At 48.0% G+C, this 68,144-nt stretch overlaps 4 protein-coding genes, 1 long non-coding RNA gene, 1 other non-coding gene and 1 pseudogene across 10 annotated transcripts in view; 5 read left to right on the forward strand and 2 right to left on the reverse strand.

Annotated features, from left to right (window-relative positions):
- Positions 1 to 2,970: 2,970 nt before the first annotated feature.
- Positions 2,971 to 5,036, reverse strand: LOC117035378 (origin recognition complex subunit 5-like; annotated as a pseudogene).
- On the forward strand, positions 4,167 to 4,253 carry LOC117035672 (small nucleolar RNA SNORD35). Its single transcript, XR_004425242.1, has one exon. It is a non-coding gene; the product is annotated as a small nucleolar RNA SNORD35 (small nucleolar RNA).
- Positions 5,037 to 6,860: 1,824 nt separating the features above from the next.
- LOC117035379 (pancreatic progenitor cell differentiation and proliferation factor-like) lies at positions 6,861 to 11,332 on the forward strand. The gene is given in 3 exon segments (XM_033129258.1): positions 6,861 to 6,899; positions 10,923 to 11,109; positions 11,112 to 11,332. Coding segments are annotated over 3 exon segments (447 nt in total).
- Positions 11,333 to 14,135: 2,803 nt separating this feature from the next.
- Positions 14,136 to 29,256, forward strand: IGSF23 (immunoglobulin superfamily member 23). Its single transcript, XM_033128008.1, has 5 exons — positions 14,136 to 14,488; positions 18,117 to 18,458; positions 23,623 to 23,889; positions 26,174 to 26,327; positions 28,918 to 29,256. Exons 1-5 carry the CDS (start codon positions 14,320 to 14,322, stop codon positions 28,940 to 28,942), a joined length of 957 nt encoding a protein of 318 aa, XP_032983899.1. The 5' UTR covers positions 14,136 to 14,319; the 3' UTR covers positions 28,943 to 29,256.
- Positions 29,257 to 30,408: 1,152 nt separating this feature from the next.
- LOC117034746 (uncharacterized) lies at positions 30,409 to 39,994 on the reverse strand. Its single transcript, XR_004425137.1, has 4 exons — positions 39,867 to 39,994; positions 38,946 to 39,072; positions 32,985 to 33,150; positions 30,409 to 30,511 (listed from the first exon to the last, which is right to left on the reverse strand). It is a non-coding gene; the product is annotated as an uncharacterized LOC117034746 (long non-coding RNA).
- Positions 39,885 to 55,128, forward strand: PVR (PVR cell adhesion molecule). Of its 5 annotated transcripts, none has more exons than XR_004425135.1 (8): positions 39,885 to 40,111; positions 42,955 to 43,332; positions 44,364 to 44,663; positions 47,872 to 47,989; positions 50,242 to 50,390; positions 51,259 to 51,465; positions 53,087 to 53,118; positions 53,556 to 55,128. XR_004425135.1 is itself a non-coding variant. In XM_033128005.1 (8 exons), the coding sequence occupies exons 1-8, from the start codon at positions 40,036 to 40,038 to the stop codon at positions 53,625 to 53,627; spliced, it is 1,251 nt and encodes a 416-aa protein (XP_032983896.1). In that variant the 5' UTR covers positions 39,885 to 40,035; the 3' UTR covers positions 53,628 to 55,128. The 5 variants fall into 5 exon arrangements, 3 of the variants coding, with proteins under 3 accessions (XP_032983896.1, XP_032983897.1, XP_032983898.1); XM_033128005.1 differs by having other exon boundaries at positions 51,259 to 51,384; XR_004425136.1 differs by lacking the exon at positions 53,087 to 53,118.
- A 4,993-nt stretch (positions 55,129 to 60,121) lies between these two features.
- CEACAM19 (CEA cell adhesion molecule 19) overlaps positions 60,122 to 68,144 on the forward strand; it is a 20,578-nt gene continuing 12,555 nt past the window's right edge. The window contains exons 1-2 of the mRNA XM_033128293.1: positions 60,122 to 60,473; positions 61,079 to 61,447. Coding sequence (XP_032984184.1) covers positions 60,419 to 60,473; positions 61,079 to 61,447 — 424 coding nt within the window. The 5' untranslated portion in view covers positions 60,122 to 60,418. The remainder of the gene's footprint in view (positions 60,474 to 61,078; positions 61,448 to 68,144) is intronic.

Raw genomic sequence — 68,144 nt, forward strand, 5'->3', positions numbered from 1 at the left:
AGGCCGATGGTATATGGAGAGATGACTCCAAACTGCAAAACTGCTTGTTTTAATTCTTTTAGCAATTTAAAGGGGAAAGGCTCATAAACTGCCTCATGGATCCCTTCAGGATGGTCTGCATTAGGGGCTTCTAAAGATCACTGGAAAATTAAGGGCATCTATGTCTCCTTCGAGTTTAGCCCGATGTATGTCACGCTCTATAAGTGATAATGAAGAGCGGGTACCCTTCTTAGTTGTCTGAGGGACACTTTTACTGAGAAAGGGATTATCGTTTTGTCTGGATGGTTTGGAAAGCCTCCGCGTTTGTCTTAAACAGGAAGGTGGTGGAGGCGGCCAATGAGATGGAGGAGGGGGATGATCGTCCTCAAAACATTCCTCTGGATCTGGATATAGATTTTTAGGAATGAGAGTGGATGCCGTCTCGGACACCTCATCATCATCTTGTCCCTCTTTTGTCTTTTTAAACTGACCTATGTCATCTTTTTCTCTCTCTTCCTCTGAGTCTGTTTGGATCGGTTCCAAAACTGAGTGGATTATTTGGAACGTTTGCCAGATTGAACCGGGGAAGGACACTCCGTTAGAATGTACTTCACGGAGACTTTGTCCTACTTCTTCCCACTTATCTATATCAAGTGTCCCAAGGTTTGGAAACCAGGAACAATGAGTTTCAATTACTTTGAGCAGTTCCTCTAATCTTTTTTCTGGGATTTTGTGCTTTCCCTTCTTAAGAAGCTGCTGAAGCAGGCAGATATAAGGTCTGTACTTGCTTTCTGCATTACCCATGTTAGTAATTAAACAGGAAAGGAAAGAGAAGGACTTTTACTCCAATTCCACTCTGATGTTCGGCCAGCCGTGCCTCTCTCCAGATCTTAGAACACGTCTTGGCTAAGGTGTGGTTGTATAACCCCCAACCCTGGTTGGCGAGATGCCAAATCGCCGTTATGCCGTATGACGCGTTAGGGAACCGTGGTTACGAGCCCAAGCAAACTCCGTAGTTCTAAAGGACGGTGGAGCTATAAGCATTCACTCACACAATCACACTCTTTCACACGAAAGTGTTAGTTGTTTTTTTTTAATTCCTTCATCACCCTGGTTAAATTCTCCAAGTCCATAGACAACCTCCTTACCCCAGGTAGCTGCCAAGGCGGATTCTTGGAGTCCCTTCACCGTGTCTGCAGATCCTTACGACTCGTAGTCGTCCTTCCCTTCTCAAGCCCCACGTTGGGCGCCAGATGTCCTGTCCAGCGCAACAAGGGCAGTAAGGGTGTGAGAAGGGGCGGTTTGGGTTAAGTTTTTAAGAAAGAAACAAACAGAGACTTAATGCAGTTAAATCTCTCAGAAGGCTAGGGGTCTCTCAGTCTCAGAGGACTGGAGCCCAGAATAAGGCTGACTGAAGGTTTTTATTGATAGGTATACAAATACAAGCAAGTAACATTGTTTCTTACACGGTCTGTGAGACTCATACATCACAGCAGAAAAATGTTTATCCCAATCACCCTTTATCTATAAACAGCCGAAGCACAAGTTCCCATGATGTCTAACCTAAGGTATGTACCTTTTCAGGGTCAAGTCTCTCATATTGTAACAGCTCTGTTGAGATAAGTGGAGAGAACTGATCTTTATTGTGTTTATGACTTCTCTCACAAACAGGTGCAAGGGAGAAGCCAGAGCCAGCAACAGACTTTCCCAGGCAGGGGGAAGGGGAGGCAAGGCCCCTTTCCATATTTCTCTAAGGCAGCTCATTAGGGGTCCCCACTCGGTTCCTCCTGGCTTAGGTTGTATCTCCGGTGAGAAATCTTACCCATCTTTGGCTGCAAACCATCTTTTGGGGACCAGACAGAGAGACATAAGGTGTAAACACAAGGATGGAACAGAGTCCCAGAAAGACACAGTCTTACAGACTCTTCTTTCCTTAAGGAAAGACACGGGGGGACAGTTGGCTAGGCTGCTGTGTGACTACATAATTCCACTAAAAAGAAACCATCAACAATCAGCCAGTGGAAGTAGCTCCCTCGGAGCAGGTGGTGGCCTGGGGAATAGGCCACCTGTTAGAGCCCAGCCTTGACCTTTCTTATCAAGAGAGGAAACTACGCCAGCCGCATCCGGGGCAAAGTCTCCGCCCTGCCCGCTGGGAGCCAACACTAGTCCATACTGTGTTCTTCCCATGTGATAGCCACAGTAAGTGCTAACCTGTGATCCCCACCAGCTCTAAATGGGGTGGTGCCTGATCTCCTGCACCTCCCACAGCGGAAGGCCCAACTCCCTACCGGGCCCCACAAGGCCCATCCCACCGCTGTCCTCAGCAAAAACACACATCTCCACCGCCAGGTGGCACCATTCACACAGAGCACACCCCACAGAGTTCTGTAAGGCTGGCATCCTGGTTCGCATCCTTATGCGGTGCGAAGAGGGGGTATAAAAACTAGAATGAGGGGGTGTATCTCCTTGTATCAGCTTCCAGAGAAAAGCATGGTAAGGAGGAACAGGATGGGGCAAAATACAGCTGACCCTTGAACAATGTGGGAGTTTGGGGCACGGACGCCCTGCACAGTTGAAAATCCCCCTATAACTTCTGACTTCCCAAATACTTAACTACTAATGGCCAACTGGTGACTGGACGCCTTACTGATAACGTGAATAGCTGACTAGCATATATTTTGTATGTTACATGTATTATATACTATGTTCTTACAATAAAGTAAGCTAGAGAAAAGAAAATGGTATTAAAAAATCACAAGGAAAATACATTTACGATACTGTAGGTATTTAATGAAAAAAAAGCCATGTATAAGTGGACCCACATAGTTCAAACCCGTGTTATTTGAGGGTCACCTGTAATAACACTAGCTTGATACTGTTACAGCCTGAATGACAGGGTCACAGCCAGGCCACAAGAAGCGTCCAGAGGCAAGAGGAGGATGGACTATAAAGATGGAGGGATGGGGAGACCAGGTGGAGACCTCTCCAAAATCACAAGTATTTTATTATGTCACAGTTCACTGTCCTAGCAAGAGCTCTGATGAAGTCTAGAGATGCTGTGCATTTGTACTGTGGTCCAGCAAGCTGATCGTCATGGCCAACCAGGGTTAATAGTTGCAGGGTAACGAGAGAATTAATCTGGGAGAAGATATTTGCTGTTGGAGTAACTCTGCTCTCCAGGGTGCTATATAATATTGCTAATTATCTAGTGGAAACAGGTTCGATCCAGGGAGATGATTGCTTGTCTTTTCACGTTTCTTTAGAAAGTTGGGTTTTCTTGATTTTTCCCATGATGCTTAAGGAAGAACCTCTTGTCAGTTCTTGCTGGATTATATGCAGCAATTAGAATAAACTTAGAGTAATATAAAAGTCCCATATGAGTATACGCTGAAAGAAACTTAGAGTAATATGAAAGTCCCATATGAGTATACGCTGAAAGACCTTTCAGTTGTCCTGGATCTCTGTCATCTTTCTGTAGTTTTTCTCGCTGTGAACTTGGTATTTCCCTGAGACAAACAGTCTGCGTGGCTTTCTTCAAATGAGGTTCAATATTTCTCCAGAGTTTGTGAGTATCATGTTCACTTGCTTCTCCTTTAACCACAGGTTCACAAAGTTTAGGAAAATTAAGTACTGCCAAATATCTGAGCTCTTTCAAATCCGGGCAGATGGTGTAGAAAACTCCAAGAAGAATATTAATGCAAGCAGCATAGAAATCAACTGAACAGTCTGGATGATTGTGAGACAGGATCTTTTGAAGGTTCCCTATGCTACAATCAGGGAAATACAAAACAAATGACGAATGGCTCAAAGCATCCAGTATTTGCACGAAACTTTTTCCCAAGCAATTTCACTGAGAAAGATAACAGTCACATTTCTATGGGTCAATTCTTGTAACCTAAGAAACGCAGGCAAAATACTTACTTCTGTATCTCTTAGCTACTCTGCTTTACCTAGAACGATACAGTCTGATCCCTGAGACTTTTAGCTTTGGTTATTTGTTTAAACACGCGAACAAAGTCATTAAATGTATCACAGGTTATTTGAGTAGAACATCCGTTCTCTGAAGACCAGAGATGATGCAACTTGTGTAAAATGTGTTCCAAAAGCCGCCTCAAGGTGAAGCATTCAGCACAATTCACAGAGAGATGTGGGAGCACTCCAGTTTTCAGCAAAGTTTTGTAAGGGTGAGCACATGATGGCCTTTTCTCACAGTGGTCAGTGGATGCCACTGTGGGCAGTGCTGCTATTGCCAATGGCTTAGCAGATGCCGGGCGGGGGGGGGGGATGTTTTGTAAGGGTGAAATGCAAGGAATTAATAACTTAGGCCTAGTTAGCTTACAGCGTAAATTCACCTCCTACTTTGCTATTCAGCTATTTTCTCTTTGTTTCTCCCCCTTACTGCCCGATTTAATGGCTCTGCCTTGTCTTTCTTAAGGCTACGCATATGTCATTAGTCCAGTTAATCAGCAGAGCACTAACCTAGAAGGAACAATTTCTTAGTGCCCAGGCATCCCAGAGCCGGAATCCATGTTACAACTCCTTGCAGTTTTTGCTGATGATGCGTAAAGCACTCCAGCCACGGCTTCTGAGTCTGATAACATTGTCTTAAAGCAGACCAGGGCCCGGGAAGCGAGTTCTCAACTGTCAGCCCTGGAACCTGCCTGACCAACTCCCCCTCTTTCCTTTGTTCTTCCCCAGCCTACATGCCTATAAAACCTCTGGATCATCCTCGGCTCGGGGAAGGTGGTTTTTCTGGGACAGTAGTCCACCATCGTCCTTGGCTGCCGGCATCTAGAATAAAGAAAAACGCCTTTTCTCCTCACCAACTCCTCTCTCGAATGTTTTGGTTTCGTGCGACAAGCGGCCAAACCTGAGTTAGGTAACAGTTTGTGTTATATAGGTCTTTCCACTGGCAGTATGTCCATAAATAAAAATGGATGGGAAGCTGAAATGATGTCTCTGGAGGAGAAAAGACAAATTTCAATCTCTCTAAATAGGGACTATAAAGGGGACACTTGGGACTCGTGACGAAGCACCATGTTTTCCCAGTGAGGCATTCCGGTGGCTTCTAGGGGACAGTACAGCCCGCCACCAACTAGCGGCACAAAGCAAGCCACAGCTTTGCCTCCACACCGCGGTCCCCACTCCCCATTAAAAGGCTTTTAAATATGAGAAGGATACTAAAGGGAAAAGGGGGGTCCCAGAATAAGATTTGAAAACTGGAGTTGTCACCATTGTTGACTTCTCAACTTTGCAAAAAGACAAGAGTTTTTCAAATGCAACTCTGTGAGAGGTGAGGCAACTCTGCAGATGTAGATATTTTCCAAGATTTTTACTAGCAGGATATCACCATTAACCTCCAAATGGGATGCAGTTTAAAGTGAGGTTATTTAAAGGTATTTAAATAAAGGTATTTAAAGGTCATTGAGGCGGAAGGACTGACCAGGGTTCATAGCCATCCGGGAACAGCTCAAGCCAGATTTTTACTTTTCTCTGCTAGTTTGTTTCCTTATTTTGGTGAATGCTTCATGCTCTGTTCACTAATAATGAGATTATTCCCCTTTCCTTTTCCTCTGTGAAAGTTTTGACTATATTGAAGCTGCTGCTTTGTTTAAAAATGATTGCGAGACTGCCTTGAAACTCTAGGCTATTCTGACTGCCAGTAGTAAAAATCTCAGCAACACAAGAAAAAAATGTGCCCACTTCTCCTGTAGCTTCAGGAAAGCAGAGACTCTGCCTTGTGAAACTTTCTTTGTAAACGTGTTTCTAACAGAGGAGTCTTCTAAGACGCCCAGATTTCAACGATTGATGTTCCTGCCTCCTGTGAGAACCCCTTCCACCTCCATATTAGTTTCCTAGGGATGCCATGCCAAAATACGACAGACTGGATACCTTAAACAACAGAAATTTATTTTCTCATAGTTCTGGAAGCCGAAAGCCCAAGATCAACGTGCTGGCAGGGTTGGTTTCTCCTAAGGCCTCTCTCTTTGGCTCGCAGATGGGTGACGTCTCTCTGTGTCCTCACCTGGCCTTTTCTCTCTGTACAAACATCCCCGGTGTCACTTTTCTTATAAAGACATCAGTCCTATTGGATCAGGCCCCCCCCTTACGACCTCAATTAACCTTAAGGACCTCTTTAAAGGTTTTATCTTCAAATACAGTCTCATTGGGAGCTAGGGCTTCCACATATAAAATTGGGTGGACACACACATCAGCCCGTAACACCTCCCAAAGCTGGACTTGTTTTAACTAATACTACAACCTGATACTATTACCGTCTATATTGATACCTCTATCTCCTGAAAAGTGCAAAAAAATGTGAGTTTTCATTGGTATTTCTGTCTTCTCCCATCCTCATGGAGCTAAAAAGAACACCCAGGACTCTGCTGGATCTTTTTATTTAGACAAATGACAGTCTTGTCTCATGTAACTTAATGTTTTAACCTCCTGTTGATAGATGGGCCGTGGTTGAAAACAGCATGGTGAGAAAATTATTTTCATTTGGGAAGTGCTATTGCTCTTGCATTTTTCTACATTCTTGAACCTTAGCGTCAAGGAAAGTGAGGGAGTGTAGTGTTAGCTTACTTTGAGCTTATGTTTAGCCGGATTTGATCTATGATTGGGTTAATTCAAATTCCGAGAGCCTAAAGAGGACAGACGCATCCCAGGGAAAGACCACTGGGTGGCCTCTGATGGAAAAGGAAAAGAAAGCAGATGCCTTCAGGTCCCCCAAGCTGAAGAACTGACCCATAGCAGGAGCTGCTGCCTCCCCCATGATAGAAAGGTGGGAAATCAGAAAGCTGCTGTTACTGGAGTTGCCGGTTCCAGAACCATACCAGGCTTCCTGGATTCACACAGATAAGAGCCTCTTGACACGCACAATGCCAGCCTCAAAGAAAAACACCGGCCTCTTCGTGACTGTGCGTACCACAATTAGTATACGCACAAGTTCCATTTCACTTCCACTTTCCAAATTTCGTGTGACTATGTCAGATGGGCAGAACCCTAGCTTCAACAGAGGTGAGGAAGTATTGTTTTAGTTTCCCAGCCTCTACAATACGGGAAGGCACGTCAGAAGGAGGAAGGCTCAGATGGTGAGCAAACCGATCTAACATCTAAAACTCCTGGGACATTTTCTCTTCGGTTTCCTAGATCCCAGGGGAAACCCGCATGTGGTCTTTCCCGCGTCAGTACGGCCTGCTTTTCAGAAGTTCCAGATAACTTCTTGTTGATTTGCACTTCCTTTCCTCCCAGCAACTGGGTGGAGATTTAAGCTCTCAATGAATAACGCCCTTTGTCCTGGCCTGAAGGCAGCTCCAATTAGAGAGGGGTGCAGGAGTGAGAGAGAGAGGAGGGCCACATGTTAGCTTTTTACCTGAACCATAAGCAATATCAGGGAACATGGCTGAGCTGTGTGGCCGATGGGTTTGCCGGTCCTTTCCGGTTCCCATCAACTGAACAGCTCAATTTAGGACATAAATTTGGCTGCATGTGACAGATTCAAAATAATAATAGCTTCAATTACATAAAAATGTATCTTTCTCTGCTGTAACCATGTGCAGCTCTGCTGTATAAAGGAGTCAAGAGCCTGAGCTCTTCCATCCCATTCTTGGCCATCTGTATGCTGTCACACTTGTCCCCATGGCCCAAGATGCCACCTCACAATGTCCCCACTCTAACCTGAAGGAAGGGAAAACCTTCCTTCCTTTTAAGGCAAGACCTGAAAAACTACTTCTGCTCACATCCCATTGGCCAGAACCTGGCCACGTGGTCATGCTTGCTGCAAGAGAAGCTGGCAAGTGTAGTGTTTATTCCAGACAACCGGGTGCCCAGCTGAAAATTCTTTAACTATGAAAGTTGGGTGAATAGATAGAGGGGTGGGGGCACCACTGGTTTCTTTTCCATATAAACTTACCTCCAATAGGCTTTGTATCACAGGGCAGGAGGGACAGACCAAAGGTACTCGTTCTAGAGATAGGCAGAATCAAAAACAGAGAGAGAGAAAGGGTCTAAACCACACCAGCTAAGTTTCCTCTCCTAGACTCATCAATCTCATAAAAGGGAGGTGGGGACAAATGCCAGGAGCCTTTTCAATTCCAGATTTCTAACTGGGGCGCTACTGACATTTTAGGTGAGACAAGTCTCTGTTGTATGGAACAGTTGCCTATTATTTCAGGGTACAGTTCTGACAATTAAGTTCGCGAACTCATCCTAGGAAAAGTGCTACATACCTCATTGCTGAATATCACGGTGGTCACCTTCAAAGTATTCCCCTTGGGAAACTATACACTGATGCCAACACCTAGTCCACCCTTCAAAGCAATTTTGGAACTCTTTTTCTGGAATGGCCATCAGAGCTGTCGTCATATTACCCTTGATGTCCTGAATGTCATCAAAATGTCTTCCTTTCACTATTATTCCTTTTTCTTTGGGTAAAGAAGGAAGTCATTGGGGACCAGATCAGGTGAGTAGGGAGGGTGTTCCGATACAGTTATTTGTTTATTAGCTAAAAACTCCCTCACAGACAGTGCCGTGTGAGCTGGTGCATTGTCGTGATGCAAGAGCTCCTTCAGGACTATTTTTGTATGCACCTTTCTCATGCCAAGATTTTCAGTTAAGAGTTTCCTAACTGTTTCTCTATCGATGTTTACTTGGTTTGCTATGCTTCTCACAGTAAGCCGACGATTTTGACGCATAATTCAATGAATTTTTGCAATGTTTTTGTTGGTTCTGCTCATTACTGGCTGCCCTGACCTCTCTTCATCAGTGATGCATTCTCTCCCCTCAGAAAAACATTTAATCCATTTGTACACTGCTGTTTTCTTCATGGCATTATCCCCATAAACTTGGACTAACATGTCCCTGATTTCATTTCCACTCTTGCCAAGTTTAACAAGAAATTTAATGTTTGTTTGTTGCTCTAATTCAAGCTCAGACACTCTCGCGACAACACACAAAGACACTCAACGACAATAATAAATGTCACTCAGCAAGACACCGCCACACATCAACATGAACACAGCTGTGAGACACTGATATACCAAGATTATGAAACCTTACCAAGCTGTTTGTACAGTGCTGCCAATGTAAGCGCACGGTGGCAAGTTCACAAATTTAATTGTCAGACCGTATTTAGCTCAATAAATGTCAGTACTGTTCCATACTCAGGCATTGTGACAACTAAAAAGTAGGCAGATATTTGTAAACCCCCTGGAAAGGGCTGAGGGTGTCTCTGACCAATGACAGGGACATCCTTCCATGGAAAAGTGAAACATGTAGGGTAAGTCTCCCCCGTCAAGACATAGCGACTAGGGGACAGGGAGTCTTTTTGGCCTTCAGACTACTTTTTACAGTTCAGCTTCGTCCAGAGCCGCCCAGCACTGGCTATTTGCCTCGTGACCTGTGTTAATAAAACTCTACTTTACTGCTCCTTTCCAACGCACTATCAGCCTACACACACACACACACACACACTCACACCGGAAGAAATGAATGATGCAACAAGGACTGAAGGAGCCAGGAAAATAAGACTGAGCTTGCGCCTCAGGAAACGCATTGTCCGAAGACAGGAGGAAGGAAGTGAGGCTGGCCTGGCATGAGAGTGACTTATATGATTGTGACCTTGAACAATTTATTTAACCTCTCTTATGTATCTCTGTTTCCTCATGTGAAAAAATGGAAATAATAATATCTACCACCTAAGAGGTCCAAGCACCTTTAAAAGATTGTTGTATATAATGTTTAAGATCACAGACTCCAGAACCGGACACCTGGGTCTTCCCAGCCATCCACCAGCTGTTTGGCCTCAAATAAGTTACTTACCCTCTCTGTGCCTCAGTTTCCTTCTCTGTCATAGGAGATTGGCAGCAGAACATAATGGGACACATGTTCCCTTTTTTTTTTAACTGAAATCTAGAATTTATTCAAATTTCACCAATTTTTCATTAATGTCCTTCCTCTCCTCTAGGATCCAATCCAGGATGCCACACTACTTCTAGTTTTCGTGTCTCCTGAGTCTTTTTGGGGACAGTTTCTCAGTCTTACTTTGTTTTTTATGTCTGTGACAGTTCTGAGGAATACTGGTCCGGTGTTTTGTGACTTGTCCCTCAATTTGGGTTTGTCTGAGTTTTTCTCGTACTTAGGCTGGGCTTCTGGGTTTTGGGGAAAATTCCGTGGAAGTGAAGTGCCCTTCTCATCACGTCACGTCAAGGACTACATAATATCCACATGACATCACTAGAGATGTTAAACTTGCTCAGTTGGTTAAGCTATCTGACCCTAATGAAAGAGAAATGACATCAGATATTACATCTGCCATTTGCATTCTTTCTTCCTACTGTAGTAGTCAGTCCCTTCCCGAAGTCATCTATGGACTCAGTGATGGTTTGGTATAATTTCTGCATATGTAACTTAGCTATTTCTTGGAGTATAAAGCAAGGGTTTATTTCAACTCCGTCCTACCTTGGTTGGACTGTAAAAGCAAGCTATGTACTCTCTGGTCTTCTCTCTCTCTTTTTAAATAATTTTTTTAAAAATTTAATTGTAGTGAAAAAAAAAGAACACCTCATGACATAAAATTTACCATCTTAACCATTTTTTAAGGTACAATTCAGTAGTGTTAAGTGGCTTCACATTGTTGTGCATCAGATGGGGGCTTGTGTTCTTTTGGTGACACACCAAAAAATTTTGCAGTTATGTGGACAGTTGTGTTTTAATGTCATCATTCTGTTTTTGTTGTCATCTGCATTCATGTCATTAGTATATTAGCATGTAATTTTGTGGATGTTATTGTTTACAAATTAAGTTGAGATCCCACGCATGTTGGTCGTGGATTGCCTCCCGCGGTCTTCTCGGCAAATGGGCTCGGTGGCCTAGTGCCCCCGGACCTGGCCGTTGGTGATGATGCGCGGAGGCCCTCAAAGAGTCACTGCTGAGGTTTCCAGCAGCCCACGAACAAGAGCACGGCAGCCATCCCCTCCAGCGGCACGCTCCTGGCTACCCACGACTACTACCGGCGCCACCTAGGTTCCACTTCCACTAACAGCTCTTGTGGAAGTGCCGAGTACACTGGAGAAGCCATCACCCACCACCCCAGTCTCCCCAAGGCTGATCCAGGTCACTGGTAGACGAGCTGCTTTTCAGCAAGTCCACTCTGCCATTCATAGCCACAGTGTTGGAGTCCCCAGAGCGCTCGCCCTCACCCCAGGCCTCCAGCAGCATGAGCACCTGTGACCAAGCTCAGGAAGCTACAAGGAAGCAGCCTGGTGGCCAGCCTAGCAAGGCCAATGCCATGCCCTCATCCTGCGTGGCCACCACCAGCCACCGGACTTCCAGAGGCTCTAGGCTCTTTTGAGCCCCTCCCCCTTTCCCACCCCGTTCCACCCCATAGACTAGGCAGGCTTCAGCAAGCAGAAGCAGTTGGGTTCTTTTATATCAAAACAGTGAAACACCAAAAAGGAACTTGAGAGAGCCTCATTCTTTACTATCCAAGCCACATGAGAGACTTTCTGACATCCTGTAACCGTGTGCCATGCACCAAATGGCAAATAAACAAGCAGCCGGCAGTCTGAATGAACGAATGAGTGAATGAATGAATAAATAAAATTAAAACTGAGTTGAGCTTTTCTTAGATGAGTCATTTTAAAGAAAAATATTGAGTGAATAAACAAAAAATGCAGGTGGGGTGTGCATATGGAAAGAACTATAATGGGGTATGAGAAAGACTGAGGTTCGGAAACACCAACCTGCTAAATCCATCTCCTCGGCAAGGGCCTTCCCCTACCCTTCCTCAGTGTTAGCTTGATCCCAGGTCATATGCTCTCAAAACTCTGTTTTTCACCTTTCCTTGCAATCAAAGTTCTCCTGGAGGCCAGTAACTGAATCCCAAATCAAACTCTTCCGGGGAAGATTAATGGGACGATATAAACTCACATAATACAAAGTCTGAAGGATTATTCTAGCTTCAGGCACAGCTTGATCTAGGTGTTTAAATGATGTCTTCAGAAATCTTTGTCCATCTCCTGGCTACCTTTCCCATGCTGGCCTCATGCTTAGGCAACATCTCTACTCATGACAAAAAGAGGGGCCCCAGCAGCTCCACACTTAGGTCCCTTCAACTTAGCCCAACCAAAAGAAAATGCTTTGTCTCCCAAAGTTCCAATAAAGTCCTCACTTTACTCCTTTTTGGCCTACTTTGGGTCTCATGCCCAACTCTCAAGCTATCACTGAGGCATGGGTTTGAAATACTCTGATTGGCCAGGCCTGGGTCTTTCACCTCCCTAAAACCATGAGGAGGTTGGTTTCTCCAAGGAAATTCCAGGGGCTGTTAGCCAGATTGAAAGAGAATGAATGCTGGATGAGCAGAAACCACGGAGTCCTCATTAATAACAAGATGGTTATTAATAATGTTGCAAATATTTGTTTATTACCCATCAGTGGTCCCCCTGGCCAGGCTAATCACCTCAGCAGAGGCTTCAGAAAAATCGTAAGAGGCAGCATTGCTAATGCCACTAAAGACATAACCAAGTCACTTGATAAAGACTATTTTCATGGGCCGGCCCAGTGGCTCAGGCGGTTGGAGCTCCATGCTCCTAACACCGAAGGCTGCCAGTTCGATTCCCACATGGGCCAGTGGGCTCTCAACCACAAGGTTGCCGGTTCAACTCCTCGAATCCTGCAAGGGATGGTGGACTGCGCCCCCTGCAACTAACAACGGCAACTAGACCTGGAGCTGAGCTGCGCCCTCCACAACTAAGACTGAAAGGACAACAATTTGACTTGGAAAAAAATCCTGGAAGTACACACTGTTCCCCAATAAAGTCCTGTTCCCCTTCCCCAATAAAAAAATCTTAAAAAAAAAAAAAAAGACTATTTTCAGAGATTCATGGGTAAGACTTTGCCCCAGGGTGGAACCTGGATCTCTCTGGGAGGGAAATGTATGAGCTTCTGAGTCAGACAGATCTTCATTCAATTCCCAAGACTCCCATTACACTTAATACCCTACTCATTCACTCATTTATTGAGCACCTATGGGTGTGCCAGGCACTGTTCTACACACCGGGGACACAGCTGTGAACCAACAAAATCCCTCTCTTCTTGGATCTGACGTTCCAGTTAGAGAGGTAGACATGAGGGAGGGAAGACAGATAATAAACAAGTGGACAAAGAAAGAAATAATTTCAAATAGTGGTAAATATTTTAAACAAAAACAGTGTGTCTTGCCAGCAAGGAGCTGGGCGCCTGGCTTGCAGCAGGCGTTGGGGAAGGCCTTTCTGAGAAGTTGATATTTGATTTGAAACAGGAATAATGAGGTGCAGTCAGCCATGAGATGATTTGTGTAAGACTCTAAGAAGAGGGAGCAACAAGTGCTAAGGCCGAGGTGGCTTCCTCCAAGAACTGCCAAAGGTCACTGTGAATGTGATGTTAGTTGTGTTACTTAGTCTCTGTGCACCATTGAAAAGTGAGGATGATTACACTGACCCTTCAAGGTTGCTATGAGGATTCAGTTTGACAATGACCATAAAAGGCTAGTGCTGTGCCTGGCATATGGCACCCGTATGTCAGCTATTAGTGTGAGCAATGCCGCTGTTAATTTGAGGAGAAAAGAATGGGCTTGGAGTATCAAAGAATAAGAGAAAGGATTTTTGTGGCTTATCCTTCCAGAATCCAAAATGCAGGATATAGTATGAGCAACGCCCTGAGGTAGGGCTTCTGAACATGCCTCCAGGACAACCTAGAGACCAATAATACCATGTTTCCCCGAAAATAAGACCGGGTCTTTTATTAATTTTTGCTCCAAAAGACGCATTAGGGCTTACGTTCAGGGGATGTCATCCTGAAAAATCATGCTACGGCTTATTTTCCAGTTAGGTCTTATTTTGGGGGAACCACGGTAATAATTAACATTATTTTAATAGTTACCACCATTTGCCAGCCACTCTGCTGAGCACCTGAGTCTGTGGGCCCCTCTGACTCTGGGGTGGGCACGAATATAAACACCCCAATTTTACAGAGGAGAAAAACTAAGGCTCAGAGCCTAGTTACAGTCTGGAGGAAAGCCAGAAGGCCGCACAAGCAGAATCTCCTACCTGTTGACCTTTGGACATTCCTCGCCTCTGATGTGGGGTGAAAATTCTGTCCTACCCTCCAACTTTATCAATCTGCCGGCCTGGAGGGTTAGCAGTGAGCAGACAGGGAGGGGAGTGAAACCCCAGAGCCCTTCTCCAGGAACCCTGCTCCATCCTGCTTCCCACCCACCACTACCACTAATGCCATGCTGGAGAAGAGTGGAGGCTTGGAGGTGGCTTCCCAGCCAATAACTGGCACCTGGAACTGGAGGCCATGGCCAGGGAGGGGCGGAACCAGTTCCCGGGCGCGGCCAAGGCTACTTATTTGATTGTACCATCTAGGAGACTTCACTCCTGTGGCCCCTGGAAAGAAGGCAACATGAGGTGTTCTCTGGACACTGGCTTCGGCCTTAGCCCTGCCTGGAAGAGACTGCTTCTAACAGGTGCATGGGAGACAGTGGTTCCACCCATGGGTTGGGGACAAGGAGAAGCCCCCCGGGGAGAAAGTCACTATCTAGTCAGTCTTCCCCACTAGGAGCTCTGCCTCTGGTCGGTTTAACGGCCAAAGGAGGAAAGTGAGGCTCTGAGAGGGGCGGGGCCAGCGGCCCAGATCGCAGGGCTGGCGAGGACAGAATCAGAATTCATGGGCCCGTCTGCTCTGGGGCAGGCCCTGAGGATGTACTAACATCCTCATTTTACAGAGGAGAAAAACCGAGGCTCAGAGCTGATACTCACAGTCTGGAGCAAAGCCAGGAGGCCAGCACGAGCTGAACCACCTCCTACATGTTGACCTTTGGCCATTCCTCTCCTCTGAAGTGGGGGTGATAATTCTGTCCCGTCTTCCATCATTCTCCCAGCCTGAAGGGTGAGGGGTTTGCCCAGAGGAAGGGGAAGCTTTAAACTGGGTGGAGTTTGGGATTTTTGAAATTACACAGAACTGGACTTTTTAAGACTTGGAAAAGGCAGCATTAATTTATTAAGGCAGCCTTTAAAAAGGCAGCCTCTTTCCTCCAGTGTACCCTGTTTCACCCCAGCTATCCATATCTAACCATAATTTAAAAATAGTAACAGTAACAATAATAAAGTAATAACAACAGTGCTAATATAAAGAGGTGGTTGCAATTGAGCACTTCTACATGCAGGCCTGTTCTAAGTGCTTTCACATAGTAACATTTCATTCTTAGCCCTATGGGACCAGGGCTATATGATCCCCATTTCTTAGAGGGGGAAACTGAGGCACAAAGCAGTTATGTGCCCTCCCCAGACCACACAGCTTGAAAGGGGCAGGAGGAGGATTTGAACCCAGATGGTCTCGTTACAGAGACTACACACATCTGCCTCTCAAAATCCCAAACTCCATCCAGTTTGAAGCTTTGCCTCACCGCCACTCAGGCCTGTGTCAGATTGTAGTGAGGACATGGTGGGACATTGGGAGACATGGTGGGCCTTCATCTCTCCTTTTTTTGTGTCCTTTCGCCCCACCTAGAGCTGCGGTTTGTGGCACCATAGGGCCATGGGCAGAGGGGAGGAAGGCAGTGAAGGGGGCTGGAAAGTTTTCACTTGGCTGCTGTAGTTGTAAGGTAGGAACAAGGTGTTCTCTGTGGCGGAGGCACAGTTGCTGGATCTTTGTGTGTGGGGGGTACTTTGGGGATCCTCATCCCTGAAGGATGTGTTCCCAAGGCTTCCATGAAGTGGGCCCACTAGAAGTCCCCCTGCCATCTCACGGCCTGCTCCAGGCTTCTTCAGCCAAGGTTACCCGTCAGCAAGCCCTTTTCCATGAGGGCCTTTGGCAGGACAGCCTCCAGCTGGCTCCCTTTGGAGGCCTCCACCACTGGCTCATGGGAAACATGTGGACCTCTTTGTTGTTCCCCCAAATGCTGGACATATGGGCCTTTTCCACCCCAGCCCTCTATTTCCTCTGCCCCCAAGGCCTTTTCCACTCCATTTGTCTCCTAGAGACTTATAAGTCTAAGTTCCCACAAACTCCAGGAGACACTTCTCTAATTTTCCAAGAGCCACCCTCACTTGGCCTAGGGAGGAAGCAAGCCCCAGCCTCACCCCCCAGGGAGCACTCCCTGTTCATTATCAACTCTCCCCTAGGAAGCCTCAATCTGCACCCCCTCTTCCTGCCCATGAACCCTTGGCCTCCCTTCCAAGGGCCTGGGGTGGGGGGGTACAGCAACCAGTAACAGGTAACATCCGTTTGCAAGACCTCGCCTGGGGATGTGGGAATGTGGGTCTTGGCACCTGTGGTATTGTTCTCAGGTGGTGTGTTTGTTTGTTTATCTATATAATATATATAAACACATTTTAATATATAAAACATTTATATTTTTTAACTTAATTTATATTTTTATGTATTAATATTTTGTGTATTTATTTACTTTTATTAAATTATAAATTTGATATATGATTACATTATCATGTATAAATATGTAAGTATACGTAATTATTATATATAATTAAGTTATATCACCAATGTGATATGTAAATATATATAATTCAATTATAATACAGACATATATATTATAATGTATTAATATTTATTTATTAATTTAATTTATGTATAAAATGCAGAAGTTAGACTCTCCTCAGTCCTGAAAATTCATGATCTCATTGACTCTCAGGCACTCTTGTGAAATGGTTACTGTCAACCCCCCTCATTGCTAAATGGGCAAACTAAAGCTTAGCAGCCAGAAATTATAAGTGGCGGAGTCAGGGTTATGAATCCAGGTCTAGCGACCTCAGAGTCTACAAATGAAACATGAAACCCATGCTGTGTTCTTACCACAACAGTCAGCATTTCCAGTGAGAGGCAAAAGACTGGGGTGAGTTAAGTGCATAGCCGGACTCCAAGGGTTTGACTCCAAGCTCTAAGCCATATGGAAATTTAATTAGAGGAAGTGAGAGAAACTGGGGACACAGGGCACCCTTGACAGTATAGTTTACCGTGTTTCCCCGAAAATAAGACCTAGCTGGACAATCAACTCTAATGAGTCTTTTGGAGCAAAAATTAATATAAGACTCTGTCTTATTTTACTATAAGACTGGGTATACTATAATATAATATAATATAATATAATATAATATAATATAATATAATATAATATAATATAATATAATATAATTCCAGGTCTAATATAATATAATGTAATATAAGACTGGGTCTTATATTAATTTTTGCTCTAAAACACACATTAGAGCTGATGGTCTGGCTAGGTCTTATTTTCAGGGAAACACGGTAGTAGCTGAGAATTTCAACTGCCTCGCTGTGGATCACAGCTCTGCTGTTTACCACCTATGATATTGTGGGAAAACGCCTTAAATTGTCTGAATCTTTATTTCTTCATCTATAGTAGGGGTAAAATAGTTGTGTCAGTCAGGTTTGAGGCAAGAAGCAGATGGTCTGCTCAAAAGGAATAATGAGGAGCGTTTGATAAAGGGACTATTTACAGAGGTGTAGGCAGGGTGTAGGAAAAAGGACATGAGATTGTGCAGCACTCAGGCTAGCAACAGCGGGAAGCGGTTACCTTCCTTGGGCTAGAAGCTGTGAAAGGAAGAGCAGATCCCAAAACCAAAAGAGTAGCATATGGAGAGGGTCACCCAATAGTAGCTTTAGTAGAAGGATGCAGCTACACCCATTCTGATGGAGCAGGGAAGGAACTATGAGACCACTAACCTCAAGGTCACTTCCATTGTCAGAAGCCAACCAGAAGCAAAAGTCCAACAATGCAGCTCAGAGAAGTCAGCCTTTCATGGAGCAGAGCAGAGCAGAGAAGGTTGGAGAGCTGACCAGCATGACATCCATTGTAATATGTGCTTTGTGGGGTCGATGTAAAGATTAAGTGAGATAATTCATGTTTCACGCTTAGAAGAGTGTCTGCTTATTGGAGGTACTCAATGAATGTTCCCTTTCTTTTCTACAATATTTTTATCACGGTCACTGTTGTCATCATCAACTCTCGATGTGCCACGCTCAGTCTTACCAGCTCAGGGATACTTGGGACAGCATCTCGCCTTTGGTCTCACTTGCTCCCCCTCTTCTCTCCTCTCCCTCCCCACCTCCTCCAGGGACCCTGCTCGCATCCTGCACCTGCTCTGCTTCCTTGGAGCCGCCCTCCTCTGTGTCTCCAGACTCCTTGACTGAAGGAGCCGTTGCTGTCCTTCCTGTCCCCAGCAACATTGATGGCGTTCTCGCCACTTCTTGGTTCCGAGGGCACGAGGCTCGCCCAGAAACCATGATCTTCTCCCCTGAGGGCCTCCCAGGGCCTGGCCACACTGGCCGGGAGACCCTGGGCACCCAAGGCAGCCTGGTCATTAGAAATGTGACTGCTCAAGACTCAGGCAGCTACACTGTGGTGCTGGAAACCAGCAGGGGACGCAGGAGTAAGACAGAGCAGATACGCATCAAGGGTAAGTGGGGCCCCGTAGCAGGAGGGACTGAGTTCTTGATCAGCAAGGCCCATCAGGACACAATCTGTGCCAGTAGTCAATTGCTCACTAACAAACCACCCCAAAGCTTAAAATAGCAACCATTTTTTTAGCTCATGATTCTACTGAACAGTTCTTCTGGTCTCACTCATGTGTCCGTGATCAGCTGGGGAGTTCCTGGGCACTGGTCCAAGGTAGCCTTCTTCATATGCCTGGCAGTGGCCTGGCTGGCAGCCGGGACAATGGGGATAATTGGGCCAAATAGACCACAAAGACTCATCCTCCAGCAGGCTAGCATGGGCTTGGACACTCAGCAATAGAAGAGGCCCAGGCTCAGAACTGGCATGCCATCACTTCTGCCATATTTTATTGGCCAATGTAAGTCACATGACTGGCCCAGCTTCAATGGTAGGAAAAGAGGCTTCACCTCTTAAAGAGAGAAGTTGCACAGTGTTGTGGCCATGTTTTGTCATCTGTCACACTTTCTAATAGATATTCATTAAATATTTGTTTATCACTTGGGGAAAGGCAGGGGTCTCTGGTGGCAGCCTTCAAACTCACCTCTGTTTTTATGAACTATTCAGCTCTGGACTTGAACTTTCATATCTGAACCAGAAAAAAACAAAGCCATGAGGTTAACCAGATCCATCCTCCTGAGAAAGTAGTTTAGAGACTGTGTTTATCTGCTAGGGCTGCCATAACAAATACTGTAGACCAGGTGGTTTACGCAACAGAAATTTATTTCTCACAGTTCTGGAGGTTAGAAGTCCAAGATCAAGGCTCCAGCAGGTTTGGTTTCCTCTGAGGCTTCTCTCCTTGGCTTGCAGATGGTCACCTGCTAGCTGTGTCCTCACATGGTCTTTCCCAGTGTGCACAACCCTGTATCTTTCTGTGTTCTAATCTCCTCTTCTAAAAGGACACCAGTCAGACTGTATTAGAGCTCACCCTAACAGTGTCATTTTAACTTAATTATCTCTTTAAAAGTCCCTATCACCAAATATAGTTACATTCTGAGGTACTGAGGGTTAGGGTTTCAACATACGGATTTGGGGGAGGACACAATTCAGTCCATAACAGAGACCACATTGCAGCAGTCCCCCTTTTGTCCACAGGGAATATGTTTCAAGACCCCCAGTGGAAACTGCAGATCCTGTATATACTATGCTTTTTCCTGTACATACGTACCTTTTCACTTAAAGGAATCATTTTACATCTGCCCTTTGGCGTCTCTGAATTTCAGCATCATTACTCTTGCACTTTGGGACCATTATTAAGTAAGATAAGGGTTACTTGAACACAAGCACTGCGATACTGCGACAGTCAATCTGATACCAGGATAGCTACTAAGTGACTAAGGGGTCGGGAATGCATACAAGGTGACCACGCTGGAGAAAGCGATGATTCATGTCTGGGTGGGACAGAGCAGGAAGGCACGAGATTTTATCATGCTTTTGACAATGGTGTGCAATTTTAAACTTATGAATTCTCTATTTCTGGAATTTCCCACTTAATATTTTTTGAACTACAATTGACCGTGGGTAACTGAAACCATGAAAAACAAAACCATAGGTAGTGGAGACTACTGTACTTAGGATTCAGATTCTGATGCTCTAATAAAGACACAAAATAACAGTGTCTTAAACAAAATAGAAGTTTCTCTTCCTCATATAATAGTCTGGCACAAACAATTTAGGGATGATACGGCAGCTCCATGGTACCAGGATTTAAGATCCTTCTAGTTGTTCCATCATCACTAGGTTTTGTCCTACCCATGGGTCCAATATGGCACCTATCACATCTTCATTCCAACCAGCATAACAGGGAGAAGGGAAGGGCAGTGAAGATACCTTCCTTTTAAAGCCCACTGTAGAGGTTGCTCAGGTCTCATTGGCTGGGAGTTAGTCACATGGCCATGCTTAGCTGCAAGAGAAGCTGAACATGTAGTCTTTATCCTGGGCAATCATATGATTAGCTAAAATGTGGGATTCTGTAACTAAAGGAAGAAGAGGAAAAGAGATGATGGGAGATATCCAGAAGTTTCTGCCAAGGTTGTTATTTGAGGATGCCCTTGGGGGTCTCACCCACTCCCCCCACCCAAAGTTTAGCCAAGTGTTCATCCCAGCTTGGTTAAGTGGTCCTTCCAACCATGATGCATTTGGCTTCTAGATCACTTAACCCATTCCCTAACCCGTCTCTGCGCCAGCATGCCTGTGGGCTCCCACCTCCACAATGGGTGAATGAGGGGGTGTAAAGAAAGGGTATGCATCCCCTAGGAGCAGTAATATAGGGTGGGAGGGCTGGGGCTCTGGAGGAAGGCTTGAGGTGGGCATGACTACATTGCTATCCATTAATTCAACAACCCATCCGTACCTACCCTGTACCTGGCCCTGTGCTGGGCCGTGTTGGGGATACAACAGTGACTGAGACAGCCCTGACCTGGCCCTTCCCTCCTGGGCTCACTGTCCAGTGGGGGAGACAGACCGGTCCTCAGACAGAGATGACTCAGAGTAGGCAACATTGGGACAGGGGAGCCCAGAGAGCACATGTTCTCCTCTGGAGGGTGTGGGAGGGCTTCCCAGAGAAGGGGGAATTCAGCAGTGAATGGCACAGACTTTATTCCTTCCACCATGGAATTCCCAATCTATCAGGGCAGATAGATATGAAATGAATAATGCTAAAGGTAGGATCAGAGAAAGCTTCCCTGAGGAAGGAATATTTAAAATGCTATCTGAAGAGAAGTTAGCCAGTGAAGATGATATGGAAGGTTGCTCCAGGGAGTGAGAACAGCATGGACAAAGCCTGGAGGGCCTAACAGAGAGCTTGGTGCATAAGAGAAATTGAGAATAGAGCAGTGTAGAGAGGGTGTGGCCCCTGTGAGGCCACTGGCTTTTCAGTGTGACTAAGGGAGACAGATGGAGATGAGGGTCAATAGATGTGCAGGGCCTTCTAAGGCCTCAGGAAGAAACTTAGACTTCCATTCAACAAAACATTTACCAATGCTGGTTGTTCAGTATGCATCAAATGCCTTTTTAGTGCCTTCTCCATCTTGGGTGATGCTGGCTGGCATCATATCAGGGAGAAGTGAGAACCAAAAAACATATCTGACCCACTGGGGAACCAGGGAGAGCTTCCCAGAGGAAGGGATATCTGAGCTGGGACCTGTCGGCTGAGTAGGAGTTTGCCGGGTGAAGAGTGGGGAAAAGTGCTCCCACAGAGAGGCCAGCCAGAGTGAACACCAGGAAGCGTGAGTGAACAGCTCCAATTTACTGAGCACGTACTATGTACCAAACACTGGGAGGTTTCATAACAACCTATGAAAGCACATGCTCTGAGCACCAACCCTATTACACAGGTGGGAAACTGAGGCTCAAAGAGGTGACGTCCATAGCCTGTGGTCACACAGAAGCAAAGGGCCAAGCTGGGATTTTCCATAACTCTGTGATCCTGGAGCTTATCTCCTTCTACACTGCCTCTCTAGCCCAGCAACATCTCTATGGTACAATGCAAAGGTGGGGAGAGGCAGCTTGGAACCCCACTTTTGTACTGAGGGATTTTTACCACCTCCAGAAAACTTAAGGGCTGCTTTTCTATTATTTGAAGACTAATTCTTCTTACAAAGGCCGACCTCCACACCTTCGCTGTGCCATTCTCTGGCTGGAGCTTGTGTGGGCTTTGAAACCCGAAGCCTTGCTCCACCACTTACCAGCTGTGTGTCCTCTAAAAGGGACCTCCCATCTGTGTGCTTCAGTGTCCTCATCTGTAAAATGGGGTCATAGTAGAACCTACCCCACAGGATTATTGGGAGGAGCAAATCAGTTCATCCTTGTCAAATGCCTAGCACGGCGCCTGGCACCAGTAAGTGGATATTAGGCACGAGTGTTTCAAAGGAATTAACCTTTTCAGGCCTTTGTTTTCCCACCAAAATGGGAATAACAACAATAAGCTCTACCTTGTAGGGTTGTCGTGAGGATTAAATGAGTAAATCCAGTGCCTTTTGAGCTCTTTCAATCACGACCCACAGTAAGAAATGCGTTTCACGTCCTGGCCCAATATGTACATATATGCACACACACCACAAGTAACTAAAAGTGTCACAAAATAACAATTATTGCTATGAGTGATGCATCCTGTCATTTCCTATTATATTTCGTTTCACGTTTTAAATGCTGATTATAACCTACTAAATGATTTCCCCCAAGCATGGGTCTCCCTCGCAGTATAACAAGCTGTGAGTTAACGCATTTAGAGGGGTGTTTGGCTCATAGTAAGAGCTCAGTCTAGGTGGCTGTGACATTGATTCTTGTTTTTGCACCTGGTGGACTCTTTCTCCTCCTGCACGGCTTAGCTCAGGCACCACCTCCTCCAGGAAGCCTTCTGTGAGCTCTCTGTTTGGACTAAAGTTCTTTTCACTTATTATATTGCACTAAAATCGGAAATCAGCTCAGTGTTGAGGTTCCTTAGCACTGGCCACGACATCACACTCCCCGGGTTCAAATCCCATCTGTGCTCTCTCTGACCATGAGACTGGGCCCTAAGAAGCCCCAGACCTCAGCATCTTTTGGCTGGAAAAAAAAATCACAGAAAGAAGACTAGAATGAGGACTATGTATGCCCCATCTCTGTAAAGAGCACCCCTAGCCGCCTCTGGCTCAAGCCCCAAGCCTTGGACGCCCCCTTGACTCCTCTCTTTCTCTCCCACCCACACCCATCCATCTAGCAAATCCTATGGGCTTTACCTTCAAAAATAATCCAGAATCCAACTACTCCTCCCAAATCATTGGCCTCACCCTGAGGCAGGTCCAACTGAGGCAGGAGAGATGGGGTATTTATATACCTCCCACGTCAGTCATTGTAGAGGGCCATCCCCTATATGCCCATTGCCCAGCATGCTGGCCTGCTGGCTGCATGGGCAGAGGGGCTCTGGCAACCAGTGAAAACCCTCAAGCAACAGATGCAGTGCCAGCAGTTGGAAGTGGTGAGGGTGAGGGGCTGGGTTGTCTGGAGCAGTACCCAGGACAGACCAGGCACTCCAAGCACATTTGTTGGTGAATGAATGAATGAATGAATGCCTCTGTGGTGGGCAGAAGAAGTGCTCAGCTTCTCTGAGTGATCTCCATGCATATGGTCTTGCTCCCTTGTTCACACAGCCAGCAGTGACCAGCCTTTGCTAGTGACATTCCCAACTAATATTTGGGGTGTCGTCCAGAGTGAGCTCAACTACTCAGTGGTCATGCAGTGTCTGACTTCAATCAGAAAACCCATGATATACTGGACCTTCAACGGGAAGCCCTACGAAATCGGGGAGTACCTGATCATCCGGAAGTTGTCCTGGAAGGACCTGGGCACCTATGCATGTGTGGTCAAGAACAACCAGGAACAGCATTCCTCCAAGTCTGTGACCATCTCACTGCCGCGTGAGTCCCCACCCTCACCCCAGACCCCTGCACCCTAATTGGTCAGTGGCCAGCTTTCCTGGTTCCATTGAGCCACCTTCTATGAGTACCCCCTAAGACCCTTATAACGAAGACATCATCCCATTTCTCCATCTACCTGGCAGAGTGGGCATTATTAGCCCATTTTACAGATGAGAGCCTGCAGCTCAAAGAGATGCACTCTGATGGAGGCTCAGCTCAGGCTCTGGAGCCAGCTGCGTGGGTCCCGGCTCCAGCCATTTGCTGGCCGTGTGAACTTGGAAAACCCCTGCACCTCCCCGAGCCTCAGCACATCCCTGTGAAAAAATACAGGTGATGATATCACGAGTGGTTCCGAGCACAGACTTTGGAATTTGAATTCTGGCTCCACCACTTCCTGGGTGTGTGACTTTGGACCAGTACCTGGACTCCCCTGTGCCTCAGTTTCCTCATCGGCAATAGGGAAATAATAGAGCCCACCCAAAGTGTGGTTGTGAACATTCAATGAAATAAGCAGGTGAACGACTTAATATAAGAGTGCCTCGTACTACTGAACACGAATGAGTGCTCAATGAACAACGAGTTAGTATCATTGCTACAATTCGCATTGTCGCTATTATTATTAATTTTTTGACGATTACCATAGGCAGTAAGACATGGAGCCCCAGGCAAGAAGAACAAACACAGGCAGTTGTTGGGATAAGAAAAGTGGTGTGGGAACTGGTGGAAGCTAGTTTCAATTCCTGCCGCTGTGGCTTCCTGGCCAGGTGATTTAGGACACACTACTTCCCTTCTCTGTGCTTCAGTGTCCTCCTATGTCTCAGAGAAGCGGCCATGTATACCTCTGCAGGAGTGTTATAAGGCACTGAAATAAAGCATGTATGAGGCCAACAGAATACCTGTTAGCAGCAGGTGCTTTAAATAGCAGCAATTGCCATGAATAGAATTTTTCCTGTTTTTATTCATAGAGGACAAGTGGCTTTGAGCGGGCGAAAAGAACACGAAGGAGCTGGCCTTTCACTGAGCTCACCCTGATAATCCAGGGTGAATTATCATGGGGACAGCAGAGAATGCTGAGCAAACATGCACAGCGTGGCAAAGGCAGGGCGATGGAAAGCCTAGCTAGGCTGGGTTCCAGAGAGCTGCCTCCTCTCTGGGTGAGAACTTCAGGATTTGATTTTAGGATAATTCACTAGGAGAAAAAATTTTTAATTTTGTAGCCCTGGTGACTCTGATATGTTCATTGGGAATGACTATATTTCCAAGACCCCCTTTACTCAGTCATCAACTGTTCAGGAAATGTTTACTAAACACCTACTATGTGACTGGCTCATGCTGGGTGGTGCTGGGGACACTCTGGTGAGGAAGGCGCCCTGGTATTGTCCCCACAGGACTCCCAGTCCAGTGGGGGGACATATCTGTCCACAAACAGTAATGACTAGAGTGTGCAGGCTGAGGTGGGGGAGCCCAGAGGGTTGTGGGACTCAAGGGGGTGCCTGACTCAACAAGGGGGTCAGGGAGGGCTTCCTGGAGGAGAGGACATCTGAGCTAATACTAGGATACCTACGAATTATCCAGGCCAAAGGGGAGAAAATGGCATAAAAGGCATTCCAGGGGCACAAAGTCCTGAAAGTAGGAGCAAGAGAGGTGAACTTAGAAAATGCAGAATCCAGTGTGGCTGGGTTATAAAGGTGGAGGTGAAAAGAGATGAGGCTGATCGTGAGTGGCCATGGACTGCTGTGTACTGCCCTGGGCTACCATGTGCTGCCATGAGCGGCTGGTGGCCAGCGTGAGTGGCCAGCAGCCAGCGTGAGCTGCTGTGAGCTGCTGTGAGCAGCCGACCGATGACTGGCGACCAGCCACCTCAGCCGGGGGGAGCGCAAGGCTCATAATACCAGCACGGGTCAGGGAGCTGCGTCCTACACGACTAGACTGAGAAACAACGGCTTGATCCTGAGTGGGGAAGGGGGAGGCAGAAAAAGGGGGAAAAGAAAGAGATGAGGCTGGCCAGGTGGCAGAGCCTTGAAGGTGAAGGATACTTCCTCCCCAGGTTCTGGGGAACCTCTGAGCAGAGGAGGAACAGAATCAAGTTTGAGCTTTAGACAGACCCCCCTGACTTCTTTGTGGTGGGGAGATGGGTGGGGCAGGGGACCAGGGAGGCCAGCGTGGAGACGCAAAGGATGGAGAGGAGGGGATAGACTGAAGAGACATGCAGGAGGTGGCATGGTGTGAGTGGCGGGTATAGAAGGAGGTGGCTCCTCTAATCTCACCCGTTCTTGGTCCCCAGAAAACAAAGTGGATCCCACAGAAGCTGAGCCCGTCGAGCCGGACCCCGTTCTCCGCGTTTCAGGAGGAGGTGCCTTGGCCCTCATTGTGGCTGGAAATATCGGGTTTGTGATGCTGATCGCAGGCATAAGCTTCACCATCGTCCAGGGCCTAAGGTACCTCCTGTCCCTCATCCCCGTCAACCCACCAACATCCTCTCAGCCCCCCGGAGGCACAGAGCTGTCTCTCCAGCAAGACAGAAGCCAAAGCAACAGCCTCATCCCAAGGAGCTTTAGACTCATTCAGAGAAGATGGCGTTGAACTCTGATGTGCTCGTCCACCTTGTCAGTTCACACAGTGACCCCAGGGGAACAAAGAGACAGAAGAGGATTCTGGAGCTAGTCTGCCTGGGTGCAAATCCCAGCTCTGTTACTTAACCAAAAGTCAGGACGTGGGCAAGTCATTTCCCCTCTCTGTGCCTCAGTCTGCCCATCTGCAAAATGGGGATGTTAATAGTAGCACATGCCTCACAGGGCAGTTGTGAGGATTGAATGAGCTAATATTTCTAAAGCATTTAAAGCAGTGCCTGGGATATGCTAAGTGCCATATTCAATCCTTCTACACATATTTGTTTAGTGCCCACTATGTGCCAGGTGCTGGGGATACCGTGGGAATGAACAGCGGAAAGTCCCTTCCCTCATGAACTTGCATCCTAGTGGGAGATAGCAATGATCACATGATGACCAAATGCAATGAAAAGAGTATGTTGGATGATGAGTGCTAAGGAGAGGAGTAAGGCTGGAAGGGGGACAGACGATGTGGGATGGGGCGCAATTGATCTAAGTCAGCAAAGACCTCCCTGAGAAAGTGATATTTCATAAGAAACATTGAGCAAAGAAAAGGGGGGCAGAGCCAGTGGCTATGTGGGGAAAGGACACACCTGGCAGAGAGAATGGCAAGGGCAAAGGCCTGGAGGCGGGACTTGCCTGGCATGTTCAAGAAATAACAAGGAGGCCAGTGTGGTTGGAGGGGCATGAGGAATGGGAAGAGCAGAGGGGGACGAGAGTGGGGTGCCACACGGTGTAAGGTCTTATGAGTCAGGTAAGGAATTGGCTTTTGTTCTGAGTGAAATGGGGGCCATATGGATTTAAAGCAGAGGCGGCATGGGATCTGACCAACATTTGACTTATATTTTAATCCTAGACATGTTAGCTATTATTATAATACTATAATATCTTACCACATATTGAGCACCAATCATGAGCTCGCTAAACATTATTCTACTTAATCTACCCAAGAGCTCCACCAGGTTGGGGAGGTGAGGTAGGGATGAAGATCTTATTTTTGTCAAAGAGGAAACTAAGGTTCAGAGAGAAGTGACTGGCTCCAGATCTCACAGCTGGAGAGGAAGGATTCGAACCCAGAACCCTGCCTCACTCCTAGTTCTAGTCTTTAACCTACATTGCCTCTTTGTCCACCAATAATAATACGAGACTTTGAGCTTTTGTAACTTATAAATAGAGGAAGAGAAATCTGCAAGTTGGAGTGGTTTAGAAAGACCTTGGGATGCTGCCATGGGTTACTGTGTGCCGCCATGGGTGGCCAGCAGCCATCGTGAGCAGCCGGCAAGAGCTGCCGTGAGCTGCTGTGAGCGGCCGATCGACGACTGGCAACCAATTGCCTCAGCCGGGGTGGGGAGCACAAGGCTCATAACACCAGCATGGGCCAGGGAGCTGTGTCCTACACAACTAGGCTGAGAAACAACGGTTTGAACTGGAGTGGAAGGGAGGGAAGCGAAATAAAACGGGGGAGGAAGTAAAAAAAGAAAAACAAGAAAGGCCTTAGGGAGCAGCTAGGAAAGAGTGGAACCAGGTCTCCAGTCCCTGAGTCCCCTGTGGAACTTTCTAGGGGCGGGGGAGGGCCAGGCTGCTTCCTGAATCACCTGCATCGTCTTCATCACGGTAGCATTTCCTGGCCCCTCAGTAAGTGCCAGGAGCCTTCAAGTAACAACTCTCAGGGATGTGTCCTGTTCTTGTCCTCATTTTCCAAATCAATGGAGCCAAAGCTCAGAAAAACTCATCAACTTGCCCAAGGACACACAGCTGAACCAAACCCAGATCCAATTCCAAAGCCACGATCTTAGAGGGGAGGGTGAAAAATCAGGCTGGCATGAAAATCTTCACCCAGACCTGTATCCACCAGCAGGTGGGAGGGGTCACCTCCTGTCCTCTCCACCATCTCGGCCAAGACCTATTTGGTTGCAGACAGCAAACAGATCAATGCTGACCTCTGCCAGAAGATGCCAGCCTCATCCAATAAGCTTTGGCCTTGGAGATGAGGTCATGGGGACAAGCATGGCTGTCTTGACCTTCCCGGTGGAGAGGGGCAGTCCTCAGAAAAGAAGGGTGTGGGCTGGGAGGAGCCCCTCACATGTCTACCACACCCACCAAGGGCCAAGAGAGGTCCTTGTTTGCAGGTAAGGCCGTAGACCCTGAAATGAGTCTATTTGGGTTCATCCCAGCTCTGCCGTACGCTAGCTTGTTGGACTTTGGGTGAGTCCTTTAACTACTCTGTGCCCCGTGTGTAAAACAGAGATGATGGTAATACTTTACCTCAAGGGGTAGGTGTGCAGATTACATAAGATGCTGGGAGAAAAGCACTGTAAGTAGTGCCTGGCACACAATAAGCCTTCAGTAAGTGTCAGCCACATGTTTATTCTAGTGTTATGATTACTAATTTCTCTCTCTTCCATTGTTGCACTGACAGGCAAAGTATACGGACATGCAGATGAAGTATGGACACCTGTCTGTCAGCCTAAGAGCTGTTGCTAGGAAGAGCAGAAAGAGAAGCCTGGGGCCATGAGGAAGTTCCTGGGGGCTCCAAATCAGACCTCCTCCCTCCTGGTTTCCTGATCTGTGGGACATCCCCATCTTGTTGAGAGCCCCGAGGGCTGCTTTCCTCTCCTCTCACCAGCGGCCAACACTCCACCTGCCCATCTTATCAAACTCCTGGAAGCCACCTAAATTAGCAGTGTGTATTTCATAAAACTCATGTGCTGTAAGCAAAAGAAATTCACTAAAGTGGTTCAATAAAAATTAAAAGGAAGAGGCGCAGCCGGATGGTTCAGTTCGTTAGAGCAAGAGCTCTGAACAACAGAGTTGCCAGTTCGATTCCCACCTGGGCCAGTGAGCTGCGCCCTCCACAATGAGATTGAAGACAGTGAGCTGCCACTGAGCTTCCCGAGGGGCGGCCGGATGGCTCAGTTGGTTAGAGCGAGAGTGCTCAACAACAAGGTTGCCGGTTCGATTCCCGCATGGGATGGTGGGCTGCGCCCCCTGTAACTAAAGATTGAAAACAGTGAGTGGAAGGACAACTTGGAGCTGATGGGCCCTGGAGAAACACACTGCTCCCCCATAAAAATGTAAAATTAATTAATTAAAATAAAAACAGCATTGATTTATTTAAAAAATAAAATAAAAGGAAGAATTTAATATAAGGATCCAGGAAGATTTACAGGAATCCAAGGGTGTATCAGCACTTACTGTATAACAAACTAACCCCCCCCCCCAAAAAAAAAAAACTCAAAAAAGCATAATGGCTGGAAACAGGCATTTATTTAACTTCCAGTTCTGTGGGTTATCAATTAGAGCTGGTCTCCGCTGGGCTCACTCACGCATCATGGTCAGTTGGCAGGTTGCCTAGGACAGCGTCACCTGGGACAACTGGCCTCTCTACACCATCTCTTATTCTCTGGCAGGCAGAGCCAAGCTTGTTCACATGACAGAGGCAGGATTGCAAGAATGAGAGCAGAAAAGGCAATCGGTCAAGAGTTAAGAATTGTGCCAAGGTTAAGAATTGGCACATCATCATTTCTGCCACATTCCTTAGGCCAAAGCAAGTTACATGGCTAGCCCAGATTCAAGGAGTAGGGGGATTAACTTCACTTCTTCGTGGGATGGGAAAAATCTGTGGCCATTTGTGCAATCTACCACCAAAGGCAGAAGTTGCTCACTGCCTTTCTCAGCCTTCCATCCCTCACCCTTGTTACCATGTTTTCCAGGAACATGCAATTCACAGTTCTCTTTCTGTGTCTCTCTCTACAGATGGGCACTCAATGCTTCTCCATCCATGTGGGAAAAGACACCATCTCATACCTTCCAAGTCCACGACCCTGCTGTTCAAGGGAACAGCCCAACTTAGCCAAATTCCTTTTGCCTTGTTTCTGAAACCCCTGGAGAAAGCACCTGATTGGCTTACGTGGGTCAGGTGTCAACCTTGGTCCCACCATGGTGGCTGGAGTGGAGGCAGGGATGTTTTGTAGAATCAGAGCCCCAGGAGCTCAGCCCTATCTGTGGGGATTCTGTGCTCAGAAAACAGGGGGGAGGTTTTACCTTGTAAGCTGGGCAGACACCCCAAAATATGTTTTTTACGCATACAACTTATTTTTATATTTTTGCTCCTTTTGAGAAAGAAAAAAAAACTTCTGAATGCAGAAAAGTGGGTGAGGTGGTCTCAACCCCCCAAAATTCATGGTACATCTGTAGATAAGACTGACCACTCAGTTTTGAGCTGCTGGAGAATACTGGCAGGTGGCCGGCAAAGGGGAAATGAGCATGGATGAAACTCCTGTGTGGAAATATCAAACCTTTAAGGAATATTCAGTGCTTCTGTGACCAATGGAAAGCCATCTACCATGTCATTATGATAAGCAATAATAGTAGCAGACCTGACTTCAAATCTTGTCTGTTGAGGACTGTCCATGTGCCAGCCACTACACTATTTACCTTATGTGGTTCATTTCTTATGTCATCCTCACTGTACCCCTCAAGGACAGGAGAATCCACCCCCATTCTACAAACAAAGCAGGTGAAGCTCAGAGAGAAGGTAAGTGACTTGCCCAGGGTCACATGGGTAGCACATGGTGGAGCTGGTCTCCAAGCCAGGCTGGCTGACATTTCTTTTTTTCCAATCACCCCACTCCCCTACTGCTCCCTCCCTGAGTCCAGAGCCCCCTTCCCCTTCTTTCATGGGCCCCCAGCTCTTAGGTCAGGTAGATGTAATTGTGCTCATGCATAGAGGATTAAAATGAGACTCAGAAAGGGCAAGTGACTTGCCCAAGGTCAAACAGCCAGGCGTGATGCCCACTAAAGTCTGCCCAATTCCTGTGCCTGTGCCTTAGACCAGCGCTGGCCAATAGAACGCTTTGGTGATGGAAATATCTGTATCTGCACCATTCGATACGTGTGGTTATTGAGCTCTTGAAATGTGGGTGGTGTAACTCAAGAACTGTATTTTAAATTGTATTTACCTTTAATGAATTTTCATTTATATTACCACCTGGGGCTAGTGGCTGTTGTATCAGACAGTGCAACGCTGACTCTTAATTGTTCAAAATCAATAAGTCCCCAGGACCCATACGTGTAGGTCACTGGCTCTGTGGCTGTTCTGGGGTCCTTGCCCTGGTCTGTCCAAAGGTCCAGACTTGCTCAGAAGCCCTTTATATTTAACCAGCTCTTTTCCCACCTGAGGCGTCCTCCTCCCACTTCCCTCTTCTGTCAAAGGAGAAGTTAGTCATTTCCTGCCTGGGTGGTGGTGACAGGGAGCCAACTCGCACGCTCGGAGTCTGGCTGGGTCTCAGAGGTGACACTGCAGCCAATTCAGGCACCAGCCAGCACCTACCTATCCCCTGACTCAGCCTGCAAAAATACTCCTTGCCCTTTGGAACAGCTGACAATCATGATGTTTCTCCCGCCACTAAAAAAAAACTGTACAGATTTTCTCAGAGACCTCCTGGCCATCATTTTATAAATTCAGTCCCCTGCTTGAACTCTCTCGTAGCACTGTTCTGCTTTATAGCACTCATCACATTATATCATTAAATATTTATCGGTGTAATTATTTAACAGTTATCTCATCCATTAGACTGTCGGTTCCATGTAAGCAGGACTCTCATACAATGTGTGCTCAATAAATGTTTGTGGAATGAATGAATGAGAGACTAAAACCACACCACGAGGAAAATTTAAAGGCTCAGAAATGAAAGCATTGACTCAGCCTCAAACCCTTCTCTAGGCTGGAGTTTAACTGGAATAACTGGACCCAAACTCCATTCAACAAACATTTATTGAGCACACACTGTGTCACAGATGCAGGTCCTGCTGCCGTGGGAGCCATGGCTGCCTCAATTATTCAGGTCTGCTGAGAGCCTGGAACAGAGAGTGGTAGTGAGTCGGGACTTGCTTGCCCTGCTCTTCAGCAACGTGTGGTACTCTCTACTCGCTGAAGGGGACCAAAAGAACTTCACTCCCCGTTCAAGGTCTACTCAGAATCTATTGTGATTCACAATGATGGTGGCACAGCAAGGTGCCTAGGCGACTTCAGAGACATCTGGTTCATTCATTCACCCAACAAATACTTACCGAGCACCTTCTGTGGGGCCAGTTCTGTGCTAAATGCTGGAGACACAGCCATGAACAACACAAACATGCTCTCTGCCCTCACAGAGTTTACAGCTCAATCTCCAAAAGTCGTCAGCACTCCCCGCCTTCCCACCCACCTCCTAACCTCTTCCCTTTTTCAAACAGCTAAACTCTTCCTCAAGCTCTCTCAAGCTCTCTCTCTCTCTCTCTCTCACACACACACACACACACACACACACACACACACACACACACCTTCATGAGAAAGTTTCCTCTAAATTCTAGTATATACAGAAAACATAATTGTATATGTTAGATTGGGAAAGAGGACTGATGGGCATATAACAATCAGAGATCAAATCATTGCTAAAGCCATTAGTTCATTCATTCATTCAACACGCCTTCCTCCAGTACCTGGTCTGTATGGAGCTCTGTGCTGGGCCCAGACGTGACCACGACAGCCACTGACCTGACTTCCCAGGGCTCACAGTCCAGTTGAGGAGACAGCTCCATCCCCAGAGTGACAACCCAGAGTAGTCGGGGCTGGGATGTGGGAGGGCTTCCTGGGGAAGGAGTCACCCTGTACCAGAGAACACATTGAGATGAGTAATAATGAAAGCAGTCATGTCTCCGGAAGGTGATATTTATCAGACATTACGTGAAAGGGTTTCAATGCATCATTTCTATTTCCCTAAACCCTGGAAAGTGGATGCTGTTCCTAACTCTATTTTACAGATGAGGAAATTGAACTGTCATGGCCTCGCTGTGAGGTGCACAGCCCTGGGCCCTACCTCCTTAACTAGCCCTGGGACTTAACAGGCCGGTGGGTAACAGAGACGCAGCCCTAGAAAGTGACAACTCAGAGTGGACTGGGCAGGGACAGGGGAGATGAGGGAGCCAGAGGAGAGATTTCCCAGCCTGGGGGTCCAGGAAGTCTTCCTGGAAAAGGGGATGGCTCAGCCATGACCTGAAGAGTGAGTAGCCATTAGTCAGGTGAAGGACAGAGGAAACATGTTCCAGCCAAAAGGTGAGCAAACATGATGTGTTCAGGGAACACATCATGCAAGGGTTTCAGTCTGGCTGACAGGTGAAGGGGGAAAGGAATAGATGTCAGAACAGTCATCCGTGGCCAGGTGATGCAGGAGCTAGGAAACCAGGCTCAAGAATCTGGACTTTGTTTTGTTTATTCATTTGTTTTTAGATTCCACGTATAAGTGAAACCATACAGTGTTTGTCTTTCTCTGTCTGACTTATTTCACTTAGCATAAGGCCCTCTAGGTCCATCCCATGTTGTCACAAATGGCCAGATTTAATATTTTTATTGCTGAGTAATATTCCATTATATATACGTGTATGTACAAAACAGAAACGGACCCATACATACAAAGAACAAACTGATGGTTGCCAGAGGAGCCAGAGGGGAGGGGATGGGAAGATGGGTGAAAAAAGTGAAAGGGAATAAGAGGCACAGACTTCCAGTTATAACATAAATAAGCCACGGGAATGCAGTGTACAGTACAGGGAATATGTCGATAATATTGTAATAACTTCATATAGTGACGCACAGTTATTAGACTTCTGGTGATCACATTGTAAGGTATATAAATGTCGAATCACTATGTTGTACACCTGAAACTAATATAATATTGTATGCCAGCTATATTTTAATAAAAATATTTTTAAATAAAATAAAATAAATGTAATTGTTAAAAAAAAAAAAAGATTTTGGACTTTGTCCTGCAGACATCCATGACCTTTGGAAGGGTGTGGCTCTGATTAGTCATCAGAGGGTAGACCGGTAATGGGCAGGTTTTGTTTCCTCCCCTGGGCCTTCTGGGATTTGGAAGGGGAGATTGGAGGAGAACAACCACTGAGACAGGACTACAGCCCGAATGGATGTGGGGCTGGGGGCGGGGAGCTGACGGGAGACGAGAGATAGAAAGTGCCCACTCTGACAGGCAGCTAGCTCTCAGGAAAGGGCAGGCAGGTGGTGGTTGTTTGGAGCTCTTTTCCAGTTTTTTTCCTGCTTAGCTTCAGAGTATAGAAGACCAAAGCTCTGCCCTCGCAAACCCCAACGTCCCATTCTCTGTCCAACCCCACGAGGGCACCTCAAAGAGTATGGGACTCACCCTGTATAAAATTCTCTACAACTCTCTACTGCCCATGGCAGTAGTTCCTAGTTAGGGGTGCCCAGCAAGGTAAGGTAAGGGGTGTCACAAGCCTCAGTTGCTGCCATTTGTTGAGCAGCTAAATAAATAATTTTTAACCCTATCCCTTATTTCCAAATAACTTATTTAACCATTACCACATGTTTTTATTTAATGGATGAGAAAAAGGAGGCAAGAGAATCTATATAGGTTGCTTAAGGTCATCAGATCTTAATTGGTGAAGCCAGAATTTGAACCAAGGGAGTCACTCTCTGGAGCCCCCACCCCCACCCCACCATTCCCAACCTCCATCTCTCTCCTCTCCTCCCCTTTTCTCTCTTCCCCCCTCTTGTCTTTCCTCTCTCTACTCTCCCCTCTCCCTTCTCTCCCCTCCACTCTTTCTGCCTCCCTCCCTTTCTCTCTTTTCTCCTCAACGCCCCCCCTACCCCACAGGTTCCTACATCAGATCCTTTGGGACCAAGCTTCACATCTGAAATTTTGAAAGCTTCAGTACCATGAGTGTCCCTGGGTAGGAAACACTGCCTGGCAAGAGTGCCAGGTAACAATTTGCCAATAGCCTCCCAAACCACAGATGTGCATGGCCTTGGACCCAGTAAATCACTTCTGGGAACATATGGAACCGATACTGTCACACACAAGGGAAATGGCGGGAACATGATCACGCGGGGCAGCACACTCCGAAAGGCCCCTCCACTGAGGACAAGTTTAAAATGTATGATGTGGGGTGGCCAGATGGCTCAGTTGGTTGGAGCGCGTCCTCTCAACCACAAGGTTGCCGGTTCGACTCCCGCAAAGGATGGTGGGCTGCGCTCCCTGCAACTAGAAAACGGCAACTGGACCTGGAGCTGAGCTGCGCCCTCCACAACTAAGACTGAAAGGACAACAACTTGACTTGGAAAAAAGTCCTGGAAGTACACACTGTTCCCCAATAAAGTCCTGTTCCCCTTCCTCAATACAATCTTTGAAAAAAAAAGTATGATATATGATGTGTTCGTATTCATACAGTGGAATGCTACACAGCTGTGAATAAATGAATGAATGAGTGGATTAATTAATTAAGAAGCTTGCTATGTCCTTCCATGGAAAGGTCACCAAGCGATGTTGCTAAATAAAAAATAGGGAGAGGCACAGGATGTACGGCCTAGGGAGTATAGTCAATAATATTGTAATAACTATGTATGGTGCCAGGTGGGTGCTAAACTTATCAGGGTGATCACTTCATAAGTTATATGAATGTCTAATCACTATGCTGCACACCTGAAACTAGTATAAAATAATATCGAATGTTAACTATTAGGTTGGTGCAAAAGTGATTGCGGTTTTTGCGATTGTTTCTAACCTTTTAAACCGCAATTACTTTTGCACCGACTTAATATAATTGAAAAAGAAAAAACAGATGAGGTGGAACAACGCTACTACTTATTTTTTCAGTGTAGGAGAGAAGAATAAGGAAATATATTCATATTCACTCCATTAGACAAGCTTCTAGGTGATTCTTTTGGATCTAGAAGTTGGATCACGGTGTCAATGGGATGAACTCCAAGGAACTCTAACAGTCCCGTTGGAAATATCCATTCACTTATTTATTCTTTCAATAGATGTTTCAGCCCTGAGTGAAAAAAAATGTCTCGACCTGGCCCCAACTCTCAGGAATTTTGTCTTAACTGGGAGAGACACACAGAAGCAAGCAAATATGTCCACAACCAAACTTGCTATAATTCTTCCAAACCTGCTGCTTCTGCCATCACCCCCATTTCAGTCAACCCTCACCCCCATACAGTCTGTTTCTCACACAGCAGCCAGGGGGACCCTCTTAAAACACACATCCCATCCCATCCTCAACTCAAAACCTCCCAAGTCTTCCCATCTTCATAAAATGCAAACATCTCCCCCTGGCCTATTAGGCCAAATAATATCTGGCCTCTTCCTGCCTCTTTGAACTATTCCTCATCGTCCCAATCACTCTTTCCTTTCCAGCCACACTGGTCCCTTTGCTGGTCCTCAAGTCATCAAGCAGTTTCGGCCTCAGGGGCTTTGCTCTTGCTTTTTCCTGTGCCTGAAATACTTACCCCAGGCATTTGCACAGCTGACTTCATTTAGATCTCTACTTAAACTCACTACCTCAGAGATTAATTTTCTGGCAGTCAGCTTTCACTAGATTTTGCCACAATAACAAACCACCCCCAAACCTTGGTGACTTGTATTAATCAAATTCTCACTCATGTTACACATTGACCACAGATCAGCTGTGGCTCTTCTGCACACATCTTCTTCATCCTGGGATCCTAGCGGAAGGGGCAACCCATTTGGGACAGGCAGTTGTGGTGACCAAAGGAAAAAAACAATGGATGAGCCAAGTCACAGCTTTAAAACATCTGCGCAGAACTGTCTTGAGTTGTCCCCTCCAAATGCAAGTCAACTGGGTAAACCTAGTACACAGGCTCACACCGGCTGCAAGAAACACTAAAGCTGTGAAGTTTTTGGTTTCTTGGGAAGAAAGGACACATAGGGGAAACTGGAGGGAGGGGAGTCAAAGTGTTGGATAGACACAAAGGAGGGATTTTGAAAAAATTCTTCCTCATCTCCTTACCCTGTCTTATTTTTCTACATAGCTTTCACCATCCCCTGGCATAGTACCTGTCTACTTTTAAAAATTATCTTTGTCTCCCCAACTCCCATCGAGCATGGGACCTCAGGAGAGGAGGACTTTTGTCTCTTGACCACTGCTGTAAGGACAGGGCACCAAGGACAGGGCTTAGCACATAGTAGATGCTCAATAAATATGTATTGATTGAAAGATTCCAAGGAGCTAAGGACCATGGTGGGAGAGTCCAAGGTGCTGGGAGAATCAGAGGAGGGTGGTGTCAAGGAGACCACTCAGGGGTCATAGGTGAGGAGGGATCAGGGAGGCTGTCGGAGGAACCAGACAACACCTTGGCTCAACCCACCCATTCCAACTGGCACCAGTCTCCCTTCCTCGTGTCCTCACCCAGTCTCATCCAGACATGACACAAGACATTTTATTTAATACAGCAACTTTGACAGCATGGACACTTTGGCCTTCCCAAGTATTTATTGATCCAACTTCTCCCCTCCAGGAATACCAGCCACCAAAGGGCCTCCCCCGCCCACTGACCCTTGCCACATCCTAGCCCCATCCCTGAGGATCCCCCTTTTTCTTGACCTCATCTCTGACTCCATCCCTAACCTTCACCCCATCCCTGACCCTGGGCCCTGACTTGACCCCACTTTTGAGCTTCCGTCATCCTCATTATGTACAATTGTTCAGAACCAAGGCTCTAATGGTGTGTTTTCAGACAGAGGCCCCGTTCCATCTGAGAAGTCAGATGCCCAGCGAAGAAGAGGCAGAGTATGAGGTGAAGGGGGCCCCAAATCTGAAGCCCAAACATTGGCAAGGGAGGGAGGTAGCCTCTGACAATCCCAGAGCTCTGAGAGGAGGCTAGAGTCACAGTAACCAGGGAGCCCGGGGAGGACGGGGAAACCCTGAGGGTGACAGCATGATCCAGAGGAGGAACATAGCAGCCACAGGTTCCTGATTCGGAGAGTAACTCAGCAGCGCAGAAAAGCAGCGCAGAAAATTCAGGTATGGAAATACCTGGTGTTGGGGAACCAACACCAGCCTCCATGCTTCTATTCAGAAGTCTACATACGTGCATCCCAGGTGATAGACGCCAAGCGTCAGAGCCCCCCATCCGGGGCTGTGTGCCATGAGGGGGCATCAGGTCCCCGCCAGAGAGGGCAGCAGGGACAGACCCCTACAGAATGGCCAAGCCCAAAGGGGGTTTTCTAAAAAGATATACGGATGTCACAGAACAAGTTTCAGAGCTGCTAGTGCACCTGGGAGCGACCATGGCTGGATGGACACAGCAGGAACGAGTAAGTCTCCAAACTCTACATGTGAATCTATAGCTCTCTGGGTCCCTCTGTTACATCTCAGTTCTCTCTTATCTTGCTCTGTCTTGTCCTAGTGTCTCTGTCTCTCTCATCTTTCTTTGTCTCTCATCTGCTGTCTCTATCTTTGCCTCTCTCTCTCTCTCTCTCTCTCTCTCTCTCTCATTCACTATCTCTGAGGGTGTGTCTTTCTGCATTTCTCTCTCATTGTTCTGTTTCTGTTTCTGTTTCTGTTTCTGTCTATCTTGGTCTCTCTTTCTCCCTGCTGTATGTTGCTCCATAAAACCATGATCACCTTCAGACATGAAGGTGTTCTCTGTATTAATCTGTTAATAGTCTATTTCCCTCCAGGATAAGTTGGGCTTCGTGAAGGCAGGAACTTTTGTCTGTATTATTTCTGCTGCATCCCTGTGCCTGGAATACTGTCAGGTTCAATAAACAGATTTAAAATTGTTTTTATTGTGGTAAAGTGCACGTAACATAAAATGTAACACCTTAACCATTTTTAAGTACACAGTTCAGTGTACTGGTACATACGTGCATCCCGAGTGATAGAAGCCAAGCGTCAGAGCCCCCCATCTGGGGCTGTGTGCCCCAAACATTGCTATGCAACCATCACCACCATCCATCCCCAGAATTCTTTTCATCTTGCAAAACAGAAACTTTATATCCATTAAACAATAACTCCAATAATCACCCCTCCCCCCCAGCTCCTGGCAACCACCTCAATAAATGTATGTTGAATGAAGAATGAATGAATCATCATTCTCACCAACATTAATTAGTATTTGACAACTGCAAAACATCAATGATAGTTGCTATTGTTATACCTACTGTTTCTTGAGTACAAACTACTGTATATGCCACGCATTGAGCTAAGCAGTTGCTTGTTTAAACCTTACAAACCCGTCCTGTGAGGTGAGTACTGTTATCATGTCCATTGTTCAGATCAGGAAACTGAGGCCCCAAGAGGGGCAGCAACTTGCCCTATACGAGCCCAAGCCTTGCCTGGCTCTAAAGTCCACGGGGGTTAAGCCCAGTCGGTCGTTAAGAACTTAGGATCGAGTCCGACTGTAATTTCGAATCTCAGCTCTGTCACGTATCGGCCGGACGTGAGCTTTAGAAAGTCACTGAATCTCTCTGCGTGCTTCAGTTTCCCCACCTGTCAAGTGGCAGTGCCTGCGCGCAGGCGCGGAGGGAGCTCCAGTTGACTCACCGGGAGGCGGGTCCAGGTTCCTGCTCGCTGCTTCCCATAATATACACAGGCTCTTGTGGCTTGAAGTCGTAGGTAGCAGCAGTTCGACCCTGACGCCGCGCGGGCAGAGTCCGCGGACGCCCGCCGAGCGAGGAGGAGGCTCTCTCTGGCCCAGCGCCCGACTCCCAAAATGACCAGAGCCGCTTCCACGGCGTGGCCGCCGCTGCTGTCGCTGCTGTCGCTGTGCTGGACATCCACGGTAGCCGGTGAGTGACCCCGCACAGGGGCCCGGGTGAGTCCCCGGCGCCTGCTCCCCGTCCTCCTGCCCAGGCACTCGGCCTCCTGGGTGCCCGAAGGCTGAGCGCGCTGCCCTTCTCCCCAGAGCTGGAGGAATCCTTCTAACTGGGGGGGTCTTTCGCTCAACTTCTTGGAAAGCAGCTGGTTTTCCGTGAAGTAGGGAGATTTCAGAATCGTGAGTCAGACTGTGGGAAAAAACGCAAAGGAAGGTCACTGACTAGCCTCACCACGCCCATCGTGCTCCCCGGACCTCCTTACCGGATGATGACCACAGAGGATGACTGGGGGGGGGGGAAGGAGGACAGTAACACTTTACCCGTGTCCCCATCTGACCCAAATGTCTGGCTCTACGGGCATAGCCGTTCCTTCCTTCCTTCCTTCCTTCCTTCCTTCCTTCCTTCCTTCCTTCCTTCCTTCCTGCATGCATGCATGCATGCATGCATGCATGCATGCATGCATTCAGCCCACACACGTTTACTAAACACCTAAACAGCTTTAGGCATTGATACCTGTGTGAGCTCAGAAGTTACCTAAGCTCCCTGTTCCCATAAACTGTGTTACGGGCGTGGGAAATGCTACTTACCTTGTAAGACTGTCGTCTGGGAAAGATGTTGAGCAATGTTGAATGCACTCGGGAAGAACAATACTGATGATAATAGTAACTCACGTGAACAATAATAATACCGAATGCCAACTAGGGAAGCCAGAGACCCTCATCTCAGCATGTCCCAAAAGGTGATTCACAGAACACTGGGCACTTCTCCAAAACAGAGGGTGCCTCTGAGGCACCGAGAGCCACCAACCTAAAGCCCCTTCAGGAGAAACCCAGCATGGGTCCTATTGTGGCCCCATTTCCAGATGAGGAGATGAAGCTCAGAGGGAAGTAACTTGCCCATGGCACCCAGCAGGAAATAGCAGAGCTAACAGGGAGCTGCTTCTCTACCACAGCAGGAGACTAGGGTGCCCAGCACTCTGGGTGCAGGGTGGGCCAGGCCTAGGTCTGAACCCAGGCTCTGCCCCTCATTTACTGGTTAGCCCAGGCAAGTTGCTTGACCTTCCAAGGCTCACTTGCCCCCTCTGTCCAATGGGAAAATACTCAAGGATAAAAGTACATAGCTCATGCAGCTGTGGAGAGAGTTGGAGGAAGCCACAGGTAAGGGAGTGGCTCAGTGCCTGGCTCAAGTGTGGCAATTATACAGGAGCACACAAAGAGAAAGACCACTTGACCCAATTTCATCCCCATGGCAGCCTTGCTAAGGAGGAGACTTTGCCCTCTGGTGAAGGAAGTCACCAGAGAAGGAGACGCACTTGCCCAGAGCCACACAGCATGTCAATGGTAGAGCTGGCATTCAAACTCAGACTGGCATGCTCACCACTCCACATTTCCCTGTGTCCAAAATGTCCCCTCCCCACACACAGCGTGCTCCAAGTACCACTGTCCACTACGTACCTCCTGGCTTCTGCTTTCTCATAATGGCGATAGTTATAATATTCACCTTTTAGAGCCCTTGGCATGTGCTAATCCCTTTGCATAGATTTCGTCATTTAGTCCTCGCAACAACTCTGTTAAGTTATAACCATCCCCATTTTACAGATGAGGAAATTGAGGCTCAGAGGAGGGAAAACACCTAAACAAAGGGCCACAGCGAGTGGCAGGACTAGGGTTCAAAGAACTTAACTCCCTTCCACCTTCTCCATTATCCTTATTATTAATAATAAAAATGCATAGCATTTTGTGAATTAATATCGATAAGAGCCAACACAGTTGAAGACCGACTATGTGCTGGAGCCCTAGGCAGAAAAATTTTCCTGTGGAGCCAGGTGGATTAGAGGTCAGGCTCTTGAGTGCAGGTTCAACTCCGACCTCTGCCATTTATCCTCTGTGTGGTCTGGAGCAAATGACTCTGGGCCTCAGTTTCCCCATCTGTAAACTGGAACTGGCAGTAGTGCTTGCCTCAAGGAACTGTTGAAGGACAAAACGATGAGAGATGTTTGAAGTATTCAGAACAGCCCACAATTTGTGTAAGCAACCTGTGAGTGTTAACTCACAGGAGGAGGAGACTTTGCCCTCCTCCTATTATTAGTCCCATTTTACAAACTAGGACAAAGAATCAGAGGTTAAGCAACCTTCCTGAAGCTTCACAACAGAGATCTGAAGGGATCCAAAACCCTTGAGCTACAATCGCCTCCCTTCTTGAGCCAGGATCCCCTACAAATATTCTCCCAAGCCCTGTCCACACATCAATAATAATAATAATAATAATAATAATAATAATAATAACAACAACATACCATATTTCATGGATTCTAAGACCTAGAGTTTCTTCCCCTTTTCACTGCTCTAAATCAGAGATACTCAGTGAGTCTAACCACTGACAGTGAGTCATGCTGTAAATTTTTTTAAAAATTACATCTCAAAATTGATGACACTGGGGTGATTAAAAAAAAGTCCTGGAACTAGATAGTGGTGATGGTTGCAAAACATCATACATGTAATTAATGCCACTGAATTGTACACTTTAAGATGGTGTAAACGGCAAATTTAATTTTTTAACTACAATTTTATAAATTGGTGATGCTGAAATCGAGGAAATATGGTAATAGCAAAATATACGACAATCCTGGCCCAGTGAAACAGGGCCCACCCGGTGGCAGACACAGTTCAGCCACTCTCGCTCTCGCCCTGCTGGGATCGGGACTTGACTCCCCCTACACACACTTCCAAAGGGCTCCAGATCCTCCTGGGCGCCCCTCCCCATCCAGACCCGGGACGCCCAGGTCTCACCCGCCTCGTTCCCCCGTTTTCCCGCAGAGACGGAGACTATCGTTGTGCAAGCGCCACCCCACGTGCGCGGCTTCCTGGGCGACAATGCGACGCTGCAGTGCAAGCTGCACACTCAGGAGAAGAACGTGCAGGTGACGCTGGTGACGTGGATGCGGCAGGACCTGGCGGGGAGACCCCGCAGTGTAGCCGTCTTCCACCCGATCCGGGGCCCCAGCTTCCCCTCGCACCCCAGCTTCCCGGAGCCTGGTCGCTTGGAGTTCGTAGCCGCCAGGCCCGGCGTGGAGTTGCGGGACGCGACTCTGGCTGTGCGAGGGCTGCGCGCGGAGGATGAAGCCAACTACACCTGCCACTTCGCCACGTTCCCGCACGGTAGCAGGAGCGCCAGTACCTGGCTCCACGTGCTGGGTGAGCGTGGAAGAGGGACACGAAAGGGAGGAGCATGAGGGGTGCGGGGAGGTAAGCAGAAAGGGCAGGGCCCTGGAGGGAGGGAGTTGTCCTCCAGAGCAGAAATCCTGTGGGGACAAAAGAAGGTGGTAGGGAGGGCAACCTTGGGCCTGTGGGGGGGAGGGTTGCGGAAGGGGTGGTTGGGGGGAAAGGGGAACGGTGACTGTGAAGCCCGGATTTGCATCCCAATTCACCACTACAGGCGTGGGCAAGTGGTTTCATCCCAGATACTCCTTAGGTCACCTGTAAGATAGGGTTGGTAAGGAGAGGGCTGCCCTCCCTGCAGCAAGCTGTCCTGAAGGTCTCTGGAGTGTCTCCAGGTGACCTGCTTAGAACAGAGGCCCAAGTGACTCCTCATAGCTGTCAGCTGTTGTCACTCCTTTTGGCGAGGAAGGGAGAGTTGAAACAGACTACAAGGAGTGGTGCTTTTCCCAGTGGGGTCCCAGCACCCTCCACTTCCATCATTGGCCGGGATTCATGGGTTCATTTTCATGAGCACAAGGGAGACTACAACAGGCACTCCTCTTGGAAATTGAGTAAGAAGTCTTTGTGCCTCAGTTTCCTCATCTGTGAAATGGATATTGCTATGAGGATGACTAAGAGCTGACATTTATTTTTCCCTTATGTGCCAGGTTAAGTGCTTGGAGCTGTGCCAAAGGCAGCGCTGGTCATTTCAGCAAACCTGGGACTTCATATATCATGATTTAGGATGAGGGTAAAACAAAACCTGTGAGTTAAATTAAAGAGAAATCATCAGTAAATAATAACCCAGGTAATGATAGGGAAGGAACCCAGTGAAGCCCCAGGTCTGCGAATAACCTGAATGATGGTTAAGAGATGGTCAGGATAGTTTTAGAGTCAGACAGACCTGGAGTGAAAGCCCAGCTGTCACTTAAACCTTGAGCCAGTCACTTTTCCTCTTAACCTCCAGGGCATAGCTTAGCCCTCTCCTCAGATGAGGAGTGACCTGTCCCTTTTTTTCCTCTCCCCAGTCCAGCCCCAGAACAAGGCTGATAACCTGGAGGTCCCACTCAGCCTGCTCAGCCAGGAGCCTGTGCCTGTGGCCCTCTGCATCTCCACAGGAGGTCGCCCGCCTGCCAACATCTCCTGGTCCCTAGATGGGAAGGCCAATACCAGCCAGGTGCCAGGACCCCTGCCTGGCACATTCACTGTTACCAGCTTCTTAATCTTAACACCCTCAAGCCAAATAAACCTCAAGAATGTCACCTGCATCGTGAAGCACGAGAGCTTTGAGGAGCCCATCCTGCTGCCTGTGACCCTCAGAGTGCACTGTGAGTGTGCCCAAGTGTGAGCAAGGGCAGGCACCACTGCCAGACTGCTTCCACCCCCACCCCCATCGTCCACACTGACTGCCCTGGGCCACAAGCAATACTGTTCTTCATTAACTATACCAGCTTCTTAGGCCACAGTCAATGCTGCTCCCCACGTTGCCAGGCTCCCCTGGCTACTGTCTGCACTGACACCCACACTGTCCATACTGGCTCCCTTGAGCACAGGCTGCACACACCGCCTACACCTGCTTCCCTGGGCAACTACCTACGCTGACCTTGCACCCTATGCTACACTGCCTCCCCCATTGTCTCCACCAGCTCCCTTGTCCATTTTCTATATTGCCTTCTGTCACGCGGGGTGTCCGGCGGGGTCTCTGGTCCCACTCCCCACACAAAAACGCAGGATATGGCTAGGCCAAAAAGGAACACCCACGGAGCCATAGGTAGGGGAGACATACCACTATACTCTCACTGGCGGCTGGGTTGGAGACACAGGAACCAGGAACAACACAATTCTCAACCCTCACTGTGCCTCTTGCAGACTCAGCCACCATCTTCTTGCTAGCTCCCCCTCTTTTTGCTAGCCTAGCCACAGCAATTATATTCATGGCCAATGGCTCACTGGTTACAGCTGACGGCCAACTAGCCACAGCTGCTGGCCATTTGATCGCAGTCGATGGCCATTTACTACCTGAGCCAGCACCTTTCTATGTGAGGCCGAGAGCCTGGAAACTGCTTTTTGGGGCTCTGTCCCCACACTCCACCCCTACAGGGTCTCGCCTCACAATCTACGCGACAAGCGTCTTCCGCGAGGGGCCCTGTGCGAGGAGCCTGGAGGTGAATGCTATTTCCTGGACACAGCCAAGCTCTCTGGTCACAGCCAGGGTTTCTCAGGGCACCACCAGTACTTCTGGGCACAGCCAGACTTACTGGACTTCTTAGGGTACCACTAGTTTCCTCGGGCACCGCCAGGGTTTCTCAGGGCACCACCAGTACTTCTGGGCACAGCCAGACTTCCTGGACTTCTTAGGGTACCACTAGTCTCCCCGGACACAGCCAGGGTTTCTCAGGGCACCACCAGTACTTCTGGGCACAGCCAGACTTCTTGGACTTCTTAGGGTACCACTAGTCTCCCCGGACACAGCGAGGGCCTCTCAGGGCACTGCCACTCTCTCTGGGCTCAGCCAGACTTCCTGGACACAGCCAGGGCTCTCAGGGCACTGCCACTCTCTCTGGGCACAGCCAGACTTCCTGGACACAGCCAGGGCTCTCAGGGCACTGCCACTCTCTCTGGGTACAGCCAGACTTCCTGGACACAGCCAGGGCTCTCAGGGCACTGCCACTCTCTCTGGGCCTCTCATGGCACTGTGCTGGAACAACAGCGGCTCACAGTCAAGGTGCTTACATATTCTCAATGGTGGCCGATCAAGACACAAAAGCAAATATCCACCAGTTCCACTACATTGTGGTATGTTCCCAAACAGTCGAGCTGTCCATTAAATTAGGGATGGAAGGCAATTCCCCATAGTCCATAGTCATTTGCCAGGGCTGTCCTGGGGGTGAGGGATGACCTTGACCTCACCCTCAGCTCCCACGGAGGACTCAGCAAGTGTTTCCTCCTGGGACTACAAGTCCTGCATCCGGGCTGTCTCAGCAAGCACTTCCCAGCCCACGGGGCTGCAATGACCTTCGCTTTCTCCGGCCTCTGCTGGTTGGGGAACCGTCCACGTCTTCCCACCCCTCCACGGGGTCCAGCTCTCAGGCAGCTGCTCCTCCTAGTCTTCCTGCAACTGAGTGTTCATAGGCACAAACTGCTCCACCGTCCTTCGGAGAGTTTTGGCCGACACCATACCCTGCTCGCTGCGCCATGTGTAGTGCAGGAGATCCTGCCGACTTCGCCATGTGTCACGCGGGGTGTCCGGCGGGGTCTCTGGTCCCACTCCCCACACAAAAACGCAGGATATGGCTAGGCCAAAAAGGAACACCCACGGAGCCATAGGTAGGGGAGTCACACCACTATACTCTCACTGGCGCTGGGTTGGAGACACAGGAACCAGGAGCAACACAATTCTCAACCCTCACTGTGCCGCTTGCAGACTCAGCCACCATCTTCTTGCTAGCTCCCCCTTTTTTCTGCTAGCCTAGCCACGGCAGTTATATTCATGGCTAATGGCTCACTGGTTACAGCTGACGGCCAACTAGCCACAGCTGCTGGCCATTTGATCACAGTCGATGGCCATTTACTACCTGAGCCAGCACCTTTCTATGTGAGGGCGAGAGCCTGGAAACTGCTTTTTGGGGCTCTGTCCCCACACCTTCCTACTGTCTACACTGTCTCCTCTGGACCACAGATAGCACGGCCCCCATTGTCTACCCCAGTCATTTAAGCCACCAACTCTGGGGAGATGTGTTCCCCCTGTTTTCTAAACTGCTCCTGTGATCACTGTCTACATTGTTCTCCTAGGCACTCCCTCATACCGCCCCTCAACGTTGTCTACACTGGCTGCCCTGAGTACCGTCTACACAACCTCCCCAGTGTAGTCTGCACTCCACTCTGCCCCAATATTGTCTACACTGGCTCATCTAGGGGCTATGTCTTCCCATCACTGTTTACACTAAACACTCCCCCCGGGCAGTTGCTATACTGATCCCCTCAGGCAGTGTCAATATCAAGGCAGACCCTTGATATTACCACTGGGTCTGAGGGAAGAGGGGATCTACACTGACTTCCCCCACCTGCCCTCCAAAAAGAAACACTCTGTCTCATTGGCCTTCCCCCTGGGGACTTTGAAAAGTTCCCTGTAAATCACATCTGGGATGGATAAGCAACAGGCTAAAAAGCAGAGTCATTCAGGATTCTTTCCTGCAGGACTTGTCAGAGCCTTGAATATGTCCTGTGTGCTATGAGTCTCCAAGAGGCCTTTTCTCGCGGGACATCCAAGACACGCCAGGACCTGGCTACCCAGAAAAATGAGTACAGAGGCCAGTCCTGAGAAGCACTCTCTGCACCCAGCTACCTCCTACCACTCCAAGGACTCTCAGGCTTCTATGAGGGAACCCTTTGCCGCAGACTCCTCCCAGGCTTCTTTAACTTGGGCTGTTCCCAAAACCCGCTGAGGCTTTTCACTGTTGTGACATGAATCCACCTATCTGTAGGTCCCTCTGAAGACTCCCTGTGTGTCTGAACTTGTGTGTCTGTTTCTCCCAGACCCCCCTGAAGTCTCCATCTCTGGTTATGATGACAACTGGTACCTTGGCCAAAGTGAGGCCACCCTGAGCTGTGACGTCCGCAGCAACCCAGAGCCCACAGACTATGAGTGGAGCACGTGAGTCCTGGGTGGCTCTGGACCCCTGGGTCTGAGGGAGGAGGGCTGGGGGCCTTGTCATCTGGGTCTGAGGGAAGAAAGACTGCAGGCTGGATTCTGGAATCTGAAGGAAGGGGAGGGGATACAGAAAAATACAGAGAGAGGAGAAGTTGACCTGGGGCCCCAGGAACATTTCTGCATTGCATGCGCAGAGTTTACGAGGGGGGTAGTCCTGCTCTTTATGGCAAGCCTGCTGCGTGCCCGGACTTACCGCATCCCATGTGGCCGCCATACCCCAGGCACAATCAGCATTAGTGCCGTGCCCGGGTTAAAGATCAGCTGGGCCCCCACAGGGGCCATCATTTGCCCTGGTCACACAGCAGAGGCGGCTCTCCAATTGGCATCTGACTCCAAACCCAAGGCCCTCACGTCTGGGCTGTGCCACCTCCCCCGTCACCTCAGTCATCTCTGGAGGAGCAAAGACTGTCCCCAGTCTCTAGATAAGCAAGTTGAGGTGCAGGGCAATCAGATTTCCTCGAATTCCTACCAACCCTGGGGTTAAGAATGGAGAAAGAAAGAGGCAAAGGGGTCAATTGTTTGACGTGATTTTTATTGGGCCTTTTTCCTTATTACTTATGACCATTGTGGAAACATTTGACGATACAGTTATAAACAAAAAGAGGAATATTGCACCTATAGTCAAATGTACCCAGCCACCTCCAGAAATATCCACTGTTGCCCTTTGTTCTATATCTTTCCTGTCTTTTTCTCCTGCGTTTCTAAACAAACACTGTGCTGTCTGTGCAATTTTGAAACTTTTCCTCCATCTCATGAACACCTTTCCAGGTCAAGGCACATAGATTCACATCCCCATTTCCCCAACATTTTGTCAGGAAAATTTTCAAACATACAGAAAAATTGTAAGAATTTTCCAGTGAACACTTGAAAACCCACCACATGGATTCTCCCGCTAACATTTTGTTGTTTTATCCCCTTTCTGTCCATTGGTCCATCCATCAAACAGTCCATATCTTCTATGCATTTCAAAATGCCCACAGCCCCTTTTGAAAGCTGCTGAACTTCCACCAAATGTGCATGACATCGATTATTGAACCAATCCTGAATGTGGGGTACAGAAGTGCTTTCCCGTTTTCCTCTATGCAAATGCTGTGGTGGTGGCCCTCCTTGTAGACCCACCTCTGTGGATAGCTACAGTCGTTTCTCAATTGTCCGTCAAAGGACTTGCTGGTCAGTGGTTTTCCACTGGTGTCGACAGACGGCACGTTTGCAGGTCTGCCTCAAAGCACCATCATTCAGGCTCATGAGCCACGTGGCAGTTTCCTCCCCGGCTCTGCAGACGCCCAAACCTCCACGCCTCTCCCCTCTCCATCCGTTAAACCGATGTTTCTGGGCTGCTTACTATGTGCCAGGTGCTATTGCCCAACATACCTTGGTGAATAAAGCAGACCAGATTCCCTCCCCTCAAGGGGCTTCCATTCCAGAGGGGGAAGAAATAATAAGATAACATGGTAAAGCACATAACGCTGTGGAAAATACAAAGCAGAGGAGGGGGATGAAGAGGGAGTCATTGCCGTTGAAATAGGGTGGCCGAGGAAGGTGTCATTAAGGCGACCTCTGAGCAGAGGCCTGAAGGAGGTGAGTCCCTGCTCGTCCTGGAGAAAGGGCATTCCAGGCAAAGGGAACCGTGTATGCAAAGACCCTGAGGTGGGAGTGTAACTGGATTATTTGAGGATCAACAAGGGGAGAGTAACAGATAATGTGGTCAGTGGTATCGGGGACCAGCTCATGTGGGACCTGTGGCTGTGGGAATGACTGGTAATTACTCTGAGTGAAGTGGGAGCCACGGGAGAGCTCTGAACAGAGGAAAGATGTGAGCACTCTTAGTTCTAACAAGATTGTTCAGGCTGCTGAGTGGGGGACAAAGTTGGGTGGGGAACGAGAGTGGAAGCAGGGAGCCCAGTGAGAAGGCGGCCATAGTCGCCCAGGAGTAGGGAGATCAGATCAGGATGGTGGCCGGGGAGGCGCTCAGGAGTGGCTGGATTCTGGGAAGATTGTGAGGGTGGGGCAGACAGGATCTGCTAATAGGTTGCACGTCAGTGAGAGGGAGAGTCAGGGGAACTTCAGGATTGCTCTGAACTTCTATCCTAGATGGCATGGGGGTTTCTGTATTCCTGGCATACAGTGAGTGGCCCATCACCTGTCACTCGAGGCCTCCAGCAGACGTCACTTCGTTACTCCTCTGTCTCTCCCAGGACCACGGGTTCCCTGCCATCCTCTGCTGTGCCCAAGGGCAACCAGCTCCAGATCTGTCCAGTGGACGAATTGATCAATACGACTTTCACCTGCAGTGTCACCAACGCCGTAGGGACTGGCAGGGCAGAACTGCCCATCCTGCTCAGAGGTAAGGAGCCCCCTGGGTGGGGAGAACAGAGGAACCAAAGGAGGTGGTCACAGCAGGATTCCCTCTGAGGGAGGAGTTTGGCACTTGGAGGCACCTGGGTAAGGGAGTCACTCAGCCACAAGAATGCTGTCTGACTCCCATCCTTCCCCTACCCCCTCATGAGAGGACCAACAGGGTTTACTCTCTGTTAACCCAACATTTGTACCATTGGAACCCTTGTACAGCCACCTGGGCACACCCCTCTGCAAACCCAGGCTGGGGTAGTTGTGGGATGCCTCATCCTCAGGGACTCAGGAAGGCCTTTCTTTCCAAGTGTATTAGGCAAAACTATCAGTTGCAGTTGATAGAAGCACAATTCAAAATAGTTCAAGAAAAAAAGGGGACTTTATTGAAAATGCACCTTCAGGTATGGTTAGATCCAGGAACTTCAACTGTGTAACCCAATGACTTTTCTTTACCTCTCGTGTCTCTATGCTGCTTTTCTCTATGCTGGCTTTATTCTCAAGCAGATTCTCCCCTCAGGGAGGCATGATAGCCCTCAACAGCCGCCAGCTCACATCCCACTAGTTTAATAATCCCAGGGGCAAGAATGCACCACTTTGGATAGATCTAGCCAAAGTGCCAGGCCTGGCTCTCATTGGCTCAACTTAGGTCATAGCCCCCCTATGAACCAATCACAGCAGCCAGAGAGAATGGCATGCTCTGATTGGCCAGACCTAGGTCAAAGTCCTGTCCTAGGAGCCAGAACCATATAGACTGAGGGAGGCAAAGTGGTAGCTTCTCAAAGGAATGATGGGTAATGTTTGCAGGGCAGGTGAAAACCCGAAAAGCTCTGAACCTAAGTCCCTGCTTCTTTCTTCCGTTCCAGAGGGACCTTCCAGGGAGCAGTCACACCCGGCCTTGTCTCCTGCGCTCGTCGCTCTGATTGTGGTTGTAGTCCTGATTGCAGTTCTGAGCGTGGTGGTGATTTATCGTCGGTGCTTCAGACAATCTCGTTAGTCCCCTCCTCTTTGGCACCTTCCCTGCCTGTCTGCCATGAATGAACATCACCGCAGCCGCCATAATTGAGCACCTAGTATGTTGCTGGGCTCTGTGCTTAAGCCTTCCACACAGTGGCCTCTCACTGAATCCTCACCCCAGTCCCAAGAGGTTCCCCATTTTACAGACAAGTACACCAACACCAGGGAGTCTCGGTCATTGGATCATTGATTCATTTTACAAATATTTAGGGAGTCAGGACAGATCCTGTAGGGCTTTGAAGGCCACAATAAGGACTTTGACTTGTAAACCAGGAGCCCCTGACACAGGAGCCCCTGCCAGGTAGGATGGACTAAGACTTAATCTTCCACACCCCCACCCCCAAGCTTTCCTCCATCTGCCTTGCTCAGGAGTGATGTCCTAGCTGCTCTCACAGAAAGGAGGGGGTTGCTGAACTGGTACTGGTACTCGGAACTGGTACTCCGAACCCCGGCTCTAAAAGGGCCTGAGGGTCTCTCACCTCAAGGACTTTGCACAGGCTGTTCCCCTGCCTGGAGCACCCTCCCTGTGGCTCCCTCTGGAGAAATCCTTTGGCTAATTCTGTAATCAGAAGAACTGTAATTTGCTGAGCACTTTCTATGTGTCAGACACTTTCTGGGCACAGCCCCCTTGAGTGCTCACAACCACCCCGCAAAGTGAGTCCTGCTGTGAGCTCCACTTTACAGGTGAGGAAATGTTACCTGCCAATCAGCACACAGCTGGAAAGTTGGGACTAGAAGGCAGTTCTGTTGGCTACAAAGCTTGTTTCCTCAACCACTAAACAAAACTGCCTCCTCACAACACAGCTGGAGGGCCCCTCCTCCAGGAAGCCCTCCCTGATCCTCCAGAATGAGCCAAGCACCTGCTCTGGGCTCCCTTACCCCAGCCTTGCCCACTCTGGATCATCACTGTGTGGGGATTTGTCTATCTCTCCAGTGGACTGTGAACCCCAAGAGGGTAGAGCTAGAACAGTCATAGTCACGGCTGTGTCCTTAGCACCCCTACCACTAGGCCGGGCATAAGGGTGGCATTTGAGTAAGTGTTGGCTGAATGTGTCATCTCCAGAGCCAGGCTGCCTGTGCCTGGCACCTCACTCTACTTACTTTTTTATCAATTGTGTCACCATGGGAAAATGACTTATTCTCTGACTCAGTTTCCTCATCTGTGAAATGGGAGTAACTATACCTGATAATACAGAAAAGGCACTTAGTGCAGCATTTGGCACATTGTAAGTCACACACTGGGTATCTATAAGCTATGATTATTATTGCTATTATTACTATTACTATTATTAATATAAGCTCCTTGAGAGCAGAGATTTTTGTCTGTTTTGTTCACAGCTATATCCCCAGCTCCTAGAATACACCTGGCACAAAGTAGACATTTCCTATTTGTTAAATTAACCCCTGTTTGATGGTTGAGGAAAACAAGGCATAGCGAAGTTAAGTCAATTACCCAAGGTCACAGAGCTCCTAAAGGACAGAACTGAGGTTTGAACCCTTCCACCTACCCTAGTACTGTTTTACAAATGTATAAACCACTATGGGAAGAGGCACCCCCATGTCAAGAGGAGAGATGGGACTTAGAATTTCAGGGCCCCAGCCACCAACATGTGTCTCCTTCCCATGCTTTCCAGCATTGTCACTCATCCCTGACAACTTCTCCTCCTGTTTCCCCAGGTCAGAGACCATCCAGCCCCTCTGCTAATGGCGTAAGTGTGGTGGTGGGGCTCCAAAGGGTGTGGGGTGTCTACATGAACCACACACTCTTTGCTGTGGGCTTTCCCAAAGGGATAGTCATTTCTGGGCACCCATAGCACTTAACCGAAAGCCAGCGTGGCATCAGGAGCCAGGTCCTGAATCTTTTCTCCAAATGCCTTGAGCAGTGGTTCCCAACCCTTCCTGCTGGGCACAACTCCCTGTAAGATTTGCTAAAATGCAGGTTCCTGGGCCCGCCTGGTGGGTCTGTGCTGGGCCCTGGCATCTGCATTGTCATAGGTTCCCCTTCCCTCCCCTGTCATGACCACACCTTGAGAAGTGCTGCCCGGGCTCCCAGGGACAGGCCTGAAGTTCTTCGCAGAATGGGCTTCAGAGGGCAGGTTTTGTCTGAAAGAGCTCTGAGGCTAAAGTTTGCATATCCTCTTTGTAGAAAGTCTCCTACTCAGTTGTGAACGGTAATGCCAGCTCTCCCCAAGAACTGCCGACAGCAGGCACAAGGTGACAGCATCAGTACCGAATGAAGGAAGCAACTAGAGCTGGTAAGGACATACGCCTCGCAGGTGGACCCCACTCCAATGGATGAAGTCTCCCTGCAACAGGACAGAACACCCTCTGTGCCAGACCTCAAGATGTCCCCTATGTTCTGCAACGCAGTGGGTGGGTGTAAGCCCACTCTCAGGTGCAGTCTGTTCACTAAGGACTCACAGAACTCAGGCAAGCTGTTACACTCAGGTGAAAGCACAAGATGAAGGTCAGCAGTGGGAAAAGGCGCGTGGAGCAGAGCCAAGAGAAACCTGGCACGAGCATCTAGTTGTCTACTCCCAGTGGAGTCATACCACAGTGCTTCATACCACAGAAGTCATACCACTTCTCCCAGCAATGACATGTGACAACACACCCAGAGTATTGCCAACCAGGGAAACTCACCCCAGACGTGGTTTTCAGAGCTTCTGTTGGGGGTCAATCATGTAGACATCATGCTGACCACCAATGTAGCTGACCTTAGTCTCAAGCACCTCCATAGGTCAAGCCAATACCGTGTGGTCCAAGGCCCCACCGTAATCCACAGGGTCAACACAGAATACGCAGTGTGGCCCACGGGGCCTCCTGTAAACCAAGACTACTATCAGCCGGAATACTCCAAGAGCTTAGAGGTCACCTCACAGAGCAAAAGGCTGAATCTCTCTCTGGGCGAGGTTAACCCTTTCCTGCATGGTGGGGCCACACAGGATGTTCCAACTGTCAGAGAATTTTGGTAAGAATTTGACCTCTGACCTTGAGCTTCCACATCTCCATATCAGTCAAATCACTGTGTTTACAAGCAACAGTCACTGACCCCAGAAGAGAACCAGAAGCTGGAACTTGGGCTGCCTGGAGCTGTCTGAGGAGCAGGAATAACTGGTGGATGTGAACTTGGAGTTATCAGTCCCAGGCACCTTGTGCCAAGACTCAAGTCCTGGAAGAGCATCTGTAGTCAGCGTGCTACGGTTGACAGGACCCCCGGGCATGGGGGCCCAGTAACCCACCAAGGCTGTTGTTGCCAAAAGATGGAGGAAGAGACGCGGTGGGAGCAGCTACACAGGACACACGCTGCCCTCAGACTAGGATGGATGCAGCCCAAGACCCCGGAGGCAGAGCTGCTCAGATGCAACTGACATATTTAGTTGAAGACGTTTTATGATCACCAGAATCCCTCTTACAGCAAGTGTTTGCTGTGGAATATACCTTAGAGAGATAAGACCTTGGGTCAGGATGCTAAAGCAGAGGGCGAAGTGTAAGCTGCTCTGCAAGAGATAACCAGGATTTGGGATTCACATAGATAAAGAGTGAAAAACAGGATCGGGGAGAGACAGGAACCAAGAGAATGGGAGGGGGGAGGGGTGGAGGGGTGCCTAGGCCAGTGGAGCTCCAAGATACTATGGAGACACAGGGGAGACTGGTTGCCTTGCTGCTATGGAAAGTCCTTGTCTGTTTGTAGCCCCAAACACTCATTAAACCTTATTTATTACACATCAAGTGGCTGTGTGCAAGGGGGTCTTTGGTGGGAATTGAGGACGGGCCGAGTTTTTCATGGGCTGTCACCATGTGGGATGGGGCCAGCGGCCTGGAAGTAAGACCCTGAATTGGGAAAGCCACAAGAACATGGGTCCCCAGGGTTCTCAGACACCACGGGGAGAGCTTGTCTGATTTTTCTCTCTGGTTTTAATTTTTTTAACTAGGTAATACATAAACACCCCCAAATTGAAAGTCATAAAAAGACATCAGGGGTCCACTTGAGTTCATTTGTGCCAAGGGCATTAGGGAACGGTCCGGCTTCATTCTTTTGCATGTGGATATCGAGTTTCACACAACACTGTGAATGTAATTGATGCCACAAAATTGTATGCTTAGACATGGCTAAAATGACCAATTTGTCATCTATTTTTCTCACTATTTTTAAAAATTAATAATGTAATTTACCAAAAACCATTGAATGCTACACTTTGGGTGGGGGAATTGTATTTCCGCAGACTTAGTGGCCTGAAAAACACAAAATTATTCCCTTATAAGTTCTGGAAGTGAGAAGTCTGAAATGAGTCTCACTGGGCTAAGATCCAGGTATCGGCAGGGCTGGTTCCTTCTGGAGACTCCAGGGGAAAAGCCCTTGCCTTGCCTTTCCAGCTCCTAGAAGCTTCATTGCCTTTTCTCCTTTGACTCTCCTGCCTCCCTCTTTCCCTTATGAGGACCCTTGTGATTTCACGGGGCCCACCCAGACAATCCAGGATGAGCCCCCTATTGCAAGGTCCTTAACTTCATCACATCTGCTAAGTCCCTTTTGCTGTGTAAGGAACATACCGTCTTTCCCCAAAAATAAGACATAGCCAGACAATCAGCACTAATGGTCTTTTGGAGCAAAAATTACTATAAGACCTGGTCTTATTTTACTATAATATAAGACCGGACCTTTAATATAATATAATATAATATAATATAATATAATATAATATAATATAATATAATATAATATAATATAGACCAGGTCTTATATTAATTTTTACTCCAAAAGACACATTAGAGCTGATTGTCCCGCTAGGTCTTATTTTCGGGGAAACATGGTATTCATAGCTTCCTGGGATTAGGATCCGGACATCTTTGGTCTATCTGCCACTCTCCCCCTGGGCTGTGCTCTACCACAGATAACTGTGGCACTGCTTTCTGGTGAGTTTGTTTATGTACAGACAAATATAGATTCTTTTTTCCACAGTAGGTAACATCTCATATGTGCTGTTCTACACCTTGCTTCTATTACTGAAGGTTTCTGGAAATTCAGAGAGAGCCTCTTTAGCCTTTTTACAGCCACATGGTACTCCACAGGGGGACGCCCAGGAGTTTTTCTACCAGGCCCCTAGGGATGGACATTCATATTGTTTCTGGACTTTTACCATTACAGTGGTGTGGTGAATATCACTTAGCATGGGTGTTGGGACGCTCTGCAGGAGGAATTGCTAGGTCAAAGAGTATGGCCCCTGTCATGATAGATATTGGCAAATAGTCCCCCATCAAGGTTGTACTGATCTCTGTTCCCACGAGCTACGAATATGATAGCCTGTTTGTCAAGGAAGGATCTGTGGATTCCACAGAGCCAGAAGTTGAGACTGGACCCAGAAGCATCTGGGATGCTGATTGCTTGGGGTGAGGATGCCCGTGCTACAGAAATCTAACTTAGTAAAACATAATGAAGTGAGCCCGGAATTCCACTCCTAGGTAGATACCCCAAAGAACTGAAACAGATACCCAAACAAATACTTGTACACAAATGTTCATAGCAGCATTATTCACAATAGCCAAAGTTGACACAACCCAAATGTTCATCAACGGATGACTGGATAAATAAAATGTGGTCCAGCCATACAATGGGATTCAACCATAAAGAAGAATGAAGTACTGACAAACGCTAAAATATAGATGAACTTTGAGAACACTATGCTGAGTGAAAGAAGCCAGACACACAGGCCACATATTGCATGATTCCATTGACAGGAAATGTCTAGACCAAAAGTCCATAGTCCATAGAGAGAAAAAAGAGAAGAGGGAAGGTGGAATGGAGAGTGACTGCTTAATGGGTCCAAAGTTTTCTTTTGGAGTGATAAAAGAGTCATAAAAATAGACTGTGGTGGGCCCACCCGGTGGCTCAGGTGGTTGGCTCATAAGACCAGCATGTGCCAGGGAGCTGTGTCCTACACAACTAGACTGAGAAACAACGGCTTGAACTAGAGTAGGGATGGAGGTGGAAGAAAGGGGCGGGGGGAATAGATCGTGGTGATGGTTGCACAACATTGTGAATGTGCTAAATACCACTGAAATGTACACTTTAACATGGTTAAAATGGTAAGTGTTATGTGTGTTTTGCCACAATTTTAAAAACTTTAAATTCTTATAGAACATTTTTTTTTCGTTTCCTGGCTCTTACTGGCAGAATTTTCAGGAACCAATAAAATTCATGAAGCTGAGGATGGGTGAATTGTTAAAGAAAAAAAATAATATTCTGTTAAGGAAAAAAATTGTTCAGTGACATGAGTTAAAACCTGATGAGGCAGACTTTATTCAAGAGGAGGGGACGGTGACAACAGGTGTAAGCTCCACTGCGATGGGATTTTGCAGTAAAGGAAACTGGGATCAACTCCAAATACAGCCTGGGCAGGCGGGAATTTATAGCCAGGGAGCAGGTGGAGCTCAGTGGATGGAAAATTACTAGGAGGAAATATCTGGGGAAGGGAGGGTTCTGGGTAAACTGAGCCAGCAGGATTCCTGCTGAAGGCAAGCCAGGGTGATCAGACATCACCTGGGAGATGGTGCAGGGTGAGGAACCTAATCAGATATCAAGGGTAATCAGATGTCAAGGGTGGGGGGTTCTGGTTAGACTGACTGACGATTCTTGCTAAACTGGACACTGCAGAGATGAACACAGACGTCCAAATGTCAGGCCTAGTTGGAAAAGAGTTCAGGGGAACCTGAGTAGAGTTCAGTCAATGAGAATCTTTACCAGTATAGAAAAATGTGATGGTGAGGATATTTCGGGCACCAAAGGCAGAAAGCACACACCGCCACCCCACCTCACCCCACCCCCGCCCCCTCCTGGGCTGGGATTAAAAACAAGAAACTTGATTGTCTGGTTCTACTCCAGGCACCACGCGTGGAGTTCAGCTCTGCTTCTCTGCTGTTTGTTGTTTTCCTCCACATGTTGGCATCATCCTCAGGCTGGTGCCAAGATGGCTGTGGCATTCCGGGCATCACAGCCAGATGGGGACTTCTGAGAAGTGGCCCACCGGATCCTGGGTGAACTTCCCCAGCAGCCTTCCCTCAGGTCTCATTGGCCAGTACCACCCAGCGCTCAATCAATCCCTGGACAGAAGAATGGGATCACCTAGAGGCTTGGACCAATCGGGACCTGCTCTCTGGGGCTGGGGAAGAAAGGGGATGAAGGCTCAGGACAGGGGATGGAAGCCTGGACCTCTGGTATTAGCAGCATCTTTGTCTGGATAATGGGAAGACGGTTGAATTTTGCTCTCTTCTTTTTGAGTCCATACAGTCTAAATTTCTGTAACAAACCTACACTTTATTTTAATAACGCAAAAGGGGTCAAAGTCATTATTCAAGTAAGAGAGAGAGAGGAGATTCAGTAACTGGGAAATCCAGAATAACTGACTTTATGCATGGCCTGGCACTGCTCGCAGAGCAGTGTTTATAATGGCAACAGGGCAGCATTGGAGTCTGGTTGTTGGGACACTTGTACACCCCCTGGCCACACCGCCCCTCCAGGTGGTTCAAAGGTTTCTCCCTCCCCCTAATCTGGGGACTCTGGAAGATGCTATCACCTCTGACAATCTGATGATGTGTGTCCAGAACGCATACACACACACACACACACACACTGGATGTTCTGTCTTCCTGCAGACCTAGAAATCTCACCTGGCACTGCCCCCTACTGGACCCCTAGTCCAATAGAACTTTCTGTGATGATAGAAATGTTCTATATCTGCAGTCTCATGTCACAGCACTAGTCGCATAGGGCTATTGAGCACCTGAAAGTGGCTAGTTTAAGGAAACTAAGTTTTTTAAGACATTGAATTTTAATTAATTTAAACTTATATTTCAATAGCCATACGTGGCTAGTGGCTATGGTATTTGCACAACCCTGGACCCTCTATCACCCAGCCCCTGTCCCAACAGAACTCCAAACCACACTACCCCTCCCATTTCTCCAGCCACACGCCCCCTCCCACTTGGCCTCCCCACTCGTCCAGGATTTTGCAGCTTCCCCAGGGCGCCTTGATGGCGTGTCAGCCTTTGCATGTGCTGTTTACATTGCCTGGTACACCTCACCCCAGCCCACTCCACCCCACTTTCTGCCTCATTCCTACTCCTACTCCATGTCTCAGCCATTCCCTCCTCCGGGAAACCCTCCCTGCCCCTCAGGCTGAATGAAGCGTCCCCTTGGGCTCTCCCAGTCCCCAAGCTCCTCCAACCCAGCACTGATCTCTCTGGATCATCATCGTGCGGGGACAGGCCTGTCCCACACACACATATGGAAGTGTGAGCCCCACTGTGGACTGAGGACAGGACAGGAGCTGTCTTAATCATCACTGTGTCCCCAGCACCGCCCAGCATGGGGCTGGGCATAGGGAGTGTGTGTTGGAATGAATGAATGCAGGCGTGCATATATGCATGGAGGGAGGGAGAGAAGGAGGGAGGTGGGGAGGGATGCTTTTGAAAAACTATACTACGGGCTTTGGAATAAGCCAGGCACAAGTCAAATCCCACCTCCCCCTGCTAGTAGACTTGCCTTCCTTCCTTGAGCCTCAGTTTTCTCATCTCTGAACTGGGAACATTTATGCATAGTGGATGTTGGATGAGGTAGTATGTGTTGGGCCAATCTGCAGGGACCCAGGGGAGGTGCAGGGATTGCTCAACCAGAGGCGGCTGTGACTTGTCATAATTACTGCTGTTGCTACTGACAGTCACACTGAGTGGGAAGAAGCGATAAATGGGGGGTCAAGGGAGCGGTGCTGGGAAGCCTCAGGAAGTTCCCCAGTCACCTAGAAAACTGGTTCAACCAGTGTCTGTGCATTCATCACAGTGAACACAGGTGACACCTCCAGAGCCTGTGGAAAAGGGGTGCTGGGGCTCAACCAGCCTCTGCCATGTGTCGGAGACACTCCCAGGATCCTCACTGAGCTGGCCCACTTCAGACAGGCCCTCTGACCCCGTCGGTGTCCAGCAGGTGGACCCTTGACGTCTCCACAGGATACCAAGATGGAGAGTCCCACGGGGACCCAGTGTCACTTCTCAAAGGGCCTCCTGCTCTCAGGTAAGGAGGAAACGTACCCCCAAGGCCAAGGGGAGAAGGAGACTTGGCCCAGGGGTTGATGTTTCCCCTTGGAAGAAGGAAAGGTTATCAAGGAAGATGAAAATATTAGAGTAAGATAAGGGAGGAGGGTAGTGGTGGAATCACAACGCCATCACCATTTGATCTATGAAATTTTCTAGAATGTTAAGCAGATGAGGGCAGGAATTTATTTGTGTTCAGTTCCCTGCTGTGTCCCCAGTGCCTAGAAATCTAGGGAATTTTAGACATATCTTATGTAATTGGTATTGTAACATAAACAATATATAAGCCTGTAAGTATTGGTTGGATGAATGAATTCCGAGAGTCCACGTGTTTAGAGACAGGCCACACAGCAGCTCAGGGCAGAGAAACTTTCTGGTACAAGGGGATGGCAAATCTGTGGCGTCCCTGTGGGTCTGGCTGGGTGTCTACTCCTGAACCCAGGGCAGACATCACTAATCAATCCCAGCACTGTTTCCAATGAGCAACTCAAAATCCTTACCCCCAGATGAGGACTATTGGGAGGAGAATGCTATGGTCCCTGACGAACACGTTTGATCTCCGGCCTCCCCTGTAACTCCCCACAGTCTCAGTCCTGGCCCTCTGGATTCCCCAAGACTCCTGGGCTGACCTCCACATCCAAAAGATTCCAGAACAACCTCAAAAGGACCAGAATCTACTCCTGTCTGTCCAGGGGATCCCAGACACCTTCCAAGACTTCATCTGGTACCTGGGGGAGGAGGCCTATGGTGGCACAAGACTGTTCACCTACATCCCTGAGCTCAAGCGACCCCAGAGAGATGGCAGTGCCATGGAGCAGCGGAACATCGTTGGCTTCCCCAATGGCTCCATGCTGCTGTATCACGCCCAGCCCAAGGACAGCGGCACCTACATTGTAGTGGTTACCATCAACCCTTCCTGGACCATGCGGGGCAAGACTGAGGTCCAGGTGACCGGTGAGTGCTGGGCCCTGGGGGAGGAAGTGGGGAGGCTAACGTACCCTGAGCAGCTACTGTGTGCCAGACCCCGTGCAAACACTACCTCCACTCAGCACATATTGATTGAGCACCTACTGCATACCAGGCCTTAGAAATATCATTTGCTCATGCAATTAACCAGTAAAATATCTATTGAATGCCTCTCTTGTGCCAGACACTGAGTCAGACCCTGCAGAATGCACCACCTCACTTACTCCTCGCATGCATTAATTAATGAAATACTTATTGAGCACCTACTGGATGCCTGGTCCAGAGAAGTAAACTACATCACTCAATCCTCATGTTCATAAGTCAAGTACTTTTGGAGGAATCCTGGAGACAGGGTGGTGGACAACAGCAACAGCTAATGTTCCTTGGGCACTTGTTATGGGACTGTTGTCAACACACTGTACAGCATAGCTTCTCAACCTGGGCACTGTTGACATTTTGAACTGGCTAATTCTTTATAGTAGGGGGCTGTCCTGTGTACTGTGGGATATTTAGCAGTATCCTTGGCCTCTCCGCACTAGATACCAGTAGCACCCTTCCCGTCATGACAAGGAAAAATGTCTCCAGACATTGCCAAATGTCCCCGGAAGGTAAAATCATCCCAGTTGAGAGCCACTGCCCTATAGGAACTCATTTGTATCTTTAAAAAAAAAAAAAACTCCTTGAAATGCTATATGTCAATTATATCTCAGTGAACTAAAGGGGTGGGAATAATAACTTCTCAACCCTCCTAGGCCGACTTGGTCACTCATCATTTATGTCCCCAGGGTTACTTTTGTGACTTTCATATGGTGGTTTAATTTATCAGTTTACATATTGGTCTCCTAGAATAGTCCTTCAAAGTGAGAGAAATAGAACATACTCATTCTTTTATCATCCAACATCTACCACAGTGTGTGGAACATAGTAGGCTCTCAGTTAATGTTTGAATAAATAAACAAATGAAAACAATAAAAAAAATCCATGAGGTAAGTGCCATTATTGTCTCCATTTTACAGATGGAGGCACAGAAATTGGCAGAGCTGGGATTTCATCCCATGAAGTCACAATGACAAGGGTCTGGGAGCTTAACCACTTCCTTTCAAAGCAGAGAAAGAGAAATAATCCCCCTTCCTTCATTCAAACATGGGGTGCTGATAATAAAGCCATAAATAATCAATTAAGATGTCATTTCAGATAGTGACATTAATAATAATAGTGATAACTAACATTATTTAGTGCCTATTACATGCCAGCTTTACATATGATAACTCATTTAATCCTCACAGCAGCCCTGGGAGGTGGGTAATATTATTAGACCCATTTTACAGATGGGAAAACTGAGGTGTGGAGAGGTTATGACTTGCAGTGGAAAAAAAAAAGTGAAACAGGATGATGTGATCTGGAATGGCAGGTCATCAAGGAGGCCTCACTGGAAAAGTGACATTTGAGTAGAGATGGGAAGGAGGGAGAGAGCCCTGAGGATTTCTGGAGGACAGAGTTCCTGGCAGAAGGAACAGCAAGTGCAAATGCCCTGACGCTAGGTTAGTCTAGTAGTGTATTCAAAGCATAGACAGAAGGAAGCCATGGCTGTAAGGTGGTGAGCAAGTTGGGCGTTTAAGGAGGTGAGGTCTGAGAGGCACACAGGGGCCATGCTTGCAGGCTGTGGGGAAACTGAAAAGAAGCTATGAGTGTTTTAAAGAGAGTGATTTAATTCACAGTTTAACTCATCCATGGGGCCCAGTGCGGGTTGAATCTTCATTTTATCCAGGAGGAACCTGAGGTTCGGGTGGTTTAAGTCACCTCCTGAATATCAGGCAGTCAATCATTGAATCAACGTCAGAGCTGGGATTCAAATGCAGGGCTGCCTGAATCAGACATAGAGCTGCCTCTGCAGACACTAAATTGATCATTCACTCACACCTTCAGCAAACATTCCCCAAGTGCCTCCTCCTCAAAGCCTCCTCTGTGTCGGCCTGTACTGGGCAGTGCTGGGGACACAGTGGTGACTGAGTGAGCCCTGGCCTTGCTCTCCCAGGGCTCACAGACACACACATTAAATAATCACACACACACACACACACACACACACACACACACTCAAATCATTATGAACAGAGCAGGTACTGTGAAAGAAAGGCAAGTACAAGGAGTATAAGATTGTGATTAGGAGATTCATTTGGAGTATCAGGGAGGTTGACCTGGAAAGGTGATCCTTCAACAAAGCCTGAGTGATAACTGACAGTGCTAAGTAGAAGGGAAAAGAGCTTTGGGAGGTGTTCAGGCAGAGGGCTCAGCCTGTGCAAAGGGCCTGTGGCTGGAAGTTGTTGGGCTCAGAAACTGAGCTGGCATGACTGAGGCAAGAAAGCAAGGAGGGCATCCTAAGGATGTATTGGAGCCAAGGCTCGGACTGTAAAGACAGACGCTCTCTCTAACTGGCTCAAAGTGGGGAGATTTTGTGAAACCCCAGAGATAGCCCCTGGGATGTCAGCACCAGGAGGCCTGGGTTCACAACTCTCTCCTCGGAGCCTAGAGCAGGGTGGGACACTGTTGAATGAATGAATGTGTGGGGAACCCAGCAGGGTTCTGGCGGGAAATATTTGTCAGGAAGCCAAATGCTCCCCCCTCCTCCAGGGGGCGCCATCTCTGGTGTCAATGTGCTCACGGACTCCATTCTCCTCTCCATGGCCTGGGATTCCCACTAGGACAATAAACAGTGTGTCAGCCAGGCTTCTTTGCGTATTCTGAATCTCCTCTTCCAGAATGCAGGAATAAAAGGAAAGGGAGCTGGAGAGAGAGACAGACGGAAAGGGAATCTGGTTGTCCCAGACTTGCCTGTGATTTGCTTCCCCTTGAGTCAAGGGTCCACCCCTTGTCCAAGGGGGTGGGGACAAGTAAGACAAATAAGATGGGGAGTTGGGGGCCTGGGGATTAGGGCTGGGAAGATGAGCAAGGACTCAATACCTGCCATTTCTAGTAGTTATCATAATATATGTTTATTATCATTTTGTTTACCATTAATCCACTCAATAAATATTTGCAACCATCTCCCATGTAGGGAGCAATTACCACATGCCAGGCACCTCCAAGCTCAGCACTTTGCTGACCTCACCTCATTCCATTCTCACAAGAACCCTGTTGGAAAGGCCCTGGATGATCCCCATTTTACAGAGGGGCAAACTGAGGCCGGGGGAGGGCCCAAGACCATGCCACTGAGAGGAGGGAAGCTGAAAATCCACTTGGGTCCCAGTCTGTGTCCCTGACCCCTCTGCCACCTGGCTTTTTCTCGACCCTGGTGGCTTCCACAAGGATTCAGGGACGCACTGAGGGGTCTCCAAGGAGAGCAGAAAGTAAGGGGGAGAGAATTGCCGTGGCTTCTGGTAAGCTGAGCATAGAGAGCAGGGGCCCAAAAGGGTTCAGCTCGATGGAAAAGGAAGAGCAAAGGAAAAGGAGGTTAAATTAAGGGGAATTAGGGATGGATGGGAGTGTCCTCACCTTAGGATGGGTCTCCTCGGGAGCCAGGACATTTATATTTGAGGGCAGCTGTGGCCCCAAATTCAGCCCCTACATGGTGGGGGATGGAAGTGGCAGGGAGCACTTCCTGTGTCTGAAGTAACTCTCCTCATCATGAGAGCATTTGGCTGTAACAGAAGTCACCCCCACTGGCATGTGCAGAAAGGGGTTTAATAAAGGGCATCGTGTGCTCACGGGACGTCCAGGAGGCTGGGAACTAGGAACAAGGTATAAGTTACTCAGCAGAGCTGCTCCTGCCGGAGTAAGCATTGCCCACACTATCAGCACTGGGCCCAGACCCCAGTGCTCGTGGGGCACTGGAAAGCTGCATTCGTTTATTCATTTATACATTCAAGAAACATCTGTTGAGCGCCTGCTGTGTGCCAGGCACTGAGTTTACAAAAGGAGCGGGACAGGGATCTCTGCCTTTGTGGAGTTTATCGGTTGGTGGGCATGTCAGCCATGTTCTCACCATCAAAGGCCAGGCCTGATGCCTGTGTCTCTGTGTCTCTGGCTTCCCAAGCCTGTCTCACATGGGTACATCTGATTGGGGAGCCTGGCTGAAAGGAGGCTAAGAAAGCAAGTCTCTGGCAGAACTCATGAGGTGGAGGATTCGCAGGCACAGGGCAGCCCGAAAACACAAGAAAGGCCCAGGTACTATGGCTGTCCCCACTTTACAGATGAGGAAACTGAGGCTCAGGGAGGGAAACTCAATTGCCAAGGTCCCACAGCCAGTAAGCAACAGAAACTGGGCTCAAAAGACCAGAGGGGAGTCACAGTCATGTACAGCTTGTGTCTGTTGTCCCGTAAATCCGATCACGGGGAACTGGGGCCTTCAGACAACCCTGCACAGGCTCCTTGAAGCCTTCTGGCCCCTCTGACACCCAAGGCAGTTAATTACAGAGCCCGACTCCCCTTTATGGACCATGTGCAGCGTGCTTCAGACACATTTATCCTCTTCCCAACCATGGTGTGATGAACACCATTATTCGGATGGAGAAACAGAGACACAGAGAGGTTAAGCAACTTGTCCAGGCCACCCAGATAGGGAGCAGGACTTAAACCCAGTCTCGTTGGCTCCAGCGCCTACACTCTTAACTATGACTTTATAGTAGTCCCCACCCCTTATCCACGGTTTCGATTTCTGCAATTTCAGTTACCCGGGGGCAATGGTGGTCTGAAAATACTAAATTCTAGAAAATTCCAGAAATAAACAATTCGTAAATTGTGTGCCATTCCGAGAAGCATGATGAAACCTCCCACCATCCAGCTCCATCCCACCAGGGATATAATCATCCTTTCATCCAGCGTCTCCCCACCCGCTAGTCACTGTCACAGCTATCAGATTGACTGTCGACGTACCACAGTGCATGTGTTCAAGTGACACTTATTTTACTTAATAGCGGCGCCAAAGCACAAGAGCAGTGATGCTGGCAATTCAGACATGGCAAAGAGAAGCCATGCAGTGCTTCCTTTAAGTTAAAAGGTGAGTACAGTGCAATAAGAGATTTTGAGACAGACCAGATTCACATAACTTTTATTACAGTATATTGTTATAATTGCTCTATTTTATGCATATTATTGTTGTTAATTGCTTATTGTACCTAATTTATAAAGTAAACTTTATCATAGGTATGTATGTATAGGAAAAAAACATAGTAAGTATAGAGTTCAGTACTATCCACAGCTTCAGGCATCCACTGCGGGTCTTGGAACATATTCCCTGCAGATAAAAGGAAGATTCCTGCATTCTGCCTCATCATTAACAACCATCATCAAAGACTAACTATATGCTGTCGAAGGTTTACTAGTCACCAGCAATTCGACCTTTAGTCAAATGACAGAACCTCTCAGAGCCTCCATTTCCATGTCTGCAAAGTAGGGGCAATCACAGAACCTCCCACCACAGGATGGTTATACGGACTGGCTTGGCAAATCCACATGATGCTGCTGCTTTTGAAGCTGTGGAAATCAACAAAGACCAACCAAATGAGAAAAGCAAAGGCTATTTATTCAGAACTTGCTATATATAGCAAGAGAATCAGCCACTATCACTTGCAGACTCAAAGGCAAGCAGAGGGGTAGGAAAGCCTCCTAGTGGAATAAATAGGGAACGCTTCCCGGGTGCCCTGATTGGAGGCTGTTGACATACAAATAGGGAAACTCACCAGAAGCGGGGCATCCTACGTGACTGGGTAGGATACATATTTGGCTCGCTCCGGTTGTTCTTAACTTAGAAGCGGGGACCAAATTAGGAAAGCTATCAGTTATTAACCAAGTTCCAGCCAGTTGGGGCTGATTGTTACCGAAGTTATTGTCTAGCTTCCTGGAGAGTCACTATAGAGTGCGAGCTGGCTTCCTGCAAGTCTGACTTAAAGCAGGCTGACTTCCTGGGCTGTTTATGAGAGGACTGGTGTCCTAGGCAGGTTTCTGCAGGCTGTGGGTCACAATTTTGCTTTTATGGATGGTATGGCCATTGTCCATTTGTATAATGGCCTCTCAAAACACTTTTCAGATGTGATTATATCCAGTCTAATATGAGCATGGATAAATTTGGTCCACAGAAGAAGCCCCAGATGATACTTTGTTAGTAAAACTGACTATGGATGGTCTCAGAGACCAGTGAAGAGAAAAACCAAAAAGTTTCCAGTCCTGGAAGAGGAAACAGGTGAAGTCCAGTCCTCGTTACTTATTGCTGCAGAACAGACTCTGTGCTGTAAAACAACAACCATTTTATTATGTTCACGATTTCTGGGATCAGGAATTCAGACAGGGCACAGAAGGGGTGGCTTGTCAGCTTTGCGATGTCTGGGGCCTCCGATGAGAAGACTCAAGTGGCTAAGTTTGGCTCAAATGCCTGGAATCATCCAGAGGTGTCTTCACTCACATGTCTGGAGGTTTGTCCTGGCTGTGAGCTGGGACCTCAGCTGGCTCTGTTGACAGGGGCATCATCACAGTGGCCTCTCCGATGTGATTGGGTTTCCTCACAACATGGCAGCTGGGTTCTGAGGGACAGCACGTGGAGAGTGAATATTCCAAAAGACCGAGGCCGAAACTGGACAGCTTCTTCTGACCTAGCCTTGGAAATCACAGTGTCACCTACACTGCATTTTTTTAATTATTATTATTATTTCAAGGGAGTCGCTAAGGTTGGCCAGATTCAAGGGAAGGGGGT

This window comes from Rhinolophus ferrumequinum, chromosome 15, assembly GCF_004115265.2.
Source record: "Rhinolophus ferrumequinum isolate MPI-CBG mRhiFer1 chromosome 15, mRhiFer1_v1.p, whole genome shotgun sequence".
NCBI lineage: Eukaryota > Metazoa > Chordata > Mammalia > Chiroptera > Rhinolophidae > Rhinolophus > Rhinolophus ferrumequinum.

Coding starts and splice junctions, on each gene's coding strand:
- PVR (XM_033128005.1), top strand. CDS start 40,036: ATGACCAGAGCCGCTTCCACGGCGTGGCCGCCGCTGCTGTCGCTGCTG. Junction 47,990..50,241: donor ACAGACTATGAGTGGAGCAC/GTGAGTCCTGGG, acceptor TGTCTCTCCCAG/GACCACGGGTTCCCTGCCAT. Junction 50,391..51,258: donor ACTGCCCATCCTGCTCAGAG/GTAAGGAGCCCC, acceptor CTTCCGTTCCAG/AGGGACCTTCCAGGGAGCAG.
- IGSF23 (XM_033128008.1), top strand. CDS start 14,320: ATGGCCAGGGAGGGGCGGAACCAGTTCCCGGGCGCGGCCAAGGCTACT. Junction 18,459..23,622: donor AGAGCAGATACGCATCAAGG/GTAAGTGGGGCC, acceptor TTGTTCACACAG/CCAGCAGTGACCAGCCTTTG. Junction 26,328..28,917: donor ACCATCGTCCAGGGCCTAAG/GTACCTCCTGTC, acceptor TTGCACTGACAG/GCAAAGTATACGGACATGCA.